The sequence below is a fragment of the Culex quinquefasciatus genome, chromosome 2 (genome assembly GCF_015732765.1).
Source record: "Culex quinquefasciatus strain JHB chromosome 2, VPISU_Cqui_1.0_pri_paternal, whole genome shotgun sequence".
Classification (NCBI taxonomy): Eukaryota; Metazoa; Arthropoda; class Insecta; order Diptera; family Culicidae; genus Culex; species Culex quinquefasciatus.
Window position 1 is genome coordinate 131,450,650 of NC_051862.1, and position 51,104 is coordinate 131,501,753.

The following is a 51,104-nucleotide window of genomic DNA, read 5'->3' on the forward strand; positions in this document are numbered from 1 at the left end:
AACAGTGTTACACCGTAACAGTGTTACACCGTAACAGTGTTACACCGAATGTTGTGGTGTAACAATGTTATGGTGTACGAATGTTACGGTGTAATAAATGTTACGGTGTAACAAATATGACGTTGTAACAATGTTACAATGTAACAATGTTACGGTGTAACAAATGTTACGGTGTAACAAATGTTACGGTGTAACAATGTTACGGTGTAACAATGTTACGGTGTAACAATGTTACGGTGTAACAATGTTACGGTGTAACAATGTTACGGTGTAACAATGTTACGGTGTAACAATGTTACGGTGTAACAATGTTACGGTGTAACAATGTTACGGTGTAACAATGTTACATCATTATATTTGTTACACGGTAGCATTGTTGCACCGTAACACTTGTGCATAGTCATGGTTTTCATTAGCCGGGTTAGCCTGGCTTAAGCCATGGTTCATGGTTCACTGAACCAGGATTGAACCACAAAAGGAGGCTTAAGCCGAACCAATTTTATTGGTGAACCTAGCCTAACCGGTTCATTTGGGAACTCTGTGTTTAATGAACAAACCGGGTGCAACTGCTTCTTCTTCATCATGGTCGACTCTCTCGTACTACACGGGCTGCAACATCAACGTTCAGGTGCTCGCGCGGTCGAGGCTATTGATCGACTTCAGCATAGCGTAACTGTTTATGATCGGCGGATGTTATGTCTGAAGGTCTTTCTTCATCCGCTTTGCAGGTCTGTTTTTTTTTTTGCTACTGCCCTTCTGCTTTGGAACGTTGAACGAGATACGTTGAAGCCGCCGTCAAGGATTGAAGTTATGGATTGTGGCTTTTTAAACTTGGCTACCTGTTTCATCTTCAAAGTTCGTTGCACGATTCGGCGTGAGAAATTAATACAATTTAGTAGAACTAAACCCTTCTTCGCCGGGGCTTACCAGTTCCCACGGTAATACCGAACTTGCGGCTAATTTGTTTCAATTTGTTGTACTTTTGCAGTAATTTGGCGTAACCTGGAGCGCACCGCAAAGCAGTGTGCCTCACCCGATGACAGTCCTAATTGGCCAATCTCATTAGCCAAACTGAAGCCCAGAACCAATTGGCCTTCTTCCCATGGCATGCCGTCGATCCCCAGCGGCGACGAGCCGGTCTTTTGGTGGCAATAAATCAAAAAGTGCCCAGAAGGACGACGACAAACACCTCGGCGTCTTCAAATTGACGAAAATGACCGTATTAGCACGTGTTACTCCAACAGTGGTCGTGCTGAGGACACGATGTCCTGGGGGCGTTCACGTGGAACCCTGGAAGAGGTGTCGTGCTGTGTTGTGTGGTGTTACTGCACCAAAATTGCAGACAGCGCAGGCACTTGAGGCACGTTTTACGACCGAACCGAATGTGTAGACATGGGGAAGTTAAAACTGACGATGTTGAGTGATATTAAAATACTGAGGTATTAAAGTCACTTCGAAAGTTAACCATCATCAAATTTTAGTACCAATCTAAAAAGATAACAAAGAAAAAAAAAAACTTGTGCATTGTGATTATAACAATGCCAAAACAAGAAGATTTTAAGAAGACTTGTTAAATCCCTTAACAAAATTACTAAAAACTAAAAACTAAAAACTAAAAACTAAAAACTAAAAACTAAAAACTAAAAACTAAAAACTAAAAACTAAAAACTAAAACTAAAAACTAAAAACTAAAAACTAAAAACTAAAAACTAAAAACTAAAAACTAAAAACTAAAAACTAAAAACTTAAAACTAAAAACTAAAAACTATAACTAAAAACTAAAAACTAAAAACTAAAAACTAAAAACTAAAAACTAAAAACTAAAAACTAAAAACTAAAAACTAAAAACTAAAAACTAAAAACTAAAAACTAAAAACTAAAAACTAAAAACTAAAAACTAAAAACTAAAAACTAAAAACTAAAAACTAAAAACTAAAAACTAAAAACTAAAAACTAAAAACTAAAAACTAAAAACTAAAAACTAAAAACTAAAAACTAAAAACTAAAAACTAAAAACTAAAAACTAAAAACTAAAAACTAAAAACTAAAAACTAAAAACTAAAAACTAAAAACTAAAAACTAAAAACTAAAACTAAAAACTAAAAACTAAAAACTAAAAACTAAAAACTAAAAACTAAAAACTAAAAACTAAAAACTAAAAACTTAAAACTTAAAACTAAAAACTAAAAACTATAACTAAAAACTAAAAACTAAAAACTAAAAACTAAAAACTAAAAACTAAAAACTAAAAACTAAAAACTAAAAACTAAAAACTAAAAACTAAAAACTAAAAACTAAAAACTAAAAACTAAAAACTAAAAACTAAAAACTAAAAACTAAAAACTAAAAACTAAAAACTAAAAACTAAAAACTAAAAACTAAAAACTAAAAACTAAAAACTAAAAACTAAAAACTAAAAACTAAAAACTAAAAACTAAAAACTAAAAACTAAAAACTAAAAACTACAGCATAAGCATAAGCATAAGCATAAGCATAGGTGCCCACCCGCAGTTGCTACTCCGTTATTGACCAGGACCTCCAGAAATTACATCCACGAGCCGTGGAAGATAAGTGGGTGCTATCTTTCCTCGCTTCGCAACTTCTCAAAGGCCCCTATCATGCTGATCAATACCGGCGCCGGCCACGACCAGTGGTAGGGTCACGGGGAAGTGGATGGGAATGTTAGTCCGATACTTGAGTGATAGAGACCGCCCAATCGACTGCTTCTCCGACAAAGTATCACATGAGTTTTGAGGGGGTTAGTAGATGGGTATGAGGTCAGGATTCACGAGTGGCAGTGATGTGACCATGAGCATTTTGTTTATCGGTTGAAAATTTTAAATCTTAGGCAGCCGGCTGCGGAAAGATAAATAATTGATTATTTATAAAGTTTTTTTTAATCGAACGCGTGCCAACCGAGCAGAAGTGCTATGGGCTGGACTTATCAGTATATTTTAATGTTTATATGATAACGCGAGTAAATATCAAAAACAGTAATAAAAGACGCTTTACTCTTGAAAAAATGGATAGTTTGATGAGTTAATACTAAAACTGCTAGTTGGAATAAACTATTACGATCAACAAATTTTAACGAAAAAATCCGATGAATCAATCTACCGGCACAGTTGACAAACAAACGAACGACAGAGAAATAATCAAGAATGTTGCAAATCGAACTGAATCCGCTAAATCAGAACAAAGCATTATGCCTAAGTAATTATTGAACAATGCACCATATAACCGACGATTATGTGCCTATTTGGTATGATTTGTCGACCGATTTTTAGATTTTACGCGGCTTGAATATGAAAATAAAGTACAAATAAGCTCAGCCACACTCTCATACACACATAAACCATAGACATTTTAGACTGTACCACTAGGGCTGGTGCACACACCACATGGGGAAAGTAGGTGAGAGGTCTGACGAAAAAGCACGCTCCATACAAAAAGTTGAAATTTTGTTTGAATAAAAAGCCACGTTGGCGTGGGGGATGTTGAAAATTTCAAATTTGAAGGCCGCGTGGTTTATGCACGAACCCCTAATGCAGCTTAAATCTTTAATCATTAATTCTGAAATTATTCTTGCAAACACTGAAATTATTCTTGCAAACACTGCACAGATCAAAATTGAAATGAGCCCAAACTTCAACAAATCAAAACTCCAAAACAACCGCGTACCCAAAATTAGGTTAAATTTTCAGTAATATTAGCAAATTTATAATTCAGGACAAGCGTGCATATCGTCAAAATTCACCACCTCGTTCACCACTCAGTGGATGGAACTCACATGTTTAAACAGTCTTCACCCGCAAGTGACTCTCACTCATCATTCATTCCTCCTCACACACACCATCATACTTGAGAAGCTAACAAGAAACGCGCTCACCCGGGTTCTTGAAGACTCCTAAGACCGCTCGTCGCTCCGCATCCGCCTCCGCAGCACCAAAGTGGGGTGTAACCGACCACACCACCCCACCTGTCGCCGACATCACGGTTTGTAGACGTCCGTGTGTCCAACATTCGGCCTCCGTCCAGCCGCCCCCTCTCATGTGGCATCATCTACACACCCAACTAGTGTGTGTCTGAAAGCACAGACCGTCCAACGACACTAACACACCGATAGAAATATACACAACGAGGGATGCTGCCAAATTTGTTCTCAGCTCTCTTTCTCCTATTCGACCAAATTCACTGCCGGGCACCAACACACACAAACGCCCGCATCGAAATAAAAGAGAAAACACGACGCCTCTTGGAAATTCTGTACTGCGTGGCCGAAGTAAAATTGCCCAAAAACACCCTAAAACCGAAAATTCCCGTAATATTTAACTGTCTCTCAATGGACCACCAAATTATCCACGATATTTAACACATTTCAATATTAAAAACAATGAACATCACTACAAAAACGAACGATTTATTAGCGGCAACAAATAGACGCAACCGATGCCAAAATGCGCACACACACCTCCTCCAAACTAAAAACTAAAAACTAAAAACTAAAAACTAAAAACTAAAAACTAAAAACTAAAAACTAAAAACTAAAAACTAAAAACTAAAAACTAAAAACTAAAAACTAAAAACTAAAAACTAAAAACTAAAAACTAAAAACTAAAAACTAAAAACTAAAAACTAAAAACTAAAAACTAAAAACTAAAAACTAAAAACTAAAAACTAAAAACTAAAAACTAAAAACTAAAAACTAAAAACTAAAAACTAAAAACTAAAAACTAAAAACTAAAAACTAAAAACTAAAAACTAAAAACTAAAAACTAAAAACTAAAAACTAAAAACTAAAAACTAAAAACTAAAAACTAAAAACTAAAAACTAAAAACTAAAACTAAAAACTAAAAACTAAAAACTAAAAACTAAAAACTAAAAACTAAAAACTAAAAACTAAAAACTAAAAACTAAAAACTAAAAACTAAAAACTAAAAACTAAAAACTAAAAACTAAAAACTAAAAACTAAAAACTAAAAACTAAAAACTAAAAACTAAAAACTAAAAACTAAAAACTAAAAACTAAAAACTAAAAACTAAAAACTAAAAACTAAAACTAAAAACTAAAAACTAAAAACTAAAAACTAAAAACTAAAAACTAAAAACTAAAAACTAAAACTAAAAACTAAAAACTAAAACTAAAAACTAAAAACTAAAAACTAAAAACTAAAAACTAAAAACTAAAAACTAAAAACTAAAACTAAAAACTAAAAACTAAAAACTAAAAACTAAAAACTAAAAACTAAAAACTAAAAACTAAAAACTAAAAACTAAAAACTAAAAACTAAAAACTAAAAACTAAAAACTAAAAACTAAAAACTAAAAACTAAAAACTAAAAACTCAAAACTCAAAACTAAAAACTAAAAACTAAAAACTAAAAACTAAAAACTAAAAACTAAAAACTAAAAACTAAAAACTAAAAACTAAAAACTAAAAACTAAAAACTAAAAACTAAAAACTAAAAACTAAAACTAAAAACTAAAAACTAAAAACTAAAAACTAAAAACTAAAAACTAAAAACTAAAAACTAAAAACTAAAAACTAAAAACTAAAAACTAAAAACTAAAAACTAAAAACTAAAAACTAAAAACTAAAAACTAAAAACTAAAAACTAAAAACTAAAAACTAAAAACTAAAAACTAAAAACTAAAAACTAAAAACTAAAAACTAAAACTAAAAACTAAAAACTAAAAACTAAAAACTAAAAACTAAAAACTAAAACTAAAAACTAAAAACTAAAAACTAAAAACTAAAAACTAAAAACTAAAAACTAAAAACTAAAAACTAAAAACTAAAAACTAAAAACTAAAACTAAAAACTAAAAACTAAAAACTAAAAACTAAAAACTAAAAACTAAAAACTAAAAACTAAAAACTAAAAACTAAAAACTAAAAACTAAAAACTAAAAACTAAAAACTAAAAACTAAAAACTAAAAACTAAAAACTAAAAACTAAAAACTAAAAACTAAAAACTAAAAACTAAAAACTAAAAACTAAAAACTAAAACTAAAAACTAAAAACTAAAAACTAAAAACTAAAAACTAAAAACTAAAAACTAAAAACTAAAAACTAAAAACTAAAAACTAAAAACTAAAAACTAAAAACTAAAAACTAAAAACTAAAAACTAAAAACTAAAAACTAAAAACTAAAAACTAAAAACTAAAAACTAAAAACTAAAAACTAAAAACTAAAAACTAAAAACTAAAAACTAAAAACTAAAAACTAAAAACTAAAAACTAAAAACTAAAAACTAAAAACTAAAAACTAAAAACTAAAAACTAAAAACTAAAAACTAAAAACTAAAAACTAAAAACTAAAAACTAAAAACTAAAAACTAAAAACTAAAAACTAAAAACTAAAAACTAAAAACTAAAAACTAAAAACTAAAAACTAAAAACTAAAAACTAAAAACTAAAACTAAAAACTAAAAACTAAAAACTAAAAACTAAAAACTAAAAACTAAAAACTAAAAACTAAAACTAAAAACTAAAAACTAAAAACTAAAAACTAAAAACTAAAAACTAAAAACTAAAAACTAAAAACTAAAAACTAAAAACTAAAAACTAAAAACTAAAAACTAAAACTAAAAACTAAAAACTAAAAACTAAAAACTAAAACTAAAAACTAAAAACTAAAAACTAAAAACTAAAAACTAAAAACTAAAACTAAAAACTAAAAACTAAAAACTAAAACTAAAAACTAAAAACTAAAAACTAAAAACTAAAAACTAAAAACTAAAAACTAAAAACTAAAACTAAAAACTAAAAACTAAAAACTAAAAACTAAAAACTAAAAACTAAAAACTAAAAACTAAAAACTAAAACTAAAAACTAAAAACTAAAAACTAAAAACTAAAACTAAAAACTAAAAACTAAAAACTAAAAACTAAAAACTAAAAACTAAAAACTAAAAACTAAAAACTAAAAACTAAAAACTAAAAACTAAAAACTAAAAACTAAAAACTAAAAACTAAAAACTAAAAACTAAAAACTAAAAACTAAAAACTAAAAACAAAAAACAAAAAACTAAAAACTAAAACTAAAAACTAAAAACTAAAAACTAAAAACTAAAAACTAAAAACTAAAAACTAAAAACTAAAAACTAAAAACTAAAAACTAAAAACTAAAAACTAAAAACTAAAAACTAAAAACTAAAAACTAAAAACTAAAAACTAAAAACTAAAAACTAAAAACTAAAAACTAAAAACTAAAAACTAAAAATTAAAAACTAAAACTAAAAACTAAAAACTAAAAACTAAAAACTAAAAACTAAAAACTAAAAACTAAAAACTAAAAACTAAAAACTAAAAACTAAAAACTAAAAACTAAAAACTAAAAACTAAAAACTAAAAACTAAAAACTAAAAACTAAAAACTAAAAACTAAAAACTAAAAACTAAAAAAAAAATTAAAAACTAAAAACTAAAAACTAAAAACTAAAAACTAAAAACTAAAAACTAAAAACTAAAAACTAAAAACTAAAAACTAAAAACTAAAAACTAAAAACTAAAAACTAAAAACTAAAAACTAAAACTAAAAACTAAAAACTAAAAACTAAAAACTAAAAACTAAAAACTAAAAACTAAAAACTAAAAACTAAAAACTAAAAACTAAAAACTAAAAACTAAAAACTAAAAACTAAAAACTAAAAACTAAAAACTAAAAACTAAAAACTAAAAACTAAAAACTAAAAACTAAAAACTAAAAACTAAAAACTAAAAACTAAAAACTAAAAACTAAAAATTAAAAATTAAAAACTAAAAACTAAAAACTAAAAACTAAAAACGCAAACGAGTTAGGCTAACTTAATTAGCATTATCGAATTAAAGAAAATTGTTCAATTTCGATGTTCAGTTTCCAAAAAGTCTTTTTGAAGAGAACATTCCTTCATCTAACATTCCTTCATCTAGCAATTTTACACTTTTGATTAATTTTCCCTCTCAATAGAGGGTGACGAGCGGGAATTCCCGGGAAAAAATTCCTGGGAAATCGACAATTTTTGGACCTCTCGATTCCCGGGAAATTTGGTCGAGAGTCCCGGGAAATTTTCTACTTATAAATATCGAAGCAAAATGTTATAAACTAATCGGAAAAACATTTTAAAATTCGAAATGGTTTAGAACAATGGATGTTCAATGTTCAAGTTCGAATAAAATGTTATATAGAAAGAGTAAATTTTAACTTGTCGAAAATTCCAATAACTATAATTGAGAGAAGCCCACAAAAATGTGGAGCCCAAAATTTACCTTAAAGTAGCAGTTACATCCCAGAAATGAAATACAGTCCTGACTCGATTATCCGAAGTTTCGATTATCCGAAGTTCGATTATCCGAAGGTTTGTATGGGACTTCGGATAATCGAATCACGAACAAAAAAAATTTTTTTTTCTTATTTCAACATCAATTTCGAGTTCTGCAACTACACTTTAGTCAAATTTGAATCTTGGATTTAAAAATTTCCTAGTAATCTTAGAGTAGTTAAAAGTAGTTTAAAGCTCAAAAATCAAAAATAAAACAGCAAACAATTTTTTTTGTCGAGATTCGATTATCTGAAGTTTTATTTATACGAAGTGAAATTTTTTTTTTATAAAGTTTTTTTGTTAAATTATTTTTATTTGTTTTTTTTTTGTTCTAAGAGGAAACAACCTTTTCCATAAGTTCAATTTCCATATCCTCATTAAGTCATTTTGTGTTTCTCATCAACCTCAATATTAGATTATATATTAGAAGAAAAAACTCTAGCATTCTGTAAAGATTGTCTTAATCTTTGTTAAGGTCCGATATTTGTGAACATTCGCATTTCCTGATAAATATATTTCTTCAATGAATATTTCAAGTTTACCTTAAAAAGAAAAAAACAAGTTCAAGTAGTTGTTTTTAGTTTGCAAAATTGCAAAAATCTCGATACTGGGAAATTATATATTTGCTATTTTTAACTTCACGAAAATCTAATAACAAGTTCATGCAACAAGCTTGTGGCACTTTTGAAAAATTACTCTGTGCGAATTAAGATTCGTAAGATTTTAAACTACAATTTTGAGTCCCCAAAAACTCAAAAAACGATCTTGTATTTACAGATTCTAAGAAAAGTTCTAAAGGTTGAACTAGTTCCTTAAAATAATGAGGCTTCTTAAATTAACATTTAATTGAATAAGTGTGAATTAATTGTAACTGAATTTATTGAAAAGAAACAAATGTATGACCTTTCCTTTTAAAATTATTGGCACTATTGGCATAGTCAAAAAAATCCCGGGTCCCGGGAATTCCCGGGAAATGGCCAAATTCAACTCTCGATTCCCGGGAAATTGAAAATCTCGAGAATCGTCACCCTCTACAGTCAAAAGTAATAACCTCCACAAATATTCCTGCTCGTCTCCTAATTGGTGATGGATTCCTGCCAAAGTCCCATGGCGTCATCGCAAGTCTGCTGCGAAGGTCACGGCGATTAATTACTGCTGCTCGCCCACAAACGACTTCAAAGGTGTGGGAGCTGTGGCATATTCCTTCCAAAAAAAAAAATGAGACCCATTTTTAGGGCACACGTGACTTTTCCAGGTGAGTCACCATCGCCACCGAGTTCAGTCTCGCGAAGCTTTATGAATGAATCGGATGTGGCTGCCAGACCAGACGAGTTCCGATGGGACGCCTTTAATACTCTCTGGAGTGATGATGCAGCTCGAACAGAGATACTAAATCAATTACTGCTGAACGTAGAAATTCAAGTGGAAACCGTAGAGAAGGGTTAATTTGTAAATATTGCTTTTCTAAAATAATTTTAATTTTTTTTCTGCATGGTTTATTTTTCCAATAATGCTTTAAAGTCACATTTTGGACTAAAGTTACCCCTCTTCACAATACCATAAGCTGATGCTCACTTAATGACGATGGTCGTCGTCCAGGAGCCGATTAAGGGGACCCCTGGGGGGTGGGGGAACCAAGTGAGGGTAATTCTCCCAGCAAGACAAATCATCCTCCACGGAGCTGCTCTGGATGGCGCTGGGAAAATGCCACAAACTAGAACTATTCAGCTGGTACCATTGGGGAAATAGCGGAAGACTTAGGGTACGATTATCCGGTTCATTGGGACTCGAAACTCGAGCGCGAAAGATCAATCAATTTGAGGGTAAAGCTAGTGGAATGCGGTGTTCAGGAAAATGAGGGAAGTGACAGGTTGACTTGTGCCAACAGTGAGTTGGGACTATTTTAATTCTTTAACCACGAACTAATTAAACTCGTATGCTAGAATAGACAAAAAAAGTAATGTATTTTACTAAATTTCCTAGTTTTAATGTAGTAACAAAGAGCAAATTTTTCAATGATTCTTCATTTTTCGAATATTTTGTCGAGAAGTGCAGTCCTTTGCATCATCCACTCCAGCCCAGTCCTGCAAAATGGGAGCAAAAGCTCATTTTTCACAGGCCACTCACACACACAGTGTCGTTCTTCTGGTTCGTACCTTTCCGTGTGGAAAAGTGCATTTCCCAGTAATATGTCACGTGCAATTAGACCAACCTGGCTCTGGGAGTGAAACTAACGGAGGTGAAGTGATTAATTAGGAGAGAGTTTTTTTTGTTTGTTTGGAAAAATGCAAGTTGGTGAGCAAAAAGTTGATCTGGTTGGCAATCCGGACGAAACTTTTTTTTGTTATGTTTGCAGTCATCCCACATATTCGGAACACCCACAAATTCGGAACACTTTTATGATAATTTGTCAATAGCATGCCAAAAGTAGCTTTTCTGTCGACCTTACTATTTTTAGAACCTTCATTTGGACATTATCTTGCTATTTCACTAGTAAAAGTAGGACTTTTTGAACAAAAAACTTCATTCCAAGACTATTTTGTCCACAGCAGCAAAACACTGCCTCCAAATGGCCTGTTTCATAATTGTGGGATGTTATTGTGCCTCCCACAATTGCGGAACACCTGAATTTAACTGATATTTTCACAAAAAAAGTTATCAAACCATGTATAAAACATCACTGAGCTTGAGTTTCATTGGTTTCAGTGTGTGAAGTCATTATTTGGTAATAAATATGTACTCCTGGAGAGATCTAAAGTTTGTTTACATTCGTAAGAAAAAAGTGTTCCGAATTTGTGGATTTCAAGGGTCAAAGTAATTCTTCAAAAACTTCATATAAAAGTTAAAATTTGCAGATGTTCGATACTGCATTCGAAATATCGCAAGAAAAGCTTTCAAATGAAGGTAAAAGCGAAACATTAAGTTCAATTATCGATTTGCTATGATTGTTTGAACATTGGCCGATCTGGAAACCGTTCCGAATATGTGGGATGACTGTAATTTTATTATTATGATTTAAATTTTAGGTGTAATTTTTCTCATACTCCTTTAAGGGTTTATCACAAAGGAAGTTGTTGTCTTCTTATACCAAAATTGTGAAATAGTACTACAGTACTACAAATTAATCGATGGTTCTAATAGTTTAGCGAATACTACAATGTGTGTAAAATCTTTGTGCAAAAAGCTCTAGTTGATGTGCATCGTTAAAATCTATGAATAATGGACAATAATTTAATTTCTAAAATAATTCGTATAGCAACAGTTAATTTTTTTTAAATAATTATTTAAACTTACAAAAACATTCTCATACACGATTAGAATTGAAAACTAAAAAATATCTTCTCATACCGTTTTGACGAATGTCGAGCGTCGAGGTTAATTGTCCCGAGAAATTCAGAAAAAGATATTGGAAAAATATGTTTTCAACAAAAAAAAAGTTGGAAAAAAAACTGAAAACTATAAAATTTATGAAAAATAGAAGTCTTATCAACTCAAAAAAAACATAAAATGAATTTTCCTCCTTTGTTTAGAAATATTTTGAGTTTCGTCGTGCTAACTTGTCGTACGTGCATTTTGGGGCAAATTGAGTTAAGAACGCCATTTGATGCAGCTCACAATGCCTCACCTTTTGACCTTCACAGATCCCCAATATTCGATTTCTATCCTAAGGAATTCAACGAAAACCAAAAAAAACTCCGTGCATTTTTGTCACTTTACATATGAAAGAAGTTTCAATTTTGTCGTGCTATCTTGTCACTCCCTGAAAATTGTTGTAAGTGCGACAACTGGCCAAAGGGATTTCAGGTCAGAACGCGTTTGACGCACGTATAAGTTAGACTACCGTAAACATTTTGTCGCCGTCGTGCTAACTTGTCGTACGTGCATTTTGGGCCAAATTGAGTTAAGAACGCCATTTTGTGGAGCTCACAATGCCTCACCTTTTGACCTTCACAGATCCCCAAAATTCGATTTCAATCCTGAGATATTCAATAAAAACCAAAAAAAAAATCCGCGGATTTTTGTCACTTTTCATACGAAAGAAGTTTCAATCTTGTCGTGCTATCTTGTCACTCCCTGAAAATTGATGTAAGTGTGACAATTGGCCAAAGGGATTGCAGGTCAGGATGCGTTTGACGCACGTACAAGTATGACTACCGTAAACATTTGTAATTATAACTCGGGACTCCAGCAACGCACTGAATGGTCAACAAAAAAAACGTGTTATTCATTGTTTACTTTGCGTGCTCTCGTTTTTGTTTATTCAAGGTCAAACATTAAAACGCGTTTTTCTCGGAACGTCAAAATGGCGGGTGCGACAATATAGCACGACAGCGTCGATTTGTAATTATAACTCGGGACTCCAGCAACCAACTTCAACCAAACTTCGGGACAATGCACATAATGGTCAGCAAAACTTAACGTGTTTGTTGTTGTTTACATTGTGTGCTTTTGTTTTTGTTTATTATAAGGTCAAACATTAAAACGCATTTATCTCGGAACGTCGAAATGGCGGGTGCGACAAGATAGCACGACGACGTCGAATTGTAAAACAACAAACAAACAAGATTTATAATGCCTTTTAAAATACCGTCAGAGTACTTAAAAGCTTGAAAATTGAAAAACGATGCACTATTTTGGATGTTCTGTGTTTGTTCTATTCGAAATTAATCAAAAATATCCAAATATTGTACAGTAACAAGGCTAAAACAGCTGTCCCGATTCGCTTCATGTGTCCCGGTTAGAGCTAAAACTTCGAATATCTGGATAATTTAAATTTTATTCTATATTAAATCAGATATCATCTTTTTAATCAAACCAAATCAAAAGATATATACGAAAACCGTATCATAACTAAAAATTATTTGGATAAAAAAAAATTGATGAACCCAAAATAGATTTAAAAACAAAAATGTAACGGATCGGATAGTTTTTCGGATAATAGTATATAATAGATAATAGTGTGATACAAAATTAGAGGTCTTTTGAAAATCTGTAAAGTTATTTTGTTTCATCCTTATGTCACTCCAAACCTGTAATAAAATAATAAAAAAAATGGCTCTATATTATATGTTTTTGAGAAACACAAGTTTTTTTTTCCAAATAAGACCCAAAAAAACTAAGTTCTGACAACCCTCACAGAAAAAAATCAATTCTCGTAATCGTGAATTAAGTTCACGAATGTGAGAACCACGAAGGAATTTATTCATGAGTATGGTGCATTTGCACTATAAACATGATTTTTTCTGTGCTACAAAAAGTTATGATCACTTAAATCGACGCTGTCGAGCTATCATGTCGTACGTTGCTTTTTGACGTTCCGAGAAAAAACGCGTTTTAATTAGGGACCTGTATAGGTACATTAAATGTTCTGGGAGAAATTTCAAGCACTCAAAGTCAATCAAATTTAAGGTTAAAAAACATGTTGTTTTATATTGGTTCTCACGCAGAAAATTAAGAGGCAGTTTTTGTAAATATTGCTCGGTTTGTTCTAGAGGTCGTATCGAGGTGCTCCGATGGATGAAACTTTCAGCGTTTGTTTGTCTATACATGAGATGAACTCATGCCAAATATGAGCCCTCTACGACAAAGGGTAGTGGGGTAAAACGGGCATTGAAGTTTGAGGTCCAAAACACATGAAAAATCTTAAAATTGCTCGCCTTTTCGTAAAACTTCATCAATTCCAACTCTATTAGATGCATTCGAAAGATCTTTAGAAGCACTTTAAAATGAGCCATAGACATCCAGGATTGGCTTAACTTTTTCTCATAGCTTTTGCAAATGGATTTTTTTAAAACCTTAATATCTTTATGCAACAGCTTCCAACACACATGCTCTTAAAGGTCAAAAGTTAGGTAATTTCATGGACTATAAGCCTACGGTTATAACTTTTTGGCCAATCGCAGTTTTTCTCATAGTTTTTCGCTTTTTCTATAACAAACATTTTACAACGTTAATTTTTGCCCTGTAGGCTTCCAAAGCGATTCTTTTTGGTCTCAATTTTGTCATATTCGAAATCCTCGGACAATTTCACGTAAGTTAAAAGTATTGGAGTTGTAAATTTGATTGGAAATATTGCCATTTAGAATGAATTAAAATATTTTTTAACAATTTGTTGGATTAGGGGTAAAACAGATTTTCGCCTACTTGATACAGCATTTGACGTTTTGATCACAGGGTAAATAAGATCTATTTCTTAAAAAATGTTTTATTTAATTATTTTTTAAATCAAATATAAAACTCCAATGCTTCAAACTAACGTGAAATTTTCCGAGGATTCCAAATATGACAAAATTGAGACCAAAAAGTGCCGCTTTGTGGAAGCCTACAGGGCAGAAATTAACGTTGTAAAATGTTTGTTATAGAAAAATCGAAAAACTATGAGAAAAACTGCGATTGGCCAAAAAGTTAATACCGTAAGTTTATAGTCCATGAAATTACCTAACTTTTGACTTATGGTAGTATAGGTGTTGGAGGCTGTTGTAAAAAGATATTAAGGTTTTAAAAAAAAACCATTTTTAACAGTAATTTGCAAAAGCTATGAGAAAAAGATAAACCAATCCTGGATGTCTATGGCTCATTTTAAAGTGCTTCTAAAGACCTTTCGAATGCATCTAAGAGAGTTGGAATTTATGAAGTTTTAAGGAAATGCGAGCAATTTTAAGATTTTTTATGGTTTTTGGACCTCAAACTTCAATGCCCGTTTTACCCCACTTCCCTTTGTCGTAGAGGGCTCATATTTGGCATGAGTTCATCTCATGTATAGACAAACAAACGCTGAAAGTTTCATCCATCGGAGCACCTCGATACGACCTGTTACACATTGGTGAAAAACTCGCTCTTAAGGCACATTTGAATCAACAAAACGTTTTGTTGATTTGAAAATCATTATTTTTGTTGAATCAACGATAAACGTCAAAGTAACTTTTTCGCAACAACAAAAGACTTTTGTGGAATTGAGAAAATCAAGGTTTGTTTCAACTCAAAATCGGCGTTGATTATTTTCAACAAAAATTTTGTTGATTCAAACCTCGTACAGGCTGATAATACAAAACATTTTTCTGCGTGCTGGCACGTCTCTTGTACCGAACAAGCACAAACATATCAAAAACAACCAGATTATTATAAACAACAGTTTTACATTGCTTGAGATTGTTATAAGTCTTGTTTTTTTGGTCAAAATTACTTTACATTGATTTCGACCTTGTTCTTGCATGGTCTTGTTGCTCGATAGGAACCCCGATTTGACAGTTCGATTGGAGCTCTGTGAGTGACTCTCCATATAAAACCTTACCAAAAATCATGACTTTTTGAGTTCCAAATCCCACTCTTCATACGATTTTTTCAGTTCAACCCATATAACCATTTTTATGGTTGTAGTACCTGAACTCAAAAAATCGTATGAAAAGTGGGATTTGGAACTCAAAAAGTCATGATTTTTGGTAAGGGTGTAGGCTCTCTAGTTTTAATGTTTGACCTTGAATAAACAAAAACAAGAGCACTCAATGTAAACAATAACGAACTCGTTTAGTTTGGTTGACCACTGCTGCATTGCCACGAAGTTTGGATGAACTTGGTTGCTGGAGTCCTGAGTTATGAAAATGTTTACGGTAGTCAAGCTCGTTCCTGTGACAAACGCGTTCTGACCTGAAATCCCTTCGGCCAAATGTCGCACTTACATCATTTATCAGGCTGTGTCAAAATAGCACAACAAGATTAAAACTTCTTTTATATGAAAAGTGACAAAAAACCCTCGGAGCTTTTTTGGTTTTTATTGAATATCTCAGGATTGAAATTGAATTTTGGGGATCTGTGAGGCATTGTGAGCTGCACAAAATGGCGTTCTAAACTCAATTTGGCCCAAAATGCACGTACGACAAGTTAGCATGACGGCGACCAAGTGTTAATAGTATGCTGTTTTGAAGCTGGATCTCAGATATTTTGATGAAATTATGTGACCCATCGATGAATATAAAATGGAATGATCTTTTCAGCTTGACTCTTAAAAAATAGTATTTGATGTTATGTTTGGAAAACATTTGTGGGTTGCGGACATCAAAAAATCAATCAAACCATCCACCATCCATTATGGTCTCTATTGCAAGTTTCTGCTCAAACCTAGGAGTCCGAAGGCTTAAATGGGGAGAGCACCCGAACCTCTTTCTACTCCAAGGAACCTTCCACCCCAGTGTTTGAACTGACGACCTTTGGATTGCGAGTCCAACCGCCGCCAGCGATTCCACCGGAGTAGGCTTGGTTTGGTGTGTTGTTTGTACTTATGGCATGGAGACGACTCCTACACCTGGAATGACTTAACTGCCTAACAACCAAGGCCGGGACCGACATTTTACTTCCTCATCCGATGGACATGATGATTTTGAAAAAAAAATTAAAATTATTTCAAAATGTGGGAGGCACTAACCACCTTAAGGTGAATTAGGTACTTTTTATAATTTTAAATTCAGTTTTATTAGCAATTGGCTACAACAATTAGGAAAATTGCTTTCAAAAACCTTTGCAAATATTTTTTGAAAGGGCGTAACCTATTACATCCTACTGAAACAAAAAAATATTATGAAAATTACGTTTGTCATTTCAAGAAACAAGCAAAATAATTGTAGGGGCATTATTCAAAATTGTATCCACTTCGAAAAATCAACGATCGCACGCTAATTAAGGTGCTGAAGCAAAACTATACCGCAAAACAAACATGATTCCGAACCGGTCGGCCCAAAAAACAACGCTCAAATCCCGTGATCGATCGAACGTGGGTACAAAAATCAAAGGGCCCAAGCTACCGTCCCATCAGCTCGCTCGAATTTCAGCTTCTTCTCCACCGAGATCGATTATAAACCGATCATTTCTTCTTTTTTTTGCTCCCATCCGTCTCTATTCCACACCGATCATCATCCCAAGTTTCCGCTGCTACCCAGTTCAGCAGTTCCGTTCTTCCGTTCGATGGCCCGAGTCGGTCGTGCTCTCACGTCACTTTGGAGGCGCTTGACCGCCACCACTATCCCTTTGTGTCCACGGAAGATTCACAAACAAATAAATGCTAAACGCGTTAACGGTCACTGAAATTCTGAATCCTAACAAAAAATAGATGGCGCTACAATCATTTGATGCCAGTGAAATCTAAAATTTATTGAATAAATATCCCCTTGTCTGTGACAGCCCACCGACTTGTTGAGGCTTCCCTTCCCCATTATTGGGCGTACAAATCGATATTTTACGCCGGTACGCGAGAACGTTCTTGAGAAATTAATTATCTCCTTGTGATCACCTCGCCAACAGCCCATGGTTTGGGCTCCAATAATGTTCCACGGCGATAATTTATAGGAAATTTTTCGGTGCTTTCATGTGGACCACCGGTGGAAGACGAGGTTCCCACCTGGCCGAGGAGTTGTCTCTTAGGAGGTCGCCATGGGAAAATCCGCGGCTTCGGGCGCTGAACAATCGAATCATCCTCGGCCGGTTATCTCACCCCGGTTGATCTAACGCGATGAAGATCGATCTGTGTGTGTGAGGTTGAGATTTGCTCGAATCTTTGCGGCGGGGGAAAGTTATTAATCGGGTGGAAGTGAAGCGCTACTCCGGAAGCGCTCTTGTTCTCATCGGAATGCTATGGGTGAGTTCAAAAGAGGGGAAAAGCCTCCACCAAGAATGAACCGTACCGACCAATGCTGGTGGTTGAAAAAGGTTTAGGTAAGCAGCAAAAATGGTGCAATTATGGGTTGTGAATCGATGCGAGAGATTGATATCTCGTTTGATCATAATTGGACGGGTTTTGTTTACAATTTTCGCCATACCATCAAAACAAGCAAAAATTCCGATTTTCTAAAAGTAACCTTTTTCAAAATTATGTTATTTGAACTGTGATTTTACTTAATACATTTATGCTTGACATAAAATTCAATTCAAAAAGCGTTTCTCGGAATTGCAAAAAATGCAACTCGTTGGAATACTTGATTTTTTCAGCACTCGTTGTATTTATCAAAATCGGTAAACCTCGTTGGATAAATGTACGACTCGTGCTGAAAAATCTTGTTTTCGCAACTTGTTGCATAAACTACTTTTAGATTTTTTTAGTCCAAGAAGGCGGCCAAAATGGCGGTGTTCAACCATTCAAATTTGACAAAAGTGGGGTTGCAGAACTCGAATTTGATGTTGTAAATTTATTTGAACATGTCTTGCAATTTTTATTATTTCATTCTCAGTCATTCAGGTTGAGTATAATTTTCTGAAGCAGATTGATCATTTTCGAAAGCTAATAAATTCGCGAAAAAAATAGTGTCTTCAGGAAAGTTGTCCATCAAAAAACTTGAGATTCTGACAAAAACTGAAACAATTGATCTTCTCCATGGGTAAGGCTACCAACTGTACGGATTTTTTCCTTACCATACGGATTTTCGAACCTCTTCGCGGATTTTTAACAGGCCGGAATTTTTGTAGGGAATTTTACGCATAATACGGATTTGTACGGAATTTTAACAACTTTTTAATCATTGAATTGCTTTTTTGATTTGGTTGAAGCTTTTGTTAACTACACAAAAAGAATATGTGGATTTACTTGACACGGAAAAAATGAATTACATGTAAACGTCAAATCTTACGTTAACCGGTTGAATCACACGTAAAATCATGTTTTTACGTATAATTTGTTACAAATTTACATCAAATTGCATTTAAATTTAAATGTTTAATGACGTGCAAAAGTGTTACATCATAAATGATGTAACATTCGGAAATATTTTTTTGTGTGTAGAAATTTTTATTTTTCTGAGAGTTTGATTTAAAAAGGGAGAGTTTTCCGGGGTTTCCTCAATTCAAACTTGATTATCAATAATGCTAGAGTTTTTGAACTATTGTCTTTCATATGTTGATAGGACCTTTTTTAAAAAAAACTCTAGAATTGTTCTTTTAGAAATTCCTTACTAAATATATTTATCCGTTTCCAAAGGCTTTCTAAAACTTGTGAAAACATTTGAACATTTGAATTAACAAATCTAGAGTTTTTTTAAAGGTCCTATAAACTGTTGTTATAGGACCTTTTCAATAAAAAAAACTCTGGAAAAGTGTTCGTGAAAACACTAAGAACGGTATTATTCGTAAAAGCAAACTTGACATTTTGTAAACTTTAAAACGTTTAACAAAAAACATTGAAGAACATAACGATTTGATTCAAATCACGGTTTATTTTATGAATACTTTTAAACGTGCAACGTGTGAAATTTGTTAGCTCTAAAAACGACACAGTTTTATTTTTTTAATTCTCAAATTTATTAAATTTAATTTATATAAATAATTCATAGACAGTTTTTGTTATACCATGGTGTCATATCGGCAAAGTGTACGGATTTTTGCTCAGCAAGAGTTGGTAGCCTTATCCATGGGTAATTCTCCGCCAACTCACACAGCAGTTGCCCCGACCCCTCTTCGATTTGCGTGAAACTTTGTCCTAAGGGGTAACTTTTGTCCCTGATCACGAATCCGAGGTCCATTTTTTGATATCTCGTGACGGAGGGGTGGTACGACCCCTTCCATTTTTGAACATGCAAAAAAAGAGGTGTTTTTCAATAATTTGCAGCCTGAAACGGTGATGAGATAGAAATTTGGTGTCAAAGGGACTTTTATGTAAAATTAGACGCCCGATTTGATGGCGTACTCAGAATTCCGAAAAAACGTATTTTTCATAGAAAAAAAAACACTAAAAAAGGTTTAAAAATTCTCTCATTTTCCGTTATTCGACTGTTAAATTTTTTTGGAACATGTCATTTTATGGGAAATTTAATGTACTTTTCGAATCTACATTGACCCAGAAGGGCCATTTTTTCATTTAGAACAAAAATTTTCATTTTAAAATTTCATGTTTTTTTCTAACTTTGCAGGGTTATTTTTTAGAGTATAACAATGTTCTACAAAGTTGTAGAGCAGACAATTACAAAAAAAATGATATATAGACATATGGGGTTTGCTAATAAACATCACGAGTTATCGCGATTTTACGAAAAAAAGTTTTGAAAAAGTTGGTCGTCATCGATCATGGCCGTTCATGGTCACCCGCGACAGACACGGACGACGAAACAAAGAGAAACGCAAAAAGTAAATTTTTCAAAACTTTTTTTCGTAAAATCACGATAACTCGTGATGTTTATAAGCAAACCCCTTATGTCTATACATCAATTTTTTTTTTAATTGTCTGCTCTAAAACTTTGTAGAACATTGTTACACTCTAAAAAATAACCCTGCAAAGTTAGAAAAAACACGAAATTTTAAAATGAAAGTTTTTGTTCTAAATGACAAAATAACCCTTCTGGGTCAATGTAGATTCAAAAAGTACATTAAATTTCCCATAAAATGACATGTTCCAAAAATTTTTACAGTCGAGTAACGGAAAATGGGAGAATTTTTAAACCTTTTTTAGTGTTTTTTCTATGAAAAATACGTTTTTTTTTCGCAATTCTGAGTACGCCATTAAATCGGGCGTCTTGTTTTACATAAAAGTCCCTTTGACACCAAATTTCTATCTCATCACCGTTGTCTGAGTGCGACGAAGCACGCAGCCACTGACCAGGGGTCAGTCGATTGGAGCCATTAGCCGAGGTTACTTCCCATCTCTTCTAATCACCTTGGCAACGGGAGCGACCATTGGGAGCGACTGGGAGCGACTGAGAGCGATCTGCGAACGATCGAGAGGGCGATCGAGACTACGAGCGAGCAACTGATCGGAGCTGTAGTTCAGTTCCGCGCCGACCATACCCGCAGTCGGGCCTCAAAGGGAGGACCCCCGTTCAATTTCTATTTGTACCTAGTTATAAGAAGAAATATAGATGTTAATGTAGTCTAGTGTAATAAAAAAGTGTTTTTTGTACAAAGTTGTGCGTTTAATTTATTTAACCGGGTTGAAACTGAGCCCATCGGTGCTCCTGCTGGCCGCGCATCGGCCGAACCTGTTTCCTGCCCAATCCGGCCACACACGGCGGAATTATCGAGGTTTTTCACCCGGCCGAGGAATCACCAACGCACTCAACGTCCGCCATCGCCGCCAACGGCGATCCACTCTGCGCTATCGAAGAAGGTGAGTTTGGAGGACCACTACATTAGTGGTCCTTCGAACCGGATCAACGTTCCACGGTACCAGGAGGATCTATCTGGTGTCGGACAAAGGGACTAGGATCGCGTTGGTCGCTGGAGGACAAAGGAAATCATCGCTTCGCCGCCATCGCGGATTCAAACAATACCGTCTGTGCGTCATCATCGGGCTATTGTCCACGGACGCCATCGCGGGCATCATTGGCGCCAACAGCACGCGGTCACACACGCACCCGCGAGGAAGGACTTCGCCATTGGTTCATCGCTGGACATCACCGAACAACCGGAGTTGTTCACTTCCGTTCAGGTAAAGTAGAACTGCACAGGTGTATGTCTATGCCGAAGCCTTCTACAGCCATAAACTAACACACGCACTTCGACTACCACTCTCTACGATCCGGACGGTCGACTACCGTCGCAAACTTCCATCTACTGCCATCGGGTTGGAGCACCCGGCGGAATCGGGCGAACTCGCCGTTTCGAGCTGATTTCACGAGCGGTCGCGGAACGGAAGCAACGCATGAGGGACAGGACGAGTTCCCGGAGCGTTCACTGCCTGTAACGCATGAGGGACAGGACGGGTTCCCGGAGCGTTCACTGCCTGCACCACGAGGCTGGCCATCGACTACGGCCATTGAGGATCACCGCACGCTGATCTACGACTTCGACTTGACATCAGCAGATGAGGCAGTTTGTCCAGGTAAAAACTTAAAAATAGATATGTCTTGTCGAAGTTAAGACTTTTTGTATGCTGCACCTAAAAATAAACTTAACTTCTCGACGAATCTGCGTTGGTACTACTTCTTGGCGAGCAATCCCTGTACTCAATCAATTGAGGGTCGTTTCATCTGGCTGGTTGCTTCGGATTTGGTGACGTGTCTGGTTGTCCAGGTAAAGCACACGTATATGTCTACCGAAGCCAACCATTTCGATACTACATCCGCACTTTCTCTCGTTACGTTCTTCTGCTGAAATACACTCGTTTTGGAGACTGACAGACGTTCTTGGCAAGGTTCAAACACGATTTCTGCAACGTGGACTCTGGGGGTGGCACACCTGTAAGACCCACAGGTAAAGCTAGAAGTATATGTCTACCGAAGCTTCATACTGTGGTACTACATAAGTTTCCCTCTGTCGATGTTTGCCACACTACTTGGTTGATTGGCTGGAGAGATCATTACGCCCACGCACGCACGTACACACTAATTTGTGGATCATTTCGTTGTTGGAGAGGACTGTACTGGATATTCAACTCGAGCCGGCCAGCACTGCTGTTAGTTGTCTAGGTAAAGCTACAGTATATGTCCGGTCGAAGTTGGACGTTTTTGGAATACTACACCGTACATTCTCTTCTCGTTACTATCATCAACAACAACAATGCCGCTGAAGATCGTGCCATCGACCTCCAAGGCTACCCTTAAACAACTTCAAACCAAACTGAAGAGTCTGCAGAGCTCGTTCAACATCATCGAAAAGTTCAAGAATGAGTTTAAGGAGGACACCACTGCCAACGAGATCACTGTCCGGCTTGAGCGGTTCGATGAATTGTGGGAGCGAATTGTTGAATGTTCTTCTGAAGTGGAATGCCATGACGATTATGTTGCGGTGGAAGGTGATCCATTCACAGTTGAAAGGTTGAAATTTGAGCAGACCTATTTCGAGGTCAAGTCGTTTTTGCTTGATAAAATCAAGGACATGCAAGATGGGTCTACACTAGATCAAACAACTCGAACTGCTGATTCTTCGTTTCACGCTGTTCAAGACCACGTTCGCCTACCGCAAATCAAGCTTCGCACTTTCGACGGGAACATCGATGAATGGTTCAGCTTCAGGGATCTCTATTCATCTCTCATTCACTGGAAGCAGGAACTACCTGAGGTGGAGAAATTCCACTATCTCAAGGGATGTTTGGAGGGAGAAGCGCGATCACTAATCGAGCCAATCAAGATCACCACACGGAACTACCAAGTTGCTTGGGACTTGTTGCTGAAGCGGTACAACAACAGCAAGCTGCTGAAGAGGAGACAGGTTCAAGCTCTTTTCAAGCTACCTGTTCTCACCAAGGAATCGGTTACGGACTTGCACAGGACGCTCGACAGCTTTCAGAGGACGGTGCAATCTCTGGATCAGATTGTCCAACCTGCGGACTATCGGAACTTGCTGCTGGTCGAGATTCTGAGCTCTCGTTTGGATCCTTACACCAGAAGGGGTTGGGAGGAGTACACTTCAACGCAGGAGAATGACACGCTGGTCAATTTGACGGATTTTATCCAGCGTCGCATTTCGGTTCTGGAATCACTTCCACCAAAATTATCCACTGGAACTTCAGAGAGTAAACAAGAATCATCCCAAGGACTCAGGAAAAAGCCGTTTTCAGTACACGTGAGCAACAACGCGGTACAGTCGACAACACAAAAGTGTCAGGCGTGTTCGGAGTCGCACTATCTTCACACGTGTCCGACCTTTACGAAAATGCCGATAAGCAACAGAGAGTCACTGATTCGAAGCCACTCGCTCTGTCGGAACTGCTTGCGAAGCGGACATCTCGCCAAGAAATGTCAATCCAAGTATTCCTGCTGGAAATGTAAGGGACGTCATCATACGATGCTGTGCTTCCATGCGGAGGGAGCTGCCACGCAGAATCAGACGGGAAAACGGGTTTCGTCTGATGGGAGCGGTCCGTCGACCGCTAAGCCTACTGAAACTTCTTCAAACTCGGCGACTACGGACTCGGTGTCATCCAACGCGGCTACCGGTCAGTCGTCTAGCATCCTCCTCGCGACTGCGGTTGTACTTGTCGAGGACAACGAGGGCAACACCGTCACCGCACGCGCGCTGCTGGACTCTGGTTCTGAATGCAATTTTATTGCGGAACGACTTTATCAACGGTTGAACGTGTCTATGCAAAAGGTTGACGTTTCGGTCGTTGGCATTGGACAAGCGGCCATGAAGTCCAAGCGGAGAATACAAGCTGTCGTAAAGTCTCGGACATCTCCCTACAATCAGGAGATGAGTTTTCTGGTATTACCGAAGGTTACTGTGAACCTACCCACAGTTTCCATCAACACTACGAACTGGAAAATTCCGGACAATGTTGAACTCGCTGATCCGACGTTCTTCCATTCACGGGTTGTGGATCTGGTACTCGGCATTCAACATTTCTTCAACTTCTTCCAAACGGGAAAGGCGATTCCGTTGGGCAACGAATTGCCGCGACTCACCGACTCGGTATTCGGTTGGGTTGTTTCTGGAGAAGTGTCGTCACCATGTAGCTTGACGCAAATCACTTGCAACATGGCGATATCGGACAGCATGGAGGAGCTGATGTCCAGATTTTGGTCCTGTGAGGAAGTAGGAACTGGTAATATCTACTCCCCAGAGGAAACGCGCTGTGAGGACCAGTATGCACGCTCGGTTAGCCGCGCAGCGAACGGACGGTACACTGTTGGACTTCCTAAAAACGAACAAACCTGGGCTCAATTGGGAGAGTCCAGAACGATGGCCACCAGGCGTCTTCTAGGCCTGGAACGAAGACTTACTCAGGACGCAGCACTTCGTAAGCAATACCAAGACTTCATGATGGAGTATCTGGAGCTTGGTCACATGAAGAAGGTGGAGGCGGGGCCAGCGAACGACTCCCCGCGGTGCTTCCTACCGCACCATCCAGTAGTAAGAGAAGAAAGTACTACCACGAAGGTGAGAGTAGTCTTCGACGCGTCGGCCAAAACGTCGACCGGGCTCTCTCTCAACGATGTTCTACTTGTTGGACCGACCATTCAACCAGATCTTCGAGATATTGTGCTACGGAGTAGAATGCGGCAGGTGATGGTTGTATCGGATGTGGAAAAGATGTTCCGCCAGATAGACATGGCGCCGGAGGATTCACCTTACCAGAGCATTTTGTACCGCTTCAACCCTGAGGAGGAAATCGCGACGTACGAACTTACGACGGTGACGTACGGTACAAAACCGGCACCGTTTCTCGCCACTCGTACACTAAAGCAGCTAGCTCAGGACGAGCAGCAACGGTTTCCACTAGCAGCTCAAGCATTGGAAACGGACGTCTACATGGACGATGTCATTTCTGGAGCAGATGACGTCGCAACCGCTACCGAATTGAGGGCACAACTGGACAGTTTGCTGGGTTCGGGAGGTTTCAAGCTACGGAAGTGGGCGTCCAACGAGCCATCGGTACTACGTGGGGTAGCACGGGAGAATCTAGCACTTCCTGACGAGATCGATTGGGATCAAGAGGCGTCAGTCAACACTTTGGGTCTTAAATGGCTGCCCAAAACTGATTGCTTCAGGTTCAAGTTCAAAATCCAGCGGTGACGCCGGGACAACCTCTAACTAAGCAGCTGATTTTGTCCATCATCGCAACCTTTTTTGATCCCTTGGGACTCCTGGGCGCATCTCTGGTTCTGCTGAAGATGTTCATGCAAAAACTGTGGACGTTGCAGCGAGTGGATGGCACTCGGTACGATTGGAAGGATCCATTGCCTCCTACGGTGGGTGAGGAATGGCGGAAGCTAAGTCAACATCTAGGCGTACTCAACAACATCCGGATTCCGAGATGTACGGTAATCAAGGAGCAGTCGACATCCAAATTCACTGCTACACGGATGCCTCGGAGAAGGCGTACGGGGCATGTGTCTATATTCGGTCCAAGAATGTAGAGCGGAAGCTAGCAAGGCGGCTACTAACATCCAAATCAAAAGTCGCACCTCTCAAACAACAACCTCTACCTCGCCTGGAGCTCAATGGATCGGATCTGGGTGCAGATTTGGTAGAGTGGGTCATTCGAGTCTTTGGCAAACGGTTTCCAGTTTTTTTCTGGACGGACTCGACTTGCGTTCTTCTTTGGCTCAAGAAACCACCAAGCTACTGGCACACCTACGTCGGAAACAGGGTTGCTAGAATTCAACGGATTACGGAGGAACTTGATGCTGTTTGGAACCACATACCAGGTGTCAGCAACCCAGCTGATCTCATCTCACGTGGTGTTCCACCGGAAGAACTAGAAGGTAATGAGATGTGGGAGGAAGGTCCTGATTGGGACGATGAGGAGCCAAGCAGTTGGCCAGCGCAGCCTGATCTGTCAGGAGAGGAAGCACCAGAAAGGCGACGTGTCGTGGTGGCATGCGTTGCAACAGTCGAGTTCATCGACATTCTGCTCTCAAGATTCTCCTCTTACATCTCACTTATTCGAGCTGTGGCCCTGGCGCGACGGTTCACCCGTCGTTTCAACAAGGAAGCGAAGCAAACGTATGGATACGTCACACTGAAGGAGCTGAGGGAAGCGGAAGGAGTCATCGTCCGATTAGTTCAAAGAACCACATTTGCTGAGGAAATCGAAGATCTGTTAGCTGAGAAATCAGTCTCTGCTCATTCACGTTTACGCTGGTTCAACCCACACATCGACGAAGCTGGTGTGCTTCGAGTTGGAGGACGTTTGCAACACTCGAAGGAACCGCCGGGGAGGAAACACCCTATGGTTCTCCCGGCAAAGCACAGGTTTACAGAACTTCTTTTTAAATACTACCACGTGCTACTGCTGCACGGTGGGCCCCAACTCGTGCTCACATCGGTTCGAGCAAAGTATTGGCCATTAGGTGGCAAGGACCTTGTGCGACTGGTCATTCATAAATGCAAGAAATGTTACCTAGCAAAACCAACTTCTATTCAGCAGCAGATGGGAAATCTGCCCAAGGCGAGGGTGACAGTGTCACGACCTTTCTCTCAAACCGGAGTGGACTATTTTGGTCCGGTGTACGTGAAGGCTGGTCGAGGGCGTCAACCAACGAAGGCGTACGTGGCACTCTTCGTGTGCATGGCTACAAAGGCAGTGCACATGGAACTTGTCACCGATCTGTCTACGGAATGCTTTCTACAAGCACTTCGTAGATTCATTTCTCGGCGAAACCGTCCAACTGATATCTACAGTGACAACGGTACAAATTTCGTCGGGGCTAAAATGTACTGGAGCAACTGTTGAAGCAGCTGAAGGATGTCTCACATCACGAGAAGATCGCAAGGGTTTGCGAACTCGAAGGCATCCGTTGGCACTTTAACCCACCCAGTGCACCACATTTTGGAGGCCTGTGGGAGGCAGCGGTGCGGTCGGCCAAGCATCACCTCCTGCGAGTTCTCGGCGAGAATTCAGCATCGTTTGAGGACTACAACACACTACTGACGCAGGTTGAAGCCTGCATGAATTCAAGGCCGCTTACTGCACTCTCCAACGATCCTACAGACCTCGAACCACTTACACCTGGTCATTTTCTGACCGGGGCATCGCTGCAAGCCTTGCCGGAACCTGATTACAGTCACATCCCTGGGAATCGACTGAACAGGTGGCAGATGGTACAGCAGCAAACGCAGAACTTCTGGAAACGCTGGCGATCGGAGTACCTTACGCAACTACAGAGCAGAACGAAGAACTGGCAGCATCCTAAGAAAGTGGAGGTGGGCAAGCTGGTCGTCATCGTTGACAACAACCAACCCCCAATGCGGTGGAAAATGGGTCGTATCCATGAGCTGCATCCTGGTGAAGACGGTGTTGTGCGCGTCGTGACGGTCAAAACAGCAACAAATCTCCTTCAACGTCCAGTTGCCAAACTTTGCATCCTGCCATCCCAAGAAGAAGACGAAGAAGAATCTTCAGCTCAGCCAGAAGCAACAGCGGTTGAGGAGTAGTGTCCAATCAGTCGAGCGTCGAGAGGGTTTCTGTTTCTTTATTTTCAGAAGTGTTCGAGCAACTTCAGGGTGGGTGAGGATGTCTGAGTGCGACGAAGCACGCAGCCACTGACCAGGGGTCAGTCGATTGGAGCCATTAGCCGAGGTTACTTCCCATCTCTTCTAATCACCTTGGCAACGGGAGCGACCATTGGGAGCGACTGGGAGCGACTGAGAGCGATCTGCGAACGATCGAGAGGGCGATCGAGACTACGAGCGAGCAACTGATCGGAGCTGTAGTTCAGTTCCGCGCCGACCATACCCGCAGTCGGGCCTCAAAGGGAGGACCCCCGTTCAATTTCTATTTGTACCTAGTTATAAGAAGAAATATAGATGTTAATGTAGTCTAGTGTAATAAAAAAAGTGTTTTTTGTACAAAGTTGTGCGTTTAATTTATTTAACCGGGTTGAAACTGAGCCCATCGGTGCTCCTGCTGGCCGCGCATCGGCCGAACCTGTTTCCTGCCCAATCCGGCCACACACGGCGGAATTATCGAGGTTTTTCACCCGGCCGAGGAATCACCAACGCACTCAACGTCCGCCATCGCCGCCAACGGCGATCCACTCTGCGCTATCGAAGAAGGTGAGTTTGGAGGACCACTACAACCGTTTCAGGCTGCAAATTATTGAAAAACACCTTTTTTTCGCATGTTCAAAAATGGAAGGGGTCGTACCGCCCCTCCGTCACGAGATATCAAAAAACGGACCTCGGATTCGTGATCAGAGACAAAAGTTACCCCTTAGGACAAAATTTCACGCAAATCGAAGAGGGTTCGGGGCAACTTTTCCCGATTTCGTATGAGTTGGTAGAGAATTACCCCCATACATTTTGATGGTTTTTTTCCACACAAATTTTAAGGTGAGGGATTTTCGTGGTCAGAATGAACTCAAATTTGAACTTTAGTATACTGCCCCTGATCGCATAAATGTTCCATATGCATTTTCATCGGTTTTGAGTTAGTGATGCAGTTTTGTTCAGAATCGCGAGATCTTTCAGAAAAGCCTATAACATCCAATATTTTGTTCTAGAAATCAGGAGGAAATCAAGTTTTTTCGTGAAACCTTAACACGTAACCTTATGTGTGGGACAAACTTCAAATGCGTTTTTCTCAGCTTGCTGTTTTTTGCATATGGGACATTTATGCGAACATGGGCAGTAGGGTGTAATATGGTTGTATGGAAAAAAAATAAAGTTGTCCAAATTTAGTGAGCACAGAACTTTTTCAGTTCCTTTTGGGGTCCTAAACAACCCCCCAAAGTTTGGGACCGATTGTTTTAGTCCTCACTTTGCGCAAAGCGATTCAATTTTCCATATAAATTTGTATGGAGAAAACAATTTTTTTGGATTTTGCTATTTATCAAATCCACGTTTCATGCTATATCAAAATCGGGCTCATATTCGAATGCTCTGGAATGTCCTCTACAACTTTCCCGAAGAGAGTATTGCGCTAGCTTGCCCCTAAAAAAAGATACAGCGTTATCAAAACTCGTCTAAAACGTGTTTTTTGCTCGAAAATCACGTTTTAGACGAGTTTTGAGGACGCTATATCTTCTTTCAGGAGCAAGTTAGCACCATACTCTCTTCGGCAAAGTTGTAGAGCACCTTCCAGAGCATACAAATATGAGTTCGGTTTTGATATAGCATGAAACGTGGATTTGATAAATATCAAAATCCAAAAAAATGGTTTTCTCCATACAAATTTATATGGAAAATTGAATCGCTTTGCGCAAACTGAGGACTAAAACAATCGGTCCCAAACTTTGGGGAGTTGTTTAGGACCCCAAAAGGAACTGAAAAAGTGCTGTGCTGGAAAATCGATTTTGATATTACACCATTGGGCAGTATAGTGATTGGTCAATCTTTGATTTCAGGGTGTAGCACCGCGGGGTACTTAGACCTAGAGCACCCTACTCTACATGTTTGAATGTTTTTTTAAGCTCAAAAAAATAAAACAAAAATATTTTTTGGTTCAGTTTCAACGAAACTAAAGGAAGCTTTTTCTAGTTTTCTAGTCTTGATTGATCTGAAATCTCATGGACAGCATTTTCTAATAGAACATATTTAGTCTACCTGGAAAGCTATGCGCCAATACATTAAATGTTGTTATCTTCCACCGACAACATTGACGATAGATGGGAAAAAAGGTGCATCACATTCCTGCAATTACTTTGACTCCCGCTCGCGATCGAGTTCCGATGCGATGGTGATTTTCGAATTATTTTCCCCCTTCTTTCCTCACCTGATCGAGCTGCTCTGATTCTCAGAGTATTTTCACCTGATCTTGCTGTATTCATCAGCCGTCGACGTCGACCGAAGGGCACGAAGGAAGCGGGCGAGAATCACCGAGTCATTAATCGGAACGGAATCGGAACGTTTACTCAAACGAACACACACTCGCACACACATTGATCGGCAGCTCGCGTGGTTTTGATTGATAAAAGCCGCGGGATCCACGCGAGGTCTTCAACCGCGGCCACCGCACGTTCCGAAAGGGGGCTCCCGAAAGGACAACGACGACGGCGACGACGTGTGATTAAATGGCAATAATTGTAATCATCAATAATTGTTATCATTTTACCCTTTATTAAAGAGAGCGGAGTTATTTTGATTTTGCGAAAGATTTTTTCCCTCTCTTTTTCTCTTTTTGTTGAGTGTGTGACCGTGCGACACATTAGCGGTCGGGTTTTTTGTCGGGGGTTTTTTTTTATTGAAACCGTTGTCTTTTTTTTGCAGTTCCCTGAGAATGAGATCGTGGGACAGATCTGTGGCGAGGTATTCGATACTTGAAAATATAAATAAAATGCGGGATATAAAGTTTACTTGCATTTTAGATGACCCTCAAAAGTGATACAACTACACTTACCAGGCAATACCGGACTTGAACAATATATACCAACCGTGCCTTCCGAGGGGTGTACCCCATTTGGCATAATGGACATTTGGCATAACGGGTTTTCAAGATGGACGTTTGGCATAATGGACGTTTGGCATAATTGGTCCAAGACATCAGGGACGTTTGGCATAATGGACATTTGGCATAATGGACGTTTGGCATAATTCGTTCGAAACCCATGAAGGACGTTTGGCATAATGGACGTTTGGCATAATTTTTGCTAGCTTTTTTTTTTGTTCAATTAGTATTTATTTTTTGTAAAGAATAATAATTTATAGGTTTTTCCCTTTTTCTAAGCAGATAACTTTACTTTAAAAATGATTTTTGTTTTCAAGAAATCTAGTATCTTTGTCATTTTCTCCCAATAGATGTATTTTTTCCTTTTTTTCTTAATAAAGCTTGAAAATGCAATTTTTCATAAATATAATATGCATTTTTTTCATAAATATATTATATTGAGATTTGTCTTCTTTTGAAATATTTTGCAGCTAATTTTTTGTATTCAATTATTCCTTCTTTTATTTTAAATTCAACCTAACAAAGTGATGTAAGTTTTGCCAGTCTTTGAAATTTAGCAATAAAGATTTTATACTGTTTACCCTTTTCCCTCCTTTTTCAAATTCAACCTAAAGAATGTATGTACATTTTGCTCTTCTTTAACGAAATTTTTTAAATTTAAATTTTTTAAAGCAATTTGCTCTTCTTTTATTTTAAAGCTAAAATAAGGTAAAATCTCTAAAAAAATTCGCAGTTTGTTTTTTTTTTCAAAATTTTCAATCATTGTTTTTATGCAATGTTTTCTTCTTTAATATTCATCCTTAATAAGGGATGTACATTTTTTCTTTCTCTAAATATTTGACAAATGAGTTATGAAATTTTCCCTTCTTTTATTTCAAATTGGCAGTTGTCCCTTCTTTAAGATTAGTATTGAATAAATAAAAGAAGGGAAAATTCCATAAACAACTTTATTTTTCACCTACCTCTCTTAAAATAAATCTGAGTATCGTGCAAGCAGTGGTGATGGGAAGATAGATTTTTGTGGTGTTCTCTTTGTGCTATGTTCGTGTTTATGTTCGAGTCATGCATGCAGTGGGGGGTCATTGTGGTTATTAATATTATTGCGCGTTAGTATCGTGTGGGCAGCAGGGCCAGGAAGATGGTTTTATTGTTGTGTTCGTTTTGTAATGTATTTGTATTTAAATCTATCATGACTTTTTGTGGTGATGGTATGGTTTTGGTGGTGGTGGTGGTGGCGGTGTTAAAAAAAAACAAACGTTCAATTTACTAACATTGAGTCCAAAACCTCCCTACAAACATCTATACCACTAGGTGACGTAGAGATCTCTGCGCATTCTAGATAGATGTTTACTAACATACCTTCCAATCCCCGAGGTTAGCAAGGTACCGGCCAGGAGCCCCTTATCTTACTGGATAGTATTACACGCTCATCTAAAGAGGAAAACATGGTATCTCCCGTGTTGGAATATTGTAACCGGATGAGAGTCTAGTGCTATCATACGTTTAATTACAGTTAAACAGCAAGATAAGCGTTGTGCAGCCATCCGGAATTGTGCGACCTTTATTGCTAATGCTAATGCTTGCTAATGCTAACCTCTCTTAAAATAAACCAACAGAGAAAAAATGTGCAGAAATTATATAAATGTTTAAAGACAACATCTATAAGAGAATATCCCTTCTTCAAGTTAAATATAAAAAATGATGGGAAAATTGAATAAAAAAACTTAATTGCAATATATTTAAAGAAAAGCAACATCGACATCAATTCACCCAAAATACAGGATCGAGAGTATAATTCCATCAAAATTTATAGAGAGCTCAATGCCTAACTCGATAGAATAATGGTACCAACTCACACCTGCAAAACAATTAATTTAATTAATTAATACTGTTTCAATCTGCAACAAGAGTCATACATCGAAATCTGACTACTCTTGTGTCACCAAGCTGCTGTGACCAAGGCAGTTTAGTCATCGAGTTAGTCTATTAAAGGTCTCTGGTTCAGTTCCCGTAGAGAACACTTTTTGTTTTGAAGGATGAACTTTTTCTTGAAAATGGACTCGAGGGCATAATTCTCTCGGTCATCTAGAACTGTGTTCTCTGTGTCTGTGAATCTTTCCGCTAGTCTCGTGTCGGATGAGTGCTGCCCAGTTCTGGGGTTTCTTTAGATTAAATTCGAAAAAGAAGGGAAAAATGTGAATTTATTTAGAGATTTCCTTCTTCAAGTAAAATTTTGATCAAAAGAAGGGAAAATTGCATTATAAAAGCTCAATTGTCGAAAATTTGAAGAGGTTTTTCTCATCATGAATTTTGTTCCGTACCGGAAGCTGTTTAGCGTGTACCCGAGCAACCCTGAAGGACGCGCCAACCAAAACAAACTGACAGGTGGAAAACGGCGCGTGCAACGACGATCGCTACTTTCACCCCCGCCGCCATTCTTGTGCCGACCTCCAGCCGAGGAGGAAGCTGCCGACGCGTTTTGGACAAGTTTCACCGACGCGAACCCACGCGTATCCCAGAACCGGCTTCCGAGGAAGCACCCGCGACCACGCTCTTGTACCGAGAAACCATAGAGAAATAGATTTGAGTAGTTTAGTAAATCCGCCCAGTTTTCTTCCAATCCCGATCTGATCCGACCCTCCGAAGTGGTCCTCCGTTTGTTCGCCCATGTGACCGTGCTCGAAAGTTCCACCGCCGCAAAATACAGTCCACATTTCTTCCTCTGTTCGGCTTTGACCGAACAAATTTCATATAAAAGGGAAAATTTCATTTAAAAAATTACTGCTAATTATATTGAAAGGGGAAAAATTTTAAGCTAACAAGATATATTTTCTTCTTTATACTTATTATTTAATAAAAATATCAAAATTTCATTGAAAAGATTTATTGTGAATTATTCAAAAAGGAAAGAATTGAATATTGGGGAAAAAATATAGAGATACCTATTTTTTTTTATAGAAAAAAATGATAATCTCTTAAAGTAATATAAAAAAGGTAAAAAATATACATTTTCGTTCGTGAAAATGACAAAAAAAAACAAGCTAGTAATAATTATGCCAAACGTCCATTATGCCAAACGTCCTTCATGGGTTTCGAACGAATTATGCCAAACGTCCATTATGCCAAATGTCCATTATGCCAAACGTCCCTGTAGTGTGGTTCATGGCCCCTTGGAAATGCAAAAATGTCAGCTAGACCGTTGCATTGTTGATAAAATCATTTTCCTATGTCTACAGAAGCTCTCCTGAAATTTTCAGCCAATTTGGTTCAGGATTCATTGAAGCTCTTTAGCATTTAAGTTTGTATGCGATTTTCATAGAGAATCTTCACCTTTTTACATTTTCTGACCGCAAAAATCATCTACTGAACCAAAATGTCTGAAACCTTAGATATATATCAAAAATAATATGGGGAACAATTTTCTAGAACACCCCAAGTTGATCTAAGCCGAACTTACTTAGTTATAAGTGGATTAAGTGAAGGTGTCGATGTTGTATTTTCCAAAGGGCCTCTTTCGCCAAATTTTCACCTGATGGCTCACTTTGATCGATGGCAAATCGTTTGACAACTTGTTTGTTGTTGATGTCAGAAAAATTGGAATGAGGTTTCCAACGTCTGTGGAACTTTTTAATTAGCTTTCCTCCGTCTTTTTCAGGTTCCAGCTGAATATGAGTTCTTGGCCAGCATTGTGCAACACTTGGACTAGACCGTGAAACACGACAGATTCAAGGATATTTGTTCAGCAGCTTAATTGGGCCTTCTGTTTAGTGAGGAAGGTGGTGTGTATCGTCACAAGCTGAACCGATGATCGTGCTCCGGCGATGTTCGGGCCGCTAGAGGCCGCTTCCACACTTCCGTTTCCACCCACTGGGTGGGGGAAAAGCGGGGGGCCTGCGATCTACGCCACCGGAGCAGTATTTTTCTGCATTATTTTGTGCCGGATGTTATTAGGGACGGCCAGCAGGCGTTACTGACTTTGCATATTCCCTCCTTGTCAAAACGACAGACCAATCTTCTGCTGACCCGGGAATGTCGAAATGGGTGCCCCTTTACGATGGTGGTCAGCCGACTGACAATTTTAATCCTTAACGGCTATGAGCCGGAGAAGCGCCAACGACGGAGAGGTCATTATAAGACGTGGACAAATGGCGGGACGGGACTCATACTGGTTAGGCTGACCAATCCACGTACGCTAACAGAATCGCAGGACTATATCCCTGCTTCGCTCTGGTCAGCTCAGAACAATTAGAACAATACGCGAACTCGAGTACGGAAGATCGTAGGAGGTAGCGAAGGGAGACCATCACGACCACTGATAAGGGATAACATCGCGATCATCATCTTGGTCATGAACGGTCTTCGGGCCATCTACGATCGAGGGAGTTGATGTCAAGGTAGGGACAATTGTACGACTCGTCTGCTCATGGTACTTGGGATCTTGATGACCCACACATCTTCACATCACACATCTTAAATCTAGTCAATCTCTGCGATGCAGAGCATCAAAGTTGCCCAAGGAGCGCGTACGGAAGGAAATGTTTCTAAGTTATGTGAACATAAAACTGCCATCTGACAAGAAGCCTTTTGGCTTCATGTTGAAAGGCGCGGTCCAAGTGGACGGTTTACGCATTTATAGTGCAGGTAGCCAATAGACTTCACATGGAACTGCGGGACCAGGCGATTCTGTTAGCGTACGTGCGCCCGGATTGGTCAGCCTAACCAGTATGAGTCCCGTCCCGCCATTTGTCCACGTCTTATAATGACCTCTCCGTCGTTGGCGCTTCTCCGGCTCATAGCCGTTAAGGATTAAAATTGTCAGTCGGCTGACCACCATCGTAAAGGGGCACCCATTTCGACATTCCCGGGTCAGCAGAAGATTGGTCTGTCGTTTTGACAAGGAGGGAATATGCAAAGTCAGTAACGCCTGCTGGCCGTCCCTAATAACATCCGGCACAAAATAATGCAGAAAAATACTGCTCCGGTGGCGTAGATCGCAGGCCCCCCGCTTTTCCCCCACCCAGTGGGTGGAAACGGAAGTGTGGAAGCGGCCTCTAGCGGCCCGAACATCGCCGGAGCACGATCATCGGTTCAGCTTGTGACGATACACATCACCTTCCTCACTAAACAGAAGGCCCAATTAAGCTGCTGAACAAATATCCTTGAATCTGTCGTGTTTCACGGTCTAGTCCAAGTGTTGCACAATGCTGGCCAAGAACTCATATTCAGCTGGAACCTGAAAAAGACGGAGGAAAGCTAATTAAAAAGTTCCACAGACGTTGGAAACCTCATTCCAATTTTTTCTGACATCAACAACAAACAAGTTGTCAAACGATTTGCCATCGATCAAAGTGAGCCATCAGGTGAAAATTTGGCGAAAGAGGCCCTTTGGAAAATACAACATCGACACCTTCACTTAATCCACTTATAACTAAGTAAGTTCGGCTTAGATCAACTTGGGGTGTTCTAGAAAATTGTTCCCCATATTATTTTTGATATATATTTAAGGTTTCAAACATTTTGGTTCAGTAGGTGATTTTTGCGGTCAGAAAATGTAAAAAGGTGAAGATTCTCTATGAAAATCGCATACAAACTTAAATGCTAAAGAGCTTCAATGAATCCTGAACCAAATTGGCTGAAAATTTCAGGAGAGCTTCTGTAGACATAGAACAATGATTTTATCAACAATGCAACGGTCTAGCTGACATTTTTGCATTTCCAAGGGGCCATGAACCACACTAACGTCCCTGATGTCTTGGACCAATTATGCCAAACGTCCATTATGCCAAACGTCCATCTTGAAAACCCGTTATGCCAAATGTCCATTATGCCAAATGGGGTACACCCCTTCCGAGCTGCATTGCTAAAGGAAGACCTCTCGATCCATGTTGCATTATTTTACTTGAACTCACGTTTAAACAGCACTAAAAGAGTTTTCGAACCAAATGCTTATTTTAAAATTGCTCTAACAAACTTAATAATCTTAGATAATTTCTCTTCCATCTAAATTTCCAGTCAGTCGTCATCTGCCCTTCTTGACAATACAAATTTTCTTGCAGCACATTTCAAAATAGTGCTCAAGATCGTGCATGACTCATGTGATGCAACTTTCTCAGCCAATTTTTTTATCCATAACTTATTTTTATTAGGTCCTCTTCGGTGCCGAGACGAAGGTAGGACCGGAAATCATGAAAGTTACATAAAAAATAATGATTTTTTTTTAACTAATGACAGCAAGAGTAATTTCACACCATACTTGCAGGACATGAAACCGAGCACTTTTACTTGATCTGAGTGGGTTTGCTGCTTTTCAACTGGGTGCTGAACTTCTTGAAGATCCCATACAGCTCAGCCAAACATACATCCTTGCCTTGTTCCTTCGTGGCTCCACAGGCGTGAGGGGCCAGTATTTTGTTTGCTGCTTCCTGCTTGTCGAAGGCGATCCTTCTGTTTTTTTCCGGATCCGCACCCTACAGCGGAGGAAACTACGCCGCCGTATTTTGTATTTAATGAACTTTCTCAGTCCGAAAAAACATTTGCAAATTTGAAAACTTTTTTAAATTTATTTTCCTTCAAATACAATACTGATCTAACCAAATAAGAACAGTAACAAAAATTGAAGGCGGCTCTCACTGACAGTTCGCAAGTGGCTGACACTGACAACTAGGTGTATTCTGAACCTTGAATTGCACTAAAAGAATGTTAAGTTTTGGTGGCCAATGTGAAAACCTGAATATTCTTATGGTGATAAACCCTAAAACGCGTTTAGCTTGAAATACTTGATTTGGCATAATAACCAAATAATAGGAAGTCTTCAAGATGACGAGACACAACAAGGACATCAAGTATCGTGATCAACTGTACCTGGTTCATCTCGAGAAAGGATCGACAACGCCGTCTGAGCTGAAAGCAGTTCGGGCAATTTTCAACATCATCGTGACTTGGGAACGTTATCGTCCAGTGCACCGTGACGTGACACAATGTTCAAACTGTTTGCAGTTTGGACATGGTGGAAGGAACTGTTTCATCAAGAGTCGTTGGGCAACGTGCGGAGGTGAGCACAAAACTCAAGCTTGCAACACAATCAACGAGAACATCGAAGCCAAATGCTTCAATTGTGGTGGCGACCATTCGACCAAGAATCGAAGCTGCCCAAAACGAGCTGAGTTTGTGAAAATTCGGCAGCAAGCGACGACGAGGCACCAACCAAATCGTCGCAAAACACCACCAGCATTCACTGGCGTGGATTTTCCTGCTTTGGCGTCACCAGGAGCGGGGTCTGTTCGAGTGGTTCCAAATCTGCAGCCATTGTCGTTGAATCAACGGCAAAAAGTTGCAGAGAATACAACTCCTCCAGGCTTCAGTCAGCAACCGAGGGAAAACCAACCAGCATCAACGGGTGAAGGCAGTAGTGACCTGTTTTCACCACAAGAACTACTGAACATTTTCATCGAGATGACAATAACACTGCGTGGTTTCAAATCTCGTGCTGAACATGTAAGAACGCTTGGAGGATTTATCTTGAAAAACAGTTCGTAGTTTACTCGTTCTATTAATTTTGAATAATTCAAAGAATTTTTATTTTAGTTTAAGTTAGGATTAGTTGTTAAAATAATTTTTCTTTTTTACCCAAATTTATTTGATGCAATGCAAAAATGTAAAACAATTTGAAGTAAATAAATGAATGTGAACAGTTAATAATAAAACGAAAAATACAGCAAAGATGAAGAGCATTAAGCCATACCACTTAGCATGTAAAAGAAATGTAATTATTATAAGAAAGTTCGATAAAGACAAAATTAATTTCAAAATTGATTTCCAAATAATAGGATATAGTCAGTACAAAACATTACAAAACTGTTGTTTTTTTTTGCAACAATGCTGCACTGGGTAGAGCCTTTAACTTTTGAAGCTGTTATAGAATGATAAACATACCATCTCTATGTAGTTCAATCCATTAGTTTACTTCCAAAAAAAGTATACAAATATTAGTAGATCATCTCCATAAAATATCGCCATTATCACCTACGCCTAATCTTCCACACGTTCTGCGTCAGTACGCCGGCGTTAGCAAACTAAAATCCACACGATTCCCTAATTCGGCGTAAAATTTGTGCAGATTCCTTCTCCACAAAAAAATCTCACCAACTAATCCAACTAGCGCCCTCTCTCTTCCTGCCTGCGCAAAGGTAAATCTTATCGTTTTGCGTTGTACGGAGGTGTGTGTATTGAGTTGAGGTATTGTAGGGGAACTATACCCTTTCTCAGCCTATTTCTATTATCGGCCTATCAGCACTTTGATCTTGAATTACAGCTTTCATAAAGTGTTTTTGACTGTTTTAAAGTTATAAATAGCTCAAACAAAAGTGAGCAAGCAACTCTCAATTGTTGATACATCTGAAAATGAAGATTTCATAGCGGAAAAAGGCAAAAGTGATGAGAATTGGTCGAACGGCTTAGAGTGATTAAAATGGGCATATTTCCCCTATTCTCTCTATCCCAAAATCATAATAATCACGAAAATTAGGTCTCCACCTCGTAATAACCACCTCTGGGTCCAGGGCCCGGCCAGACACACTGCTTAGGCTACAGTTTATCGACGAGGCCAACGCAAGGTCTCCACACCACCCAATAATAAAGCCAATGAAGATGCTAATCTTCGGCAAGTTGGGATCCTCTGCCCACGATGAGCTGCACCTCCACCAGAGCTTTACTTTTTTTCGAACCGATATCACCCCACAAAACTCCCAGTCTTACGGTGGTTATACATGGGAAGGGGCATTGGGTTACTTTGGAATTATTCTTTTCAATTTTCTTTTCAAAATCTGGATTCTTTCAATTGTGAAGCTAAAAGAAACTTCAAATTTTATTATTCGCAAAATGTTGTAATAAAAACTCAAAAATTCAATCGAGTTGAATTTAAAAAAAAACCCATAGACTTTTAAATTTACCCCATTTTCCCAAAAAGAAACTAATGAAGATGCTGAGTTGGGAGGAGGGCAAATTGAAAAGTCATGCCCTCAGCACAGAGAAGTTCACACTTTGTTCAAACCCATCGATTGATCGATCTTTAAACCAGTGAGGTTGGAACAGTTTGCCAATTGTCGATGTTTAAAAAAAAAAAACTTTATCTTAATTAAGTTTGCTTTTTTTTTTGTTTTGTTCCGTTGAAAATGTCATATCTGAATGCAATTGCTGCATTTAAAAAAAATCCAAAATTCCGATAGTTTAAAAATTACCCCACCTCTACGATAAAACCAACTTTCAAACTCTGAAGGTAGAGCCCTCCCCCCACCTCTTCAAGCCATCTCACCTGAGCATCCTAATAGTTCACCCCTCAAAAATTACGTTAATTTATGGCGCGCGAGGGACGCTATTTGTACTTACTTACTACAGCCCGATTTATATTATCGAGCGAGTGAGCGTGTTCTTCGGCTAATAATTAAATTACTAACCAAATTGGGGTACCCAGGCGAGGTGCGAGGACGACGCTGTCTGCACTAGCAAAATAAATAAATGTACGTAAATTGTGTTTAAGAAGAAAAAACGCAGTCCAGAGCTGCTTTGGATAAGTGAGGTCAACTCGGTAATCATTGAAAAAATGTGGATAATTTTTGCCTCACTTGAGTGTTTGGTTAGAGCATAATTTACGTTTATTGTATAGGAATGCGAAAAAAATGGCATTAAATTAATGATTTGTGTAACCATTTTTTGTGTAAATATAATTTTGTTAAAATAACGTGCTTTCATTCTCCGCCAACTCACACAGCAGTTGTCCCGACCCGATTTGCGTGAAACTTTGTCCCTGATCACAAATTCGAGGTCCGTTTTTTTTATATCGCGTGACGGAGGGGCGAAACGACCCCTTTCATTTTTGAACATTCGAAAAAAGATGTGAGCAGTTCGGGCGATTTCGAACATTTTTTTTTTTTGTAATTTTTGATGTGGCTCAAACTTCCCTATGACCAAAAAAGCTATTTTATGTCGTTGGTGTACCTATATAAGTCTCCATACAATTTGGTACGTAAATATTCAAACAACTGTAACTTTTGAGTGAATTTTCTGATAAATTTGGTGTCTTGGTCAAAGTTGTAGGTGTTGTTGAGGACTGTTGAGAAAAAATAGGTACACGGAAAAAAAATTGCAAAATTTTAACTAACTTTTTTTCACAAAACTCAATTTCCAAAAATACGTTTTTTTATGATTATCGAGATATTGGAGAAAATGGTCAAAAAATCTGCCGCCGAGTTATATTTTTTTGAAAAAATAGTGATTTTTGACAAAAAGACGAAATTTCAAGCAAAAAAAAAAATCAATTTGCAATCGAAAAGTACTTTACAGATTTTTTGATAAAGGTTTTTTAAGTCTCAATCAGCAACTCAGCAACTAATGGTCCGATTTTCAATGTTAAAATATGAAACATTCGTAAAATTTTTCGATCTTCTAGAAAAATATATTTTCAAAATTTCTGTGTCAACATGACATGATACTGCATAGCTAACATTTTAAAAGGGCCAAACATCCAATATTATCAATTTCATTTTGTTACCAATAGATTCCTCGTGATTTTTTAGATAAAATAAGATACTTTAGAAATGCGACAAACTACGGCTGTTGAAGATATTCAAGAAAAACACGCTGAAAAAGGCTAAATGGGGTAAAATGGACCACTCTCCGTCATTTGCCGCTAATATTCCTCGTAATTTCTTACATTAAAAATGATACTTTTGATAGGCAGAAACTGATGGCATCAAAAGATCCGTTTTTTACCCGTTTTTGCCCACTGTGCACCGTTTGAAGAGTCTTTGTATCGATAGAATTTATTTTTCGTTGAAATTTCGTCCCAACGCGGAATTACTTGGTCGGAAAATCAGCCGGCATTCAAACCGGTCCACGATTCATAAGTCAACCTATGGGAAATTGGAAAAGGCATAAAACTTCCGATTTGTTGATACCAAAACATCTAGATTTTCAAAACAAAAACGCGACTTTAAACAAATGGTTTAAACGATTTTTTCCAAAACCGGCAATTCCCGAATTCCGGGATTTTTCATGTTTAGTCCTGGGAATTCTCGAGATTGATGAAAAAACAAATTTTGGTCTGGAAATTCAGATTTATTTGTGGAAATTGATGAACACTTGAGTACTTAGCAATTGTGGAGATTTTAAAGGCATATATCAACATTAATTTGGCAAATAAATCCACAAAATTTTAAATGCTTTCAATTTAATTTTATATATTTTTAAAAAGAGAAAACCGGCATGTGGACAAATGTAACAATATAATACAGCTGTTAAAGCCTATTTTTGCATGTTTTAAAAGTTCCTACACAATAGCCTTTTCAAAAAAAAAACTCTTGAAATTTATTTAAAAAAGAGACTTATTTAATCCATTGTAATTAATTACATTTTTATAGCTATCTAAAAACTGCTGTCCTTGTTATGATTTAAGTGAAGATTGTCACCAATCAATAGTATTGAGTTAATTCTATGATTTTAAACATGAAAAACATAACAAAATAATGAAAACATGCTTCAAACATTTCCCAGGATCCCGGAAATTCCAACGATTAAAAAAAATCCCATTTCCCGGGAAATTCAAAACCTCATCTTGAAACAGCAACATCATATTAAAACATCTTGGGTATCTTTTAATTACAAATGACTTTCAAAACTTAGTTCAAAAATTTACTTTTCCACTAAATCGAACAGGCGGTGCAAGAACGTATTTAATTATTTTTCTTGTCAAAGAAACTTCCCCCTCCCCCTTGTGAACAATTATCCATACTACCCACAATCCCTCACCCTAACCCCTAAAATGTCCACGTGGTTTATGGATGGCCCCTTTAGCAAGATGAATGTATCATTGTTAGGTCATCAATTGAACACTAGAAATTACCAAACTGCGTTTATATTTATCAAACAACATGCTTTTATTTTTACTTATTTTTAACCTCTCACTCTGAACGAGCTCGTACGTCCTTCACTCAACAATCTTACAATTGCACAATTATCTATATTTCGTATATTTACACATAAACACAATCTTTTTTTCTTCACCTTTTTCCTGCACCTCAGCCGATGATGATGCATCAGGCTGGCTGGGTGCGCACCTTAAACGATATAATTTACGAGGTACAAGTCTTGTTTCTCTTAGTGCTTCTGATTTTACCTTCTCCTTCTCTCGTTCGCGTCCAATATTTAACCTAAAACGTTAAACTGCTTCTTCTTCCCCCTTTTCTTCACCATCGTACGTACAATTTAAAGCCCTAATCGAATCAGTCCACATTTTTCCTGTGCAGCGCGCGTGAGCTCTTGACGCCACCCGAAGATCTTGGAGGTTGACCCACGGCAGCCTTGGTAATTCGATAATTGGCCAATAATCGCCACTTCGGAGCCAACTGCCGAGGGTCCGCCACGCGGGACAAACGGGCGGCCAAAGCTCGATTAAAATATTATTTACATGTTAGCATAAGCACGTTTTGTTCGGGTCCAAGTCGTGATTGTTTCGTCGACCTTGTCTCGTATTCTTGACGGGGATGGTTAGACGAAAATTACACGAGGAACTTATCGCGTTTTAAGCTATTTCTAGATAATTTCAAACTTGTGTTTGCCTGACGACCTACGGTAATTATATTAAACCTAATAATTGGTCTGCTAGCGGAGTGCGACGTAACACGTCTACAACTTAGGTGATCAATATTTACATCAATTTTGGAGACTGCGAGGACATCGCAGTAGCCTGGCTGATTTATTTGCTAATCGTTAACGAATTTGACTCGTGAACCTAAGTTATCAAGGTTAACCTGGCGACGATCACGAACAGCCTACTACGCCACCAAGATCTCGATCAATTCCTGGTCAGCAGCTCGTTGAGCGCTGCAATGTAGGTCTGTGCCATCTGAAGCGTCTCGAATTTGGACAGCTTCCGGTCGCTACCCAGCGAAGGAACCACGTCACGAAGCCGGTCAAACGCATCGTTCAGGCTGTTCATGCGTCTTCGCTCGCGGGCATTTGCCGCCAATCGGCGCTTCTTGACGACCTCCGGTTGGAGGGGAACCGTGGATCCATCCGGATTGCTGCTAATGCTGCTGTCGTTGCTGAAGGTGCTCGGCGTTGGGGAAGTTGCCGGTGGTTGCTGTTGAAGGGTTGTTGTGGCGGAGTCTGGACTGTGTTTTGTCGGGATGCTGTACGGACTATAGCTGATCCGATCGTAGTTGGTTGCTTTGAGCGGAGTTGGTTGATCCTGGCCGTATCGGGTTGAGTGGTAATTGGCGGTTGAACTTCCTGAAGACGGGATCAACTTTGGAATCGTTGGGCTGGCGGTCTTGAAGTTGTTGCTGGTATAGCTGTAGTAAGGTTCTCCGTTGGTTGCCGGGTTTGGTCCGTTGTATCCGTAATTTTCTCCAGGATAGTACGATTCCGGGCTAAACACCGGCCCCGGACTATGATACCCATCCGAAGAGGCTCCGTCCGTTCCGTACCCGTAACACTGACCACCGGTCCCCATCCCGTAATGATTGTACGACGACTCCAAACCTCCACCGTACATCATGGACGCTGGGTTGTACTGCATGTACGTCGAACTCATTGCTAAGTCCTTGGAAATCACTTATCCAATTATCAAATTCCTGGCTTCCTTCGCACTCGATCAACGATCGATCTTTCAAGTCCCGCGCAATCACGCTAAACAACCTCGCGCTACTTGTTCCACTCTCAACGCGCAATTAACCGTCATTAAAGTTCACAACTTCGTAGTCCAGATTCACTCTGCTTTCATCCAGTGGTAATAAACAAAACTAAAAAAAACCGACAAACAAACTCTCAAAAACGCTCTTCCAGAAAATAAACTCGCGACGACCTGCTGCTCGGTCCAGAAAACGCGTCTAATTGCGTTGAAGTTTCGTAATCAACTGACTTGGAGTGCTGCGGCGATCCCGATCGTAGAGTTGATCCCGCGTGCGATCTCCGAAAAGCTCCGAATCTCTGCAGCAGCAACAGCAACAGGTGATTCTTGCCAGGGAGTCGGAGCGAAACGGCAACAAAACAGAGCTGGACCGGTCCCGGATCAGGATGGACGGTGGAACGAGACGGCCCGACGAGTGATCGGCAGGCGAAAGAGAGTGAGAGATCACGACTTATCGCGCGCTACCTTTTGCACCTTCGAGTGGTGTACCTACACGATCTTTTAGGGTCAGCGACGGTTAGCTCCGCCTCTTTGGAAGGTTTGCAGTCGTCTCTTTTCAACCCTTGGGCACAGCGCGTTGATATCGATTACGGAGGGTCCCGAACGATCGTGCGTAGGAGGATTTGTACCTGCTACTGCGGCGTATAAGCGCCGCCACCGCCGCAGTCCTTTGTCCTCGGGCGTATTAGGGTTAGCTTGTGGACAGGTATCGGTTTCAGCCCGGGCTGAGGATCATCCTTGATCGGAATTCGGGCGGTGGATTTGATCAACCGTTGAAAAGGTACAAGATAATCCTTTTTGCGTTGTGGCGCTTGGCGGCTTTGCGGGTTTTGAGTGAAGAGTGATCCGGGTGATGTAATTGGGACATGTTTTACAGCGCTAATCCTAAGGTGACTTCTTGGAACGAGATTTGATACCGAAGGTGGATGAAAAGACTTGTTAGATTGGAATTATTTCAATCAATTGGCGGCTTAAATTGTAGATAGTTTTAGAATCTTAATTTCAAATATGAAACAAAAACCTATGATGTAAATCAAGTTGTAAAATTATGATTTTTTAACACGATTCGTACAGTTTAGGCTCGGCCGAGTTGGATAAATACGTCAAGTGCTGTAAAACGAGTTTTGCAGCAAGTTGCATACATTATTTTAAATTCCTAAAAAGCAGTGAGTATTTTTTTATTAAAACGTTTGTTTCTTCACTTTAGTTTGGCGTCCGTGTGTTTGGTCAATTTAATATCCAATAAAGTATAATGTTTTGATATACTAAAGTTTTCAGCACTCAAATTACTGCTTTGCTACTTGAACTTTTCAACACTGTTATATTGAAGATGATAAGGCTGATACAAATGTTGTTTAAAGATGTTTTCTCCCTTCAAAATTGGCCCAAAAATCAGGGGGCAAAAAATATATTTTCAAAAAAAATATTTAATGTAAATTTATGTGCAATCAGCTGACATCAATTAAAAACACAAAAAAAACAGAATCGATTAATTGACAAAATACATGAACATTTGACTTATAATTTCACTCAATGGGTGTTTTCTGAAATGCAAAAATGGTTGTATGGAACTCATTCCAAAACTTGATTTTTTCAGCACTCGTCGTATTTATCCAACTCGTTGAACCTCGTTGGATAAATGGACGACTTGTGATGAAAAAATCCTCTTTTTGCAACTTGTTGCATAAACTAATATTTCCGTTGAATTTTTTGTTTTCAAATCTTAAATGTTTTTAAAACTAATGATTGCAAAACAACTGAACTAGTGTAAAATGAATTTTATTCAACCCCCCCTCTCGACCCCGGCCAGAGCCGAGCGACAAAACTTAAAAAAATATTTGCGTCGGCCTAAGTAGGTAATTTGAGCATCATAGATGACAGGAAAAGTAAGTATTTTTAAATTACCGTAATCTGGGGTGAATCGGGACTACAGTCTGAATAGAGACAGCAGTTTTTAAAGCACTTAAAGCTTTTAAATTTGGAAATGGATGTACACATTTTGTTTGCCTAAATCTGTTCTTACCGAAACCAAACAGAAAAATCTAAATATTGTGCTCCAACATGGTTAAAACTGCTTTCCCAATTCACCCCATGTGTCCCGATTGACCCAATTTTACGGTACAACAACATTTAAAAATTATTTGAATAAATTCTAAGAAACATTTTTTAATTGCTTGTCCGATTTAATGTGAAGCATTTTATTTTGCATGAGTTTCACTTGAAGTAAGAAAAATTACACCATAAAGATTTAAAGTCTTTAGTTGTATTCATTTACGGAAATTGCAAATATTTTATCCAAATTGAATAAATTCTCTTTCAAAATTTGTAGCTGATAATTTTTGTTTCGAAATTTCAAGAATTTCACGCCGGTTTTTTTTGTGTAATTTTTTCCATCTCTTGCCAAATTTATAATACCCAATTACGTCAAAATTAACAATAGTACAAATAATAGTTGAAATGAACTCCACAACTCTATTAGGTTATAAGAAATACGAAATTGTGAATTGATTATTTACAAATAAAATAAATTTAATTGAATTGAATTAAATTTCTAGAATAATGACTGATTAGGTTTTCAAACATACTCTTCAAATTTTTCCAAAATATAATGGACGATTTCTGAAATTGAATCTACAGGCAACAACTGACAACTGTAATCGTGTATAATGCAGATTGCAAATCTGGTTTTTTGATGATTTTGAAATTCAACTTTTTACAGACAGGTTTTTTTTATTCCTCTAGAGCAGGTGTGCTCAAAGTTTTTGAATGGCGGGCCAAATTTGAAGCCCATATGAGCTTGCGGGCCAAATGAGAAAAAAAAAATGAAAAAAAAACAATCTATAAAACTGAAAAAATCATCTATCGGTTGATAAATCAGAAAATTAAAAAAGCCCGTACAAATATTTTTTCTTGCTTTTCATTGCAACTTTCGTGCCTCAACAATCATGATTTCCCAAATATAAAGATCGTTAAAAGATTGTATTTAAATTGATTTTTTAAATATATTTTTGAAGGAGTGACAAAAACTTTGTAAAAGTGTGTAATTTACTTTTTAAATAATGCGCAATCTTTATGATAAATTGTGGCTTGAGTATTCTTCAAAAAATATTCCTCCAATTTCAATAAAATTTCAATTAATTTCATTCTGCCCTTGATTCTGCCTTAATCAGATATAAGGTACTCAGTTTCGTAACCAACACGTTATGATCACTAGGTGGAAGGTTCTAAGTGCAAAATAAGTTTGAAGCCCAGATAATGAAAAAATGTACGTAATGATTTTTGAATTATAATATATCTATATTTTAAAAATCTTCATAGTTTCCTGCTTCAATAAAATTCGAATGTTCTATAACTCACTTCCAAAAATATTTGATGCAAATTTTGACAATATTGACTCATTTTAATGACATTTAAAGTGCTACCTACATTATTTCAATTAGATAGATTTTTCAACACAATATTAGTTTCATACAATCGGGATCAAAGTATGGAAAACCCATTAGTTTTATATTAACAGAAACAAAAACGATTCAAAAAAACATAAACTTATCCTTATTTTTTAGGAATTATAAAATCACTTACAGATGCATCAAAGGGCCATTTTACATGATCATTCAAAATGAGTTCGCGGGCCACAAAAAATCACCTTGCGGGCCACGTTTGGCCCGCGGGCCATACTTTGGTCACCCCTGCTCTAGAGTCATATTAAAATAATTTTTGTATTTTTCAAGCGGAGTCAAATTTATGTTTATAAAATATTATTTTAAATGAAAATGAATTGCTGTAAATTTTTGTATTGAGAACAATCTCTTGACATTTAAAATCGATAGTTTAAAAAAATACTCAAATTTTCCGCAAGTTTGTGATCATCAACCCCCATACATGGCGGACGGGGTCTTCAACCTTCCTCTCCCGCGGCAAACAGCGGTACCAAATTACTTGGCGAACGTCCAGAATATCATCCAGATAAATATAGAGCTGAAACCGCCGGAGCCGAGTTCAAAAACATCCCATTAGCTGTATCCACAATTATCCCCAAAGTTCAATATTCCTTCCGATCTGTGTACGCATCAAGCCATCATAGCAAAAAGAAAAACTTCTTCCGCGCGTGCATTTCCTTCCGGAGATTTGCTGGCTGCCGATTCTGCGATGTGTGCTTTCGTTTTAAGCTCGCAGCTTCCAAACATTCACTTTCCACTTCAATTATGGTTGAGGGAGATAATTTATGCCTAAGGCTTTTTTTCATATTAAGTCAAAATCAAAGATATATTTTAAAATTTATTGAACTTAGCATTAAGCTGTTTTCTTCTGCCACGAAAAAACAGTACACATTTAAAATCAAATTTTATTTAGGCCAAACAAAGATCCCCTCACCCCGATGTCCAAAATTTAGCCGAATACGGCTTCTAGGCGGCTAAAAATACTTTCCACATGCACGACGATCAGCACTTCCGATCGTTACGAGATACGCGCGTAATGACCCCCTAGAACGGCAGCCAAAGATGCTGAAATTGGTCTATCAATTTACAAATTAAACCAACTTTAATTAGTGCAGAAAGAAATCCCGAGAAGAGAGGAACAACATGGGGAAAGTTGAATTTATTGAATGAAGTTAGGGTAGAGTGACATAAGTTGCTCATGTTAAAAACGGTCAAATTTTTTACAAGATAATTAAATTTCACTTATAATTACTTCAAATTTCATTTCAAAGAAAAGCTCCATTAGATCGTTCAAATATTGGTCACTCCACCCTGGTCCAGCTTAAATTTCCGCGATAATTTCTACAAATTAACCGCCGTTGGTTCTCCCCGGGCTGAGATCGAACCAAGGAGAGCCAGAATGAGTTGAAAAAAAAAACGGAAGGGAAAATCCCTTTCCAAATGCTCGCGGGTTTTACTATAATCGGTTTACAACCGAACCCTTGATTTCTGCGCCAGAGATATTTATCCGGGGCTGTAATTACGTACTTCCGAAAGTACGGAGCACGCGTGAGTTGTTTTTTTTTTCTATGCTGCTTTCACTGCAATTTTTTGTTCTCTTTCAAGTTGATTTTGTAATAGAGCGATCTGAGAATAGATTTCAGAAGGAGAAGGTGAGATTATAAATTAGGCATCAGGGAATAAAACTTTACCAAGTGGAAATCTTGTCGTAGCTGACATAATGGGAACTCATATGTTAATATTACCAAATAAATGAAAAATTTCCATTCAATTTCACACTCCATTATTACGAAAGTATTAATTTGGAAATTATCCGGAAAAGTTCCGTTTCCTTTGAAATCACTTTGCAGATAATATTATGAACCCACATACATGCAACAAAAATACAATTTTCATCTCATTTCTTCTGATTTTTCATCTACAGCAGCTTCCGATCGAGTTAGATAATGCTGGAAGCTGTTTGTTCATTCCATTTGCCTCTCTCGTAGAATTTTTCCTCTTCGCTTGAGGTTTGATTTTGGTGGGCAGAAAAAGTGAATCAATTATGAGTACAGAACTTTTTTAGCGGCCATGGCATCAAAATCTGATCAGAATGGACGGATGGATCGCAATCTTTCTGCCCAAATTACTTCCCCCAAACTTTGGGGTGGCAAGGTCTTTGGCAGGGTGTCAATTTGTTTATTTGTTTCAAAATCCAAACGCTTTATTTGTTTATTTATTTGCTAAAACTGTTTTTTTTTTATCATTTTCGTTACTCTGACAGAACCACATCTTTCTTCTTTCAAAGTTGAAAAACTATATTTAGAAGATATCATAATACAGTCCAGACTCGATTATCCGAAGTAGAGGGTGACGATTCTCGTGATTTTCAATTTCCCGAGAATCGTGAGTTGAATTTGGCCATTTCTCGGGAATTCCCGGATCCAGGGAGTTTTTTACTATGTCAATAGCGCTAAAAATTTATGATGAAAAGTAATGAAATTGTTTCTTTTTAATGAAATCAGTAACAATTAATTCATAATAATTCTATGAAACGTTAATTTAAGTGGCCTCATTATTCTGCGGGACTATAGAAAACCTATTGATTTTTTTTCTGAATCGGCAAATACAAAATGGTTTATTTTTAAGACTAAAAGTTTTAGTTTAAAATATTTACGTATCTTAATTCGCACTGAGTGATTTTTCAAAAGTAGCACAAACTTAATATTAGATTTTTGTTCAAAAAAAGTAACTAATATGGTTAATATATATTATATATTATATAATTTCCCAGTATCGGGAATTTTGCAGTATGATAAACAACGACTTAAAATAATTAACTAAACCGTTTTTTTTTGTAATTTTTAAGGTCAACTGTAAATATTTCTTGAAGAATCCCTCTTAGAAATAATCAAAAAAATATTTGAAAATAAAACATTCAATTTCATTCCTGGGTTGTAACC

The 51,104-nt window shown here is 37.8% G+C and overlaps 2 protein-coding genes across 2 annotated transcripts; one reads left to right on the plus strand and one right to left on the minus strand.

Moving 5' to 3' along the window:
* The first annotated feature begins 22,769 nt into the window (after positions 1-22,769).
* Positions 22,770-25,724, plus strand: LOC119766323. The gene is made up of 2 exons (XM_038250804.1): positions 22,770-23,004; positions 23,155-25,724. The coding sequence occupies exons 1-2, from the start codon at positions 22,770-22,772 to the stop codon at positions 25,722-25,724; spliced, it is 2,805 nt and encodes a 934-aa protein (XP_038106732.1).
* An 18,097-nt stretch (positions 25,725-43,821) lies between these two features.
* LOC6031944 (protein atonal) lies at positions 43,822-44,762 on the minus strand. Its single transcript, XM_001842571.2, has one exon. The coding sequence runs from the start codon at positions 44,624-44,626 to the stop codon at positions 43,886-43,888; it is 741 nt and encodes a 246-aa protein (XP_001842623.2). The 5' UTR covers positions 44,627-44,762; the 3' UTR covers positions 43,822-43,885.
* Between the last annotated feature and the right edge of the window lie 6,342 nt (positions 44,763-51,104).

Bases quoted from the DNA above. Each gene is read 5' to 3' on its own strand.
- LOC6031944 (XM_001842571.2), bottom strand. From the start codon at position 44,626: ATGAGTTCGACGTACATGCAGTACAACCCAGCGTCCATGATGTACGGT.
- LOC119766323 (XM_038250804.1), top strand. From the start codon at position 22,770: ATGCCGCTGAAGATCGTGCCATCGACCTCCAAGGCTACCCTTAAACAA. The intron at 23,005-23,154 runs GTGATCCATTCA...ACGCTGTTCAAG, and splicing joins CGATTATGTTGCGGTGGAAG to ACCACGTTCGCCTACCGCAA.